General features: G+C 39.9%; 1 protein-coding gene across 1 annotated transcript; it reads right to left on the reverse strand.

The window, feature by feature from the left end:
- Positions 1–10,527: 10,527 nt before the first annotated feature.
- On the reverse strand, positions 10,528–45,111 carry GRPR (gastrin releasing peptide receptor). Its single transcript, XM_090264974.1, has 3 exons — positions 44,717–45,111; positions 12,558–12,909; positions 10,528–10,978 (listed from the first exon to the last, which is right to left on the reverse strand). Exons 1-3 carry the CDS (start codon positions 45,109–45,111, stop codon positions 10,589–10,591), a joined length of 1,137 nt encoding a protein of 378 aa, XP_090121100.1. The 3' UTR covers positions 10,528–10,588.
- Between the last annotated feature and the right edge of the window lie 26,978 nt (positions 45,112–72,089).

A 72,089-nucleotide genomic window follows, 5' to 3' on the forward strand; every position in this document is an offset into this window, starting at 1 on the left:
CTTGTCAAAAAGAAAACACATTCTATTAATGGAGCTTAGTAGTGATGACGAAGAAACATTACTTAGTTCATATTAATATGTAATATTTTTATGAAAATTGCTTTAATGAAGATACTTCTCTTACTTATAAAAATATAATAGTATGTTTTTAAAATTTTGGAACCTGACCCCCCTTTTTGTACTAGTTCTTTGTTTCATGTACATGGCATTTGTTAGGAACCTAACAACCATGTTAGATAGGGGTTACCTACATTATCTTTTTTTCTTTATTCATACTACACATTTATATTGGTGTTCTTATTGCTCTGTTTGTGTGTTCCAATTCCAATACTTAGTGCCCTGTCTTTCTTTTTATGGCCTGAGATACATTTTAGAATAAGGAGAAGAAAAATGAATTAAGAGATATAAGACTGGTATGAGTGAGATAATGTATGAGTAGTTTTGTTGTAAATAAGCCATTTGGGGGGCTGTGCATGAAAAAGCTAACTTTTCTCTTTGCTTGTCTTTTACCAGCTTTTTATCTAATTAAAGTGAACTCTCATGTTGTGGATTACTTGTGGTTATCCCCCCCCCCCACCATTCATATGTTGAAATCCTAGCCACCTAGGTGATGGTATGAGGAGATGGGGCTTTTGGGAAGTGATGAGGTCATGTGGGTGGGGTCCTCATGAATGAGATTTGTGCCCTTATAAGAGCAGTCTCAGAAAGTTCCCCTACCCCTTCCACTGTATGAGACCCAGTGAGAAGGCGCGATCTCTGAACCAGAAAATGGGCTCTTATCAGACACTGAACCTGCCTATACCTTGATCTCAGACTTCCCAGCAACCAGAAGTATGAGAAATAAATATTTTTGTTTATAAGCTACGCAGTCGATGATCTTTTTGTTATATAGTAGCCTGAACAGACTAAGGTGCCTTAGAAGAAGCGTGACCACCTACAGTGATTGAGGTGAATTAAAGCCCTCTCAGAAGGCCCACCTGTCCATTGTTATAGGTCAGGGAGCCATGGTTACTTTCACTCATGTTTGGAGGAGGCATTATTTTTTAATAATGGTGAGTTATGTCAACATTAGCTGGTGCTGTTAGTTCAGGTACTTTCCCTACAGTTTGGGTTTGCAAATCGGACATAGCCTCTTACAGACACCGACCACTATTTGGACACTCACACCTTATCAACCTTCTCAAGATGCTCACCAGCTCACAGCACATTAGAAGGGAATCCGTGTACAGTTGCAAAATTAGCGCCGGCATAGGAATGCATTTTTACCGTTAATGATAGACTCTGTGTACTGCAAATGGAAATTGACAGGTCTTTTTATTTTTTATTATTATTTTTTTAATGTTTTATTGATTATACTGTTACAGTTGTCCCAATTTATTTTCCCTCTGCTCCCCTCCACCCAGTGACCCCCTCCCTCAAGTTATCCCCCCTTTTTAGTCCATGTCCGTTGGTTGCGCATATAGTTCTTCTCATCCTCTTCCTGTCTACTCCGTTTCCTCCTACTATGTTTCTTAATTCCTGTACCATTTCCCTCCCTTACCCCCTTACCCCTCCCTGCTGACCTCCCCCCAGTATGTTCCCCATACCTATAATTCTTTTCCACTCTCATTACCTACTTAGTTTGCCTTTGTTTCGATTCCCTAGCTTCTGTTGTTGGTTGTTGTGATGCGGTTTTCAGTTTAATGTTCATAGTTTTGATCCTCCTTCTTCTAAACCAGTCCCTTTAACATCTCATATAATAGTGGTTTTGATCTAATGGACTCCTTCAGTTTTACTTTGTCCTGGAAGCACTTTCTCTGCCCTTCTATTCTGAGTGACAGTTTCGCTGGATAGAGTATCTGTGGCTGTAGGTTTTTGATTTTCATTACTTTGAATATTTCTTGCCAGTCCCTTCTTGCCTGCAGAGTCTCCTTTAAGAAATCAGCCGATAGTCTAATTGGGACCCCTTTGTACATAATTCTTTCCCTCTCTCTTGCTGCTTTTAAGATTCTCTCTTTATCTGTAATTTTTGACAATTTGATTATAATGTGTCTTGGAGTGATTCTCCCTGGCTCCAGTTTTTCTGGAACTCTCTGTGCTTCCTGGACCTGTAAGTCTATTTCCTTCCCCAAGTTTGGGGAGTTCGGCTTCATTATTTTTTCACATAATTTTTCTATTTCTAGTTCTTCTTTGCCCTCTGGCAATACTATAATCTGAATGTTCGTTCACTTATAGCTGTCCCAGAGTTTCTGAGCCTCTCCTCGCGTTCCTCCCTTTTTGTTACCTCTTTCTGCACTGGTTGACTGTTTGTTCCTTCCCTACGTTCCGATTTGTTGATTTGATCTCTGGTTTTCATTTCCTCGCCACTTGTCTCGTATGTGTTTTTGTTTGTTTCAGTGACTAGCTTTCATTCCTTCCCCGTCTTGTTCCAAATCTTTTGTTAATTCTGTAAGTCACCTTTTGACTATAGCTCTGAACTGAGCCTCAGAAAGATTTCTTATTTGCTCATCGGTTAGGTCCCTCATCTGCTGCCTGGTGAGCTGCGTCACCAGGATTGCAATCATGGTCTGCTTCATCCTGACAGTTTTCTGTTTACCTTTGCTTCCTGGGCGGGCTGTAGGGGGTGGAGCCCCGTGCACTCATCACTACTCAGTGACCTGCGACCTTTTTACCGCTCTGTGGCCCTTTGTGTGGGAGCAGGGGTCCAAGATGGATTCCTGTAGTTACTCTCCGCTGAGAGACCAGGAGGCTCCTTCCCCACGCCCTCTGGGCCTCACAGACCAAGGCAATGGGGTTCTGCCTTCCCCAGCGTTGGAATCGCGAGCTGCAGGGTCTGGACTGCAGCCAGGATTGCTCCCCTGGCGTTTCTCGCAGTCCCGCAGCTGTCCCGCCATCCCCTATGCTACCGCGGACAGCACAGCCCGACCTTTTCGCCCCTCCTACCCGTCCAGATGAGCACCGCTGGTTTATAACTTCATACATTGGGCTTCCATGTAGTTTTATTTTCTGGAATTACTGGTTATCTTTGATTTTGAGGTAGTTGTATTCCTACTTAGTTGTGGAGGGAGACAGAGCGTGTCAGTCTAAACCTCCATCTCGGCCAGAAGTCTGGAAATTGACAGGTCTTTTTAGAATGATAAGTAAGGTAAATATTAATATGTGCCTAAAAGGCAGAATTGATAAATTATCACTGAATACTTTTCTATGCTTTCAATTTTCAACCATGAAATGGCTTACTTATTCAAAAGTTAAATATATATTTTATTTTTGTTATTTTAAAAAGTATTTTATTGTTTATGCTATTACAGTTGTTCCAATTTTTCCCCTTTACCCCCCTCCACCCAGTCCACCCCCCACTTCCATAGTCTATCGATGTCCATGGGTTCTTTATATTAATATATATTTTAAGTTTAAGTAAACAAAACTCTAGTGTTCTGAGGAATCACCTGGGGTGCTTGTTTTAAAATGCAGTTTTTTCAGAAATCCTCACCTGAGGACATGCTTAGAGGGGGAGGGAGGGAGACAGAGAGAGAAACATCTATGTGAGCAAGAAACATCCATCAGTTGTCTCTCTTTTGTGCCCTAACCAGGGATGAAACCCACAACCTAGGCATGTGCCCTGACTAGGAATTGAACCTGTGACCCTTTGGTTTATGGGACAATGCTCCAACCAACTAAGCCATACCAGCCAGGGCTTAAAACACTGATTTTTCAGGTCACACCCCCAGATGTTCTACATAATAAGGAATTGGGAAATCTGCATTTTGCCACAAGCAGCCTGGGTGATTCTGATGTAGATGGTTCCAGAACCAAGGAATTATAGGGCATATGACCACAGACTACACTTATGGAACAGATATCTTTATTGAGCACTGAATACAGGCATCTGTCCATTTAATAAATTATGCTTTATTATATTAAGAAATAAAACACATTTCTTCTATGACTTGAATATTCAGCTTATTACACTGGATTTGACTTAAGTTCATGCAAACCATGTACAGCATGATAGAAGCATTGGAAACATTTAAAAAAAAAATAAAAATACAATCAATGAGCACACTTCATGGATAGAATTGTAGATGGTCACACAGTTAAGTTTGCACAAGGATCTGAATCATTCATATTAATATTGTGAATTTCTTATAAATTATTCATTAGTCTAAGGAGTCTAGGCAAAGCCAAGCCATGACATCATTTATACTAAGTACCACACCTGGAACTTGTTCTGAGATATTTAACACAGAGCACATTTTTAATGCAATAAATATTTACAGTTAACAGTAACAAGTACAATGATAATTTATAAAATATGGGTCTAATATTTAAAACAAAACGGAACATGACATTAAACAAGTTTGTGCCATGTATTTTTACAACTCAATGAATTCATCATTTGGACAAATTTCATTACCCACAACTCTGCTGCCTTGGATGCAAGAAAGGTCATGTTTGAATCGGTCAAGCTAGGTTATAGAAAAAAATCTTTTACAGAAATACAGTTTTACTTTTTCAATGTACATTATCAATATTGATATATCAGTATCAATAGCTAAAACTGAAACAAAGTAAGGAAAAAATTTGGATTCACAACAGGCCCAAATTATATAATATACCTTGGACACTGAAATCCTTAGTTATAACAAAATTTCCAAGCTTATCTGGGAATTAACGAGGTGTTGAATGTGAGAAGTTATACTGTCTGTTTAAATGATCCTTTTAAAACACAATAAAATTATGTGAGTTCTACCATGTCCTTATATGGCTCTGGAAATAAACTTTAAATTGGGAGAAACAAAAAGAAAATAATCTTATCTTCTAAAATGTGAGTATAGAGCAGGTAGAGAATGGTGGTGTCTGGGTTTATGATGGAGCATTTTGGGCTTTGCTCTCAAACCTGAGCTTATGACTTGGTCCCTTAGTCCAGGAGAGATTTTTCTGTTAGAGGTTATTCAGGTAGCCTGGGTCTCCAGGCTCTGGGAAACCATCCACTGTCATATCTTACTCTTTTGGAGGAGAGTGGATGTTTCCATTTCTTCCTGAACCCTTTTCTCCAATCCTGATTCAAAGAAGGATGCCTAGATTGACTGTTCTCACTTGGGTCCTCTCTCTGCACAAGGTTATTTTTTTCTCCTTGGTTAGTCATAACCAGGGTGGGATTTATTCCAGAGCTTCCAGTTGCAACTAAATTGTGTCTCTGGAGGCAACTGAGCTAAGGGATTTCCTTACTCACCTACTTCCTGCCTCATTTTAGCCTCTGCCTGCAGTGAGTCCTTGACTGTGGTGCTCAGAAAAATCTTTGATTGACCTTTGTGTATATTCTTTGACTTTATCACTAGTTCAAGCCTTAGGACAAAATCTAGAGTAGGGAACAGGACTATTAGGTACGTTAACTTAATTTCTCACATGAGCTAGTGTTGGGAAGCAATGCTGAATAGCAGGATGGACTTAAGAGAGGTCTAGGTCCACATTAGTGCTCTGCCATTCAACCGTGCCATGCAACCTTAGGATCAGGAAGTAACCTCCTTAAGCCTCAGCTTCATCATCTCAATACTCTTTAGGGTGCTTGCGAGGATGAGTAGCAATATACTTAGCACTGCATTTGACATGTCGTTGGTGCTTGGTGAAGTTGAGCCCATTTCTTCCAGGACTTCTACAGCCAAAGAACTCCATTCAGGTTTCAGACAGATGCGATGTGTTTGTGGCTTGTGTTTTTGCTCCCAAGGATCTTATCTCCCTTCTTATCTTAGCTTTCCACTTCATCATGACGCAGAATGCTCTTCCCACCACTACGCCTCTCCTGGGACACCAACAATGACATGGTTCATTCTGTTGTGCCAAGTTAAACAGACCTGCTTTTGGGGATGACAGATTATTCTGTAACTGGGAAAGCAATGATCACTTCTGTTCTCTAATACCACAGAACAAGCCATGAAAATGAACGCAATCAGATTAAGTTGAACCATATGAAATCACCTTTTTGTAGGCCAAATATAGTCCAATATCTGCAGTTTCCCATGTTTCAGTCTCATAGTTTCATGGGCCTTTTAATCTAATAATAGATGGTCAGTGGTAAATGTCATTTGCAAAACTCCACAGTCAGTGATATGAAGCAGCTCTCTTTGGTCAGCAGGGGAGGCTTGGATTAGACGAGACAATAAGTATAAAAGTGTTTGTACCCCATGGACACTAGGTAAATGCGAAGTATTTCTAAAATTAATCATGCACATGCAATATGTTAACCCAGGAGCTCTTAAACTTTTAAAAATTTAGATCAATTCCACTGACTGCAGTTTTAAAAATGAAGCTTCACAAGAGAAAATTCTGTCCTTAGTGTGCTATTTGTTGATTGCTTTAGATATATTCAGCTGGAATTTAGCCACAGGAACATATATATCTGGGTGAGGGCTGGGAGGAATGACCATCCAAATATAGAACAAAATAGAGCTTGTTAGGGCTTGGTTTCATTGAATAGCTCACACAAAGCCAGGTCCCAGGAGAGTGAATAATTTTGTTGTTGTCAGCTGTTAATACCTTTCATGAAAATCCAGACAAAAGTTAGACATATGTGCAAAATGTGATCCACTTTTCCCAGGAACCCAGGGTTAATTCTAAGCTACTCTCTCATAATGAATACCTCCTGGCGTGGATGTGAAGGGCCCAAATGACAAGAAAGTTTGCATTCATCACAACACAAGTGCATACTATTCATTCCTCTCTCATATAGTCAGGTTCTCAGGGTGATCATCTCTATCTGGCTTCTAGGCAAAGTGACTTAGCTACATTTTAATCCACAGATTGAGGATGTCATTCAACATGTAGTCCCCAAACAAAGCTAATATCTATTACAGAAGCCATTTGGTGCATGAATAGACTTTGAAACAAATAACTGACTGCTACTTTTGGCATAAACAAAGACTGTGACTTAAGTGTGCCCATGTTCTATAGACAAGTTCAGTTATTTTTGTTCAACATGCAGTTTCATAACTTCATAACAAGCTGAGCTCGGTTCATGTGAGCAGCCTCTAAATTGTTTATTTACCTAAGGGTTCTCCATCCTTCAAGATACAACCAAATTGTTTATAGGGCAAAGCAGGAAATCCAGGACTTGTTAATGAGGCAGAAGGCCAGGTTCAGTGAGGGAGTGAGCACAGCCAGAACAAAACGGCTTAGCCATCCCCATTTATAGGAATCATCAAATCAACAACAGGGAGGGGCCTTGTCTTCACCAAGCTGGGAGGATCACCTTGCTGTGGAATATTGTCCCTACCAGCCGTGGCACCTTCCCTGCCAGCAGCAGCCATAGCTGGGAAGACCGCTTTGTTTATTGCTTAATCTATCACTATTGAGCTGCCTGCCTCAGGGAGGCTCAATTTAAGATAGAGTGAAAGGTAGTGTCTGTCAATTGAATAAACACAGATGGTTTTCCAGAGTAAAAATTGATTTTTTTTTCCTCGCCAAAGAAATAAGTGATAAATGTGATTATCTTTGGAAGCCAGCCGTGAAATGTCTTAGTTCTAAGCCTCTGCCATACTCCACCCTAGAAGAGAGGTGATACCACGTGGGAGTGTGGGTCTCTCTCACTGTGATTTTAGGTTCTTGAGGTAAAATAAAAATTTGACCTACCAAGAGAAGGGCCCAGTTAAGTCCACCGCAATTTGCTTTGCGCCAATCCATCAGTTGTTCACACAAAAGTTTTATCCAGCAAATTCTTCCTCCAACCCTTTCATTTAACTCTCAAAGAGGTTATAGGATTTACCTAAGGACACGTGGTTAAACCTAGACTTCAGTCTCTTCATTGTTTGGTTAAAAGTTACCATGTCATGATAGTAACCAAAGATGAGTCCTACACCCAAAATGTCTTTGGAAGAAGATAGATCAGAGATGCCAATATGTTATGATAGGTACCCAGAATGCTATTTACCTTAGCAACTAACTAGAAATGAAACTGTACTCAAAAGTTTTGAAGAAAGCCAAGGGTAAAATTGTGGAGCAGTGGTTCAAAATAGCAGGTGCATGGAGGCTGGAGGCTGAAGAGGGGTTAATAGGAAAAGCACCCTTTGTATAATGAGGCAATTGAGCAATGTGTTTTCTTATGTCTCTTTCAGCTCTACTTCTAAAACATAACAAGCTAATGGGACATCATTCATACAAATCATTCCAAAGAGTCCTTGGCAGTTATAGAATAGTCCACCTCCTTCCATTCCATATGGACGTGAATGTGGAATGATGGTTGAATGATTGGCCAAGAGAAGGGTAACAGAAGTGGGGACAACTGTGAGTAGATGGGCTCCATAAATGCTTTCTTTCTTTCTTTCTTCTTTCTTTCTTTCTTTCTTTCTTTCTTTCTTTCTTTCTTTCTTTCTTTCTTTCTTTCTTTCTTTCTTTCTTTCTTTCTTTCTTCCTTCCTTTCTTTCTTTCTTTCTTTCTTTCTCTTTCTTTCTTTCTTTCTTTCTTTCTTTCTTTCTTTCTTTCTTTTCTTTTCTTTTCTTTTCTTTCTTTCTTTCCTTCTTTCTTTCTTTCATCCTCACCCAAGGACATGTTTATTGATTTTAGAGAGAGGGGAAAGGAGGGGGACAGAGAGGGAGAGAAACATCAATGTGGGAGAAACATTGATGTGGTTGCCTCTTGCATGCACCCTGACTGTGGACTGTATGTACAACCCAGGCATGTACCCTGACTGGGAATTGAACCTGCAGCCTTTCAGCTTATGGGATAACACTCCAACCAACTGAGCCACACCAGCCAGGGTGTTCTATAAATGTGTAAGACACAGAACTAGAAACAACGACAAAACTCAGAGCATGTTCTCAATAGCAGGGACTGTAGCACTGTCCTCTCATTCTAGAGATGAAAAAATGAGTCTAGAGAAAGGATATTGATAGCCAAGGTCATTTAGCTAGAGCCAGAGGTGAAAGGTCAAGCTAAAGAGCTTGGTTCTTTCAGCTACATTGCCTGTCTTGCTTTTGAAATTGTCCAGTGTAATTGTGGTCTACCAGGAAAGCAAGTGTGTCCAGTATATAAGTGCATGCAGCAGACAGAAGTGAAGTGGTTTCGCTCCAGCTAATACAATTGTAAACTCAGATCTTTACAATGGTCTTCGTACTGACCTCTAAAGTTCTGCAGACAGTGAGTGCTTCTTTGTATCAAGAGACAAAAATCTTTTAATACGTGTCATGTGGAAAAGAGAGCTAATTGTTCTGTCTCAGTTGGATAGAGAAGACCAGAACCAAAGTGGTCTCAGGATGTAAGGTATACACAGTAGGGCATATATACAGAATTTGTATTCATCTGAAAGTGGGTTAACGTGTTTGCAATCTGTTAAATTGGCCTGTCCTTGAGAAAAAAAAAGAAAAGCAGGAAACAAAAAACTTGATTCAGGTTTCTAGAGTAAGATAGTCAAATCCTTTTACTCATTAAGTCCAACATTTTTCTGCACATGGGCTGCTTTGTAAATATTCTCCTTAAGTAGAAACTGAAAATATATCTAGCTGTTTTTAATCAGTTTTTAAAGCTAAGCCCCCCATAACTGTGTTATTCATATTCATATAGAAATACCTATGACTGACATTGTATTCATTTCCTCCCACTGAATTCAGGTGAAGCACTCATTAAATGTAACATCTTTCTCTTTTCACCCAGATTTGACCCTTTCTTTTCCTTCTAGGAAGCTATTGCTTCAATGTAGCAGGCAAGGACATCCAAATCTAAGTAAGTACATTTGACTGAAAATCCAAAAAAAAAAAAAATACTTTATGCACTTATAATGTTTGATGAATTACTATCATGATCAATGACCCCCCCCCCCAAATATTTTTCTTCTATGGTGAAACTGATGACAACGGCACAACAGCACAAAGAACTTCCATCAAGTTAGAATTCAGAATGTGAGATATTACTTCACAGCCACATGTGGATCTTTACATACATGTCCATGTGTTTGGTTGTTTTTGCCTTAAAATGATATCTCAAGTGTTTCTCCTATGTCCTCAGTAGTGTCCAACACTTGAATTTGTCTTAAACTGGCTTCCAGTGTTATTAACTTGGGGACCGTCCTTCATATATGAAACTCTCTCATAAGGTTGGCTTTTCATATTATGAGTGTCAAAGAAGTATCTTGCTTTGTGATTATCAATATTCCCAAAATACAACTCAAATCATATTTTTAAAGCATCATCTCTTGCTCAAAGAAATAACAAGGTGAAGTCTTTCACGAAGTGGACATTCAGTGTATAATTTCTCTGCTATATAAATTCGGTTCTTCATATAGTTTCTATGACTTAATTGGCCACACCTGTGTATCAGGGCTTGATGCTTAAAATAATAATTTTCTATTTGGTCCTTCTTCTTTTGATTTGGTCCCTTTTCTAAAAAAATGTAAAGTCCGCTCTATATCAGAAGAAGTATTTACAAGTTGAAATGGAAAAGGTAAGCCTTGACGGGCCTTTCAAACATAACAGTGATCCATTTAGGCCCCTCCTCAACCTGCCTGCACCACTCCTGAGCCTCACAAAGGGTCTTTAGAGGATACATAGACAACAGATGCGAGGGTTTCTTACCAGCCATAAAGCAAAACCAGGGGTACTAGGGGGCAGGCTCAAGGGTGAGTCTAGACATAGCCCTCATGACAGATGTTGCCATTGATAAGGCTGAAAGTGGCCGCAGAAGGGTTGGTACTCTTGAAGGAGGTCATACAGGTGGTGCTTCTGCCAGTGCTGTGAGACCGGGTCAACAGGCCAGGTCGGCAACAGAGGAGCTGGGTGTTGAACTGTTTCCTGAAACTTTTGCTCAGTAGGTAGAGGGCAAAAGGGTTGACACAGGAGTTGGTGAAGGCCAGGAGGCGGGCGCAGATACTGGTGACGAAGTGGAGCATGGAAGTGTCCACCTTGGAGTAGTGGTAGGAGCGGTACAGGTAGATGACATGGTTAGGGAGCCAGCAGAAGGCAAAGAGGCCTACAAACACCAGCACTGTCTTGGCAAGGCGCTTCCGGGATTCGATCTGAGGAGAGAATTACACACAGACAGGATAGCGGGACCAAGGGGTAGTGCGGGAGGATTGCAGAGAGACAGAGACTCAGACAGAGGAAGCCAGGGAAAAAGAATTGGGGAAAGAGACAAGCTCATAGAGCCATGGAAGAAAGAGTTCAGGAGGAGAACAGAGACAAGAGGGAGTCAGATAAATGAGGGACAAGGAACAGAAGCAGACAGAAAACGAAAAACCAAGTCAGAAACACGGAAATGGAAAAACCAGGAGGCAGAAATCCATGAGGTAGAATACGATTAGACTGTGCCACTAAGAAAAGATCTTTAAACAAAGTTGATTACATGCCTGAATGGATTGCACACTGAAATTCTAGTAAGTGCTCTCTTTTTTCTCGGGAGGGCTTTGGTACAGTTTATCAGCCATGAGACTTCATGTCTCTCTCCACAGCTTAAAATTTCTTATTCCCTCTGATACTCAACAAAAGCAGTCAACTTTGTTATTCCTCAAGAGCCAGACCAAGATAATTAGCCATTATTATTATTATTTTTTAACCTCAAGTTATTTCTGGACTATATTATGCAGGAAGGTTCTTACTGCAAGGGGAAGCATCCTTCTCATTAAAGAATTTGGGATATGATGTACATTCACATCGAGAGGTCTTTCAAACAGGGAGACTGTTTCATTGAGAACTGTCACTCCCCCCTTACTATTAAGGCCTCTAAAGAACTCTATTAAGGCCTCTAAGAACTCTAAAGGGTGCAGCCTCCAGCCGAGTCAGCTATACATTGAAATGGATGAAGAGTCTTTCTGTTTCTCCATTATTAACACATAATCTACATTTGGACTAGAAGGCAAGATCTGACAAAAAGGAGACAGCCAGAGCCTCTGGTTTCTACCATTCGTACCTCCAGGATGAAATTCCAGGGGGTTACATGGATGGGCAAGGGAGTCTAACACGTAGGAAGGGCATCCTGCATTCTGGGCGCTCTAGGGTGTACATATGCTCTCTTGCCATCCTCCAACAGCTTTACGACCTACGGGTTACTCCTCTGTATCGTGGATGAGGGAATTGAGGCTCAGAGGGGGTAAGGCATAAAACCTGGGTTGGAAACTAAATCAGTGTGAGCCTGTCTTCCTCAAACTACTTCTCTTTCTTCAACCAGCCTCATTTTCCTGCCCCTCTGCCTTTTTCCCAGGTAGAAATCCTCTCCCTGTCCAAACAACGTGATTGGAATTTGGAAAAGTCACATCCATCTGAGCTGCAACATTTTGTTGTTTAAATAACAATAACAGAACAAAACTTTTCCAGATATTTCTCAAAAATAAACTCATAGTCTACATCCTTCATGTTCTCAACGCCTCCCTAGCTTATGTCTTTGATAAGAGAACAAGCTTATAAAGAACCCCTGAATTCCTGGACTTCTGTGGCTAGAAGTTCCCATTTACCACCTGGACACAGATTCCGCGCCCCCCCCCCCCTTAATTGTAGAGTCAGGTGGTGTGATCTCTTAAATATTGTACTTGGCAGTGGGTTCAAATGAAATGCAAAGGATCAAATCCCCGAGGAGAGAATGAATCAATCCCAGGTACCCACCTGCTTCTTGACATGTATGTTTCCTTCCACAGGCAGATTGTAAGCACTCTGGATCAGGTTTTTGGCAATGAAGTAGTAGTAGACAGAAATGATAGACAGTGGGATGATGTAGAAGATCAGAAAGGAAGCCATGGAGTGGATTTTGGGGTGCAGCTCATTAGAGTGTGGGTATGGCGCGCAGCTAATGAAGGTCTGATTGGTGCTTTCCTCATGGAAAGGATGTAGATCAGAAAACACAGCTTCTGGGATGGCCAGGAGCATGGAGATGACCCAGATCAACGCAGCTTTCAGGCAGATCTTCATCAGGGCATGAGAGGCCTGGATATCCATTGGCCGGACAATGGCTTTGTACCTGGGGCAGGAAAGAGGAAATGTTCTGCATAAGTTGCCTAATATGGGTAGCAGGGCTCAGACTAGGGTGACGCAAGCAGTGCACCTGGGTGCAATATTTAAGGAGGTATTCACTTGCAGCTTCATCCAAGTGCCAACTCGACACAACCCTGACAGTGACTGGCCACTTAAATGTTGCACCCCAAGTACCTCACTCACCTTATTCTAGTCCCGTCCCTGAATGACGCCTTCCCCTTTCTCCAGCAGCAACATTCTGTCCACGTTCTCGCTTGATTTTAAGAATAATTCTGAGGAAAGGTGAAGCTCCTTTCATTTCTCTTCTTAAATCATAGGAATTAATAACAAAGCATGTTTAAAGAAGGACACAGGGACAAGAAGGTTGGCTTTTCTTTTTTTTTTTTTTTGGCAAAGCCTTCATTTTGAGTATTCAAAGGCCACGTAGGGAACCTTAAGTTATTGTGTATTTACATATACGCCTTTTCTCTTTTTCAAATGATATAGAATGAATAGTCTGATGAAAAATTTATACACAGGAGCATCCCTGTAATTATCAAATTAATCTTTCTCCAGTCCTCCCAGTTTCTTTCAGCCTCATCTTCTCTTGTAGTATTTAGGTATTTCTTGGTCCCTGTGCTACATGTGCCCCTGTCTTGAATCACATGTTCCGGGAAGCAGACACTGAGATGAAGTCAAGAGGACAAAAGTGTATTGGGGAGTAATACCTGTGAAAGAGAAGAGGAAAGAGGGAAGAGGGCAGGATTGGGCAAAGGGAGCTGTCAGCCCCCGATGCTGACCTAACAAGATTTATACCAGTTAAGGTGACCAACCATCTTAGCTTGCCTGAAACCTCCCCAGTTTTAGCACTGGAAACCCTACATCCTGGGAAATCTCTGACTCCCAGCAAACTGAAACTGCTGGTCACCCTACATGAGCTGAATGGGAAGCTCAGGAGCAAAGACTGCCCAATGGAGGAGTCCTGTCTCGGGAAGAAATGGTTAGGCCCTTAGATCACCACTGAAAAAGTGTGTGACCTCAGTCACTACCTAATTGAGTCACTGTTCAGAAATTTCCCCAGAAGAGCATGACCATAACTTGAAAGCTGAAGTGGACCATGAAGGGGCTGACAGCTGGGGTTTGTCAGGTAATCACAGTCCCTGCAGCTGGACAGTGAGTCATTTCTTCAAGGGAAGTCTGAGCCCAGCACTTTGTGGCAGATAGCAGTCATGAGCACTGACTGTTACCTCTCCAAGTGAAGGTGATTCACTCACAAATGAGTCAGAAACCAGAGTGAATGGCTTACCTCCTGTCTGGGGAATTGTGTATTCCTAAGTGCAAAATGCCATAACTACTGAGCTGCTATTTCAAACTCACATCTTTCAAAAGATAAAAGATAGTATAAAACCATTTTTATAGTTTTTCTGAAATAATTTGAATCGTAACCTATTAAGCCTCTAGATCCTCACCTGAGGACATTTTTTCATTGCTTTTGAGAGAGAGAGAGAGAGAGAGAGAGAGAGAGAGAGAGAGAGAGAGAGAGAGATTGACATGAGAGAAACGCTGACTGGTTGTCTCCCATACATGCCCTGACTGGGGATCGAACACACATCTTTCTGGTATATGGGACGATGCTCCAACCAAGCCACATGGCTGGGGTCAAAGGAATTATTTTTAATGAATTGGGTGTGAGGATGGCATTATGGTTGTGTTTGGAAAAGACTATTAAAAACATACTTTATAGGCAAAGATTTCTTGGACAGAATGCAAAAAACACTTAACTGCTTCAATTGAAAAAAAAACAAACCCTAAAATAGTTATTAGTAAAATAATATGTCTATGATAAATTTTAAATATTTATACATATTCATATATTGCTTGTGCAGTTAAAAATAAGTTTAGCCCTGCCTGGTGTGGATTAGTGGATTGAGCGCCGGCCTGCGAACCAAAGGGTCACTGGTTTGATGCCCAGTTAGGGCACATGCCTGGGTTGTGGGTCAGGTCCCCAGTTGGAGGTGTGCAAGAGGCAACCACACATTGATGTTTCTCTCCCTCTCTTTCTCCCTCCCTTTGCCTCTCTCTAAAAAGAAATAAAATGTTTAAAAAATTAAGTATAAATGCATTGCAAATAGTTTTCTGTTATGGATTTCACCGGGGAACAATTTTAAACATAATTCCTGTTGAGTTAGATTTTTCAGCTGTTTTCGACTTAAATAGGCATTCTGATTTCAAAACTGCAGTTAGTTTTCTTCTATTACATCACGTTTTTTCTGTACAGCTATCTTAATGCAACCACTCTAGGTTGGATCAAGCCTGGATCGAGGGAAGAACTAGTGCTCTCCTATTGGCTGAGAGCAAACCTCCCTGTAGTGGGGAGGGGAGGGGGATGACCTTGGAGACCAGCGACAGGTTCATACTTGTCTAGGCTATTCAGTTACACATGAGACAGTGTGGTGAGAGGTTGTGTGCTGCTCTATATAGTGAATCGTATTCCGAAGTGTAGTCCGAGTTCTTGTCTGTATACAAGGAGTTAGCAGAATTTATTTTTTAATTTATATACGTACTTATTTCCTTTCCTTCAGATCATGTCTGCCTCTGCTATTTCTCATAATAAGTGCCTAAACAACCCTGATTCATTTGTTAGATCTGTGGCAGTTTCACCATTCCCAGTCAAAGGACAAACATCAGCACATTCATCAGGCAAGCCTATTTTGCATATTTTAAAGTAAAACTTGGTGATCAAGATAAGTCTTGGGCCCCTCACAAGGTGTGCAAGCAGTGTGTCAAGAGTTTATGGATGTAGACGAAGGGAACATGTGATCAATTGCCATTTGGTATACCTATGGTTTGGTGAGGGCCCAGAGCTCATTCAAGTGACTGTTACTTTATATTATAGAGTTAAAACATCAGAATAGAACAAGAAAAATAAATGTAAACTATAGTATCCTAGTCTACCATCAGCTATATGCCCAGTGCCTCTTTCAGCTGAAATCCCAGTGCCAGTTTTCATTGAACTACCCTCTTTCGAAAAACGAGTATGGTGAAGAACTAAGTGACAGCAACGATGAAGATTTTGAAATTGAAGATGACTCAGTTTGTAAGGGATTTGATCAGCATGAGTTGAATGATTTGGAACAAGATTTGGGACTATCCAAAAAGGTTTCAGAACTAGCATCAAGACTGCATGAGAAAAACTTGCTTGAAAAGGGATCGAAGGCATCCTACTTTCGATCAAGAGAAAGTGCATTTGTGCAGTACTTTTGAAGTGACAGTGGCTTTGTGTATTGTTGTAACATACATGGTTTAATGGAGGAATTGGGAATTCCAATCTATAACGCAAGAATGGTGACTATTCATCGATAGCTCGAAGTGCAGCTTGAAGTGTGTCCTCCTCCACAATGGCAATTTATTTGGTGCAGTCCCAACTGGCCATTCAGTTTGTTTTCATGAAGAACATGAAGACATAAAGAGAGCCATTGATCTGTTGCAACATCTCAAGCACAATTGGATCATCTATGTTGACCTTAAAACAGTCTGCTTCCTTTTTGGTCAGCAACGTGGATACACCAAGTATCCCTGTTTTCTGTGTATGTGGGACAGCAGAGCTCATGAGAAACATTGGGTGGAATTGAATTGGCCTCCAAGATCTGACCTCAAACCTGGTGATCCAAACATTCTGCACGAGCCACTTGTTGACAGAAAGAACATTATATTGCCACCTCTGCACATAAAACTGGGTCTCATGAAGCAATTTGTTAAATCTTTGCCAACTGAAGGAGACTGTTTCAAGTATCTCATTTTGGCATTTCCTAGCCTGTGGTTTGAAAAGATAAAATACCTTAATATGTAGGTTTGGTAGCAGAACTTTATTACTTGTCCACAATTTGACTTACAGTAACAATATATAGCCTTTATATGAATAAAATAACTCTAAATAAACAGTATACTCAGGTAATTTTTTTTCTTTATTTTCCTCTGTATGTACATTTTGTATGATTTTGGGGACAAAGGGAGAGTATCCTGTACCTTAAAAAGTTGATGTGATAGAAAAAAACTGGAGTCATTTTTGGATTTAGATGCCAAAAGTTAGTCAAAAACAAGTGTCGCATCTAACTCTACGAAAAATCTGGTCCCCAGTGTATTCATTCACAAACTATCAAAGTTAAAGAAATCTCATTACTAAACTCTTGCCTTGTGCCGAGGAGAGAATAGTGTATACATGATCTCATGTGTATTCCAGACAACCCCAACAGGTAGATGCTATTATCCCCACTCTACAGGTGACAAATTAAAGCTCAGTTCCAGAGGTTGTGGAGTCAATATTCAATTTTGGACCAACTCTTTTCAGGATACCACAGCTCTTTCAGAAAAAAGCTTTGGGTAAGCTTTGCCTACAGGCAGATAAACAAATCAGATGCTTCCCAAATGTGTATGGAACACATCAATGTATTTGTTCTTCCATTTTAGATGGCTCTATGCAGAGCTCCCAGTGCAGGGAGAAACCACTGGGTAATTCTCATTTAGGAGTGATGGCTGATTGGACTGCAGTAGGTATTCAATCTAAACCAGCCAACAAACTGCCTGCCAGCTACTAAAGAGTGTCTCTTTCCCTTAAGCATTTAGACTGAAAAATAGATAGGATGTAGTTATTCAATGATAAATGTTAGAAAAAAAAAGGTTTTGATGTCAAGGAAGGGATCAGGGCAGCCACATTTTAACCATATGCAAGATGCATAAGCAGAGTGGGTGGACTGAAAGAAAGAGAAAGAATGAGGCAGAAATACAAGAAGAAGCTGAGATGATGTGGCCCTAAGTCATACAGAAGGTTCTTGGTTCCTGGCCCATGAACTACTCTTGAACGTACAAGAGGTGTCCTGTGTAAACTTAATTCTTCCATCTCCTTTTCACTGGAGTTAGTGTGAGTGGGTTCTGTTCTTTATCAACAAAAGAGCCTTATCTAAAACAATTAGTCGTGGTGATCACTTAAAGTTATCATCAGATATATTTCCAGCATCATTTTGCATAGATCATCCCCCACTTGCAGCCCTCTGAAAAAATGAGTTGTCAACTTTCAATTATACTCAAGACAGTATGTCCTGTTTCTAAATTCTCCATCACTTTTCGGCCTCCCTCCTTTCTTCATGTCCAATCTGAGTCTCCATTCATATGAATTCTACCCTTCTAAATTCCAGCATTTAAGTATCATCTTGATGAAGCTTTTGCTGGCCAATTTGGACCTCAATCATTCCCATTATTGTTCCTAACCTGTTTAATTTTATGACAGGATTATAGACTCTTCTCATTTTATGCTTACTATGTACTATCTTGAATTATTTTCTAGCTTTCCATGAGGTATTTTCTCATAAGTCTCCTGAAGACAGAAGCTTATATCTTCTCTTTTACTTTAGTGTCTCTAAAAATATTTCAGGTTCCTTGTTCTGCATACCACTTATTTCAAAGTAGAGGCTTAGCAAATACTTGCTAATTAGTTGATCAATAATATGTGACTTGCAAATCTTATTTACAACTCCTCATAAATGAGAGAACGGGTCCACTTTTACATACTTCGAAAGCATCATTCTATCACCGAGTGACTAAATTCACTCCTGATAATACGGGGCTCAAGACAATTGCTTCTCATCTCTGAAAACATATGTGCTTCATTTTTTAAAGTGCAAACATGGAAAAGGACAAAAATATTCTCTGTAACAAGATTAATGTGTGAAAGCTATTTTTGGCAAGTAGAAGTAGCTGGCTCCCACACCCGCAGTTGGAAGGAAAACCATGCCCACAGAAAGGAATGTTTTTTTATTCAAATATGGGCAGTTTGTTTACTTTTAAGGATCAAGCATTTCAGCTCCTATTTGTCCATAATCACCTTCTGATGTCCGTAGGAATTGTTAAACAGTAGTATTTTTTAACCCCCCCCCATTATAATCCTAGTGCACACTACCGAGAAAGGACTGAGGTGAAGAGAAAACTAAATGAACTAAATGTTCTTTAGCATAATTGACACATGATCAGCATTTAAATTAGAATTTTCATACCTAATAACATTTGACGAGAGTATTAAACATCAGCTTCATTTTCTTTGGAGAATAACAGCAAGAACATTTCTGAAGAAATGTGAGGCAATTATGAGCTGGTTTGTAAAATGGCTATAATCCAGACCAGTGGAGTTTTATCTCCTTTGCACCATTACTCTCCAAATGGAGAACTTGCTGGTCCTGGGTACCCAAGCAATCGTTAGCTTTAATACCTTTGAGTACGTAACAGATTACAGTCATCCTGTCCTGTTCTTCCCTCTAGGCCAAATGGTGCCAATGCTTTTTTTCCCTGCTCCTTTTAAAATACTCCAGTTTCCTCTGGGCTCCAATGTGGACTTGGGAGCAGAGAGATCTGATTTTTAATGGTAATTCTACCAACTAGTTTTATGGTCTTGAACAAATTACAGATTCTTTGCACGTCAATATTCTCATCCCTGAACAGGAGATAATTCCTGCAACTTTAACTGCAATAACAGATTCAGGCAAAAATGATGAAACTAGTGAGGGAGAGGTTTTAGGAAACACAATGCCCACATAGTCTCAAAGAGTCTCCTTACAGATTATCTAATTGCAAAGGTGAAAGTGGACCTTTATGATGGAGAAATCTGGAGGTCACCCCTTTAATCAAGTGGTCAAACCCAGTGTGAACTTCTTCATTAGCCAAAGTAGGCACAAAATCTGGGGTCCATGAGATCTTTAGAGGCTTAGGAAAATGTTGTAATTTCTTTTAAAATCAGAAGAAAATGAATATAATCTATCTTGAATTATATTAGTCCTTATGCCAATACAATTATAAAATATAATTCTTAATATTTTTATGGAGAAAGGTTCCCATGAAGGTAAAAGTGCCAATGGTCCATGAAATTCACAATGTGGCCCTGATCAAGTTGAGCTTCATCAACAGTGGGACCGTCTGAGATCGCATGCCTCCCGATGAAATGCAATGGGAAGAATGTGATATTGCCTATGCAGCATTCTTGCCCCAAGTTTTAAAACGTGAATCTAACTCTGAGGAAACAACCAGACAAATCTAAGTCTGGCACATTCCCCAAAATATGTCACTTGTATTCATCAAAAACAGTCAATATCTTTTTTTTTTTTTAGAAGAATGTAAGGGAGCTACTGTTCTACCTTTAAAAAGATTAAAGAAATATTACAAGCAATTTTTTTTGCAATATATACTTGTATCAAATCACTGTTATACACCTTAAACTTATCCAATGTTATGTCAGTTATATCTCAATAAAACTGGGAAAAGAAAAGAGATATAACAACCAAATGCAATGCATGCGCTTTGATTTGATCCTGGATTTTTGTTTTTTATTTTTTTAAAGATTTTATTTATTTTTAGAGAGAGGGGAAGGGAGGGAGAAAGGGAGAGAAGCATCAATGTGTAGTTGCCTCTCATGCGCCCCCCCCCCAACTGGGAATCTGGCCTGCAACCCAGGCACGTGCCCTGACTGGGAATCAAACTGGCGACATTTTGGTTTGCAAGCTGGGTGCTCAATCCACTGACCCACACAAGCCATGGCTGATCCTGAATTTAAAAAAAAAAGCTATATAAGACATTTTTAGGACAATAGGGAAAATTTGATTATGGTTATATATTAAATAGTATTAAGGAATTATTGTTAGTTTCATTAGGTGTCATAATGGCACTGGTGTTACATAGAAGAGTATCCTTGTTCTTAGGAAATACACACAAATAAATAGGAGTAGAAGTCAGGGTATTTGCTCCTTACCTTCCAGAGTTCAGTAAAACAAAACAAACAAACGTGTGTGTGTGTGTATTTAAGAAAAAGCAAGAACAAATCTAGGAAATGCTAATTATTGAATGTGGGTATAATACAGGAGTTCATAAATAGGTGGGGGACAAAACAGACGCTAATATATAGAACTTTTAAAAGATGAACTAACAGTAAAACAATAATTTTAAAATGTGTTATATATTTTATTCTATGTTATTAATAGTAAACCCTTCTGTCATCAGAAAAACTTGATTATGATTAAAATTGTAATATGGTTGAATGTGTCATATCTGATTAGCACCTATATAAGGGACGAGGGAAGTGTTGTCTCCGTTATATTCACATGGTTCTCTTTGGCTTGCAATTTTAGCATCACCTGCACTCTTTTGAGTTTTATTTTGTGTGTTTTGTTTTGGCGGGAACATTTTTAAACCACTTGTTCATTTGGGGAGGTTAGTTTAAAACTAGATCACGCACAAACACACGTCAGTCTGCAATGTCTTGCAAGAAGCCGAGTGTTTAGGACAGAGTAAGGAGCCGTTGCTGAGCCTCCTACGTGGTGGAAACCCAACTCCGGCTGCTGAGTTACACATGGTAATCAATCAGTAGATGCAGATTCAATGAGAGGGTGAGCCTCCGTTTGGATACTATAGATTACTAATGTTTAATTCATCCTCATTTCTAAATAAGAATCAATATAGGTAGCTTTTCTGCTTTCCTTCCTTACCTGTTAGATCAAGTTGCACCTCTCCTGGAGGGTATGAACCATATTTTGGAGTCCACTGTCCCACAAGACACTGTGCAGAAAATGTAGCTAAGGTTTCAGCAGGCTTTCTAAGCTTTCTAAGAGTGTAGCAGAGACCTCCCTGCCTCTGGAGGAAGTGAGCTTGAAGCTCAGGTCAAGGAGAGGATCATGATCTATGTTGTAAAGTGGATTGACACGTTTTCTTATTTTCTTCAGAGAGATGAAGATACAGGTCATAGATCTATGCAGGATCTCCTCCCAGTAAAGACCTTAAATCACCGGTTTGTGAATTGCCATTTCCCTTCCATGGTGTTCTCTCCCCAAAGGCACCCACTGTCTCCCAGAGAGCAAACCCTGCTTTGGCAAGGAGCATTCATATCAGCCATTTGCTTTTCAGTATGGATTGAAGTCAATTCGATCACATTCCCGTACGTGAAGTCCTACCTCTAATGACAGTGTGCCAAAGAGTCATATTTTTGAGTGGCAAATTGTGCTCCCCTTCACCACTATTGGGATTAAGGAAGAAAACCAAATAAATAATCAGAATGCCTGTACCCCACCTGCTTCACCTATGGTGAAAGTGGTGTGTTTCTAGGCAGACACAGAATTCCTGTTCTTCTTTGAGTCTATTAGACCAAATCTCCTGCCTCTTTCCTCCGCATATGTGCACCCTGAAGTTCAAATGCGGCCTCAGGTCTAGAGTAAGATCTGAACTCTTTCATATATTCAGAGGCCTCGAGGTCTAAAGAGGCCATCAAGCCAAGATGAAAAGTGGCTTCTTGCACTGGAATGAGGCTAAAGAAAGAGCTACTGACATGGGAAAGGAATCAGAAGAGCAGGTACTACCTTGACTGCTGTCATTCAGTGGGTTGGGTGCTGTCCCACAAATCAAAAGGTTGCGGGTTCAATTCCCAGTCAGGGCACATGCCTGGGTTGCAGGCCAGGTTCCCGGCTGGGGGCATGCAAAAGGCAGCTGATTAATGTTTCTCTCCCTCTCTTCCCCGCTCCCTTCCCCTCTCTCTAAAAATAAATAAATGAAATCTTAAAAAACAAAAAAGAAGCGTGGGCACTGGTTCTGGGATATGAGGGATGTAGAAGCTGAGGTATAAAATGGGAAGAGAGATGCAAGCAATTGTTGGCCATTTGATGGTGCTTTGGCAGAAGAAGTTGAGCATCAGCAGGATGATCTAATTCCAAAGTTCAGCGCTAATCCTGTAAGGGAGCCATCAGGAGCGGTATAATCAGGATGAAATATCGCGGTTGCCAGTGGGTATTTTTAAAATGACAAAGGGGAGCAGTCGCCCAGTTCAATTTCAGTAGGTGTGCAAACATCCTGGCACAAGTTGTTCCCAGTCCATTCCTCAAAGACGTTATGGAGGGAAAGAACATATATTTATAACTTGTTAGACCTTTTCAACAATTTATGAGCCAAAAAGTTTGAAGAATGTTTATAAATCCCATTTCCAAATTGCAGTTAGACACGGCCTGCATTTACTCTACCGTGTAACACATAAGATACACAGAGAATGGGGAAAATCACTCAAGCTCTGGGGTGGAAGGTGTAATAGCCTTGGGGTCATAAACTGTCTTCATAAATTGTCATTCATCCCTAAACAGACACTGAGATAGGATTTGGGCTCAAGTAGTTTTTTGGGGAGGAGATTCCAGAAAGCACAGCAAGGAGACCACTCTGGGCAAGTTGAACAAGGGCCTGCCAGAGACCTCCATGAGAGGCTGGTGAGCGCATTCCAGAACTGTGCCACCAAAAGGTGAGGCGGCTGGGGTGTTTACCCACCAACACCCATTGCTTTTGGATTGACATTTATCCTGCGGTGTTAATTCTGTCACCCTAGCATTGCCCCAAACTTCCCTTGGCCGGCACAGGAAGTCCAGGCCCGTTAGTGACCTCTGGTGTACAAGGGATACAGGTGGGCCACCAACAGCCCCCACTATGTAAGTTCTTCTCCAGATTCAGTCAGTTTATCAAGCATATCTATAGAAAATAAAATATCAGATATTTCAGTCTTTAAATGTATTTCAAATGATTGGGGAGAAAATAAAATTTCTAAGATATCTCAATGAAACACATTCTTTTCAAAATAAGAATCATTAAAGCTCAAAAATACCATTATGGCATATGAATCACTGTGTCTAATTATAAAAATTTAACAGCACTATATTTAAATAACCCTGTGTAAGAGGCCTTATACATGGTGAAATTGTGACCCAACTTTGAAGCCCAGCAGGTTGATCCTGGCAGTGTTGGGGGAGGTATCACTTACTGGATGGAGACTGGGAGCTCTGCATTCTACTCCCATTTCCAAAATTAGCTAAGTTTGCATAAGCATGCTATCTTGATTTCTTTTTCTTTTCTTTTATTTAACAAAAACATATAGAACTAAGTGCCTAGTATAGCTCTTAACACTCTTCAAGAATTAACTTTTTGAATCCCTTAGAACAATACTAGGAAGCAGGTACTACTGTTGTCATCTTCGTCTTACAGATGTAGAAACTGAGGCACAAAGAGGTTGCATAACTTGCCCAAGTTCACACAGCTACAAAGTGACAGAGCTAGGGTTTGGACAGAGGCACCCTGGCCCCTGTATACAAAGTTTAAGCTATAAGACTTTAATGCCTCCATTTTCTTCATCTGTGAATCAGAACTAATGATATTAACCTTATTTGCTATGAAGAAGAGCTAAATGAGGTGTTTCAAAAGCACTTTGGAAACTAGGAAACACTATTTAAATAAAGCTTATTATTGCTTTTCTTGAAAAGGAATGACTGTCCAATAGACTGTCAAGTGGTTGAGATTTCAGCAATGCCCTCTGGGCTCCGTTATGAACATAAGTAACAATCATGCTAATGGTGCCATCACTCTGACTAGGAACTCTAACATTTATAAAGAATGTGACGCATTTAATCTTATCATTACAAATTTACAATAGTCCTATGATATATTAAAGGTAAATACCCTTATTCCCATTTTATAGGTCAGAAAACTGAAGCTTATAGAGTGATTTGCCCAAAGTCACACAGTTGACAATTAGAAGAATCAGGGCTCAAATTCACACATCTCTTCAAATTGAATGCATTTGAGTTTATCCTCATTATGAATAGTGCTATCCTAAATGTCACCTTCAAAAATTAGTAAGTAAAAGGAAGAAAGGAAGGAAAAAAGGAAAAGAAAAAAAGTTATTGTCTAATGGGTACAAGTTTCACATTGGGAAGATGAAAACTATTTTGGAGTTGGATGTTGGGTGATGATTGTGCAACAATATGAATGTACTTAATGCCACTGATATGTAAACTTAAAAATGATTAAAATGATAAATTTTATGTTATATATATTTTACCAAAATAAAATTGAAAAAGAAAGACAGGAAGGAAGGGAGAGTTGGTAAATCTGTCACCATACAACTCGGAGGGTATCTTAACCAATTGAAAAAGTTTGCTTTGAGTCAGCAAAGACATCCACAATGAAGGTAATCTAAAGGTAGTTTTGAATGACTTTTTTTCAGTTAAAAAATTTAGTATAAAGGTGCCGTGTAGAATCTAAAGAACAATACAAACAAACAAAGCAGAAACAGAACTCACAGATAGAACAGACTGATGGCTGAAGGGATGGGTGGAAAAGGTGAAGGGATTAGAAGTACACACTACTAGTTATAAAAATAGTCACGGGGATGTAAAATGCAGCATGGGAAATACAGTCAATATTTAATAACTATGTACGGTGTCAGGTGGGTACTGGAGATATTGGGGGAGGGAGAACACTTTGTAAAGTACGTGATTGTCTAACCACTATGATGTACCCTTGAAACTAATACAAAATAATATTGAATGTAAACCGTAGTTGAAAAATCAGAAGAGATGCATAGAAATGGTAGATAACTGACGTAAAATGAGGAAACTATGCTCAGACTTACTACGTTTATCTGTTGATTTTTAGTAGAATTTTTAGTTTAAAGCAACTGAAGTGTCATATGGAGTTAATTTAAACAAAAATAATATATGAGTGGATAAAACAACTATGGGACATTTACACAATAGAATACTACTCGGCCATAAAAAAGAATATTTTACCCTTTGCGACAGCATGAATGGACCTGGAGAACATTATGTTGAGTGAAATAAGCCAGTCAGAGAAAGACAAGTACTATATGATTTCGCTCATATGTAGACTAAAGAACAGACTGAGCTAACAAGCAAAATAGAGACAGACTCATAGATAAAGAGCAGGATGACAGTTCTGGGCAGAGGGTAAGGGGTGGAGGGATTGAGGAAAAAGGAAAAAGGACTCGTGGACATGTGATTATAGGGGGTGGTATAAGGGAGATAAACGGTAACAGAAAAATACAATAAAAATATTTTGTAGCTCAAAAAAGGTGCTAACAGTTCATTATAAAAATTTAGACAGGAAATTCTAAAAACAAAAAAGAAGAAAATTGTCTTACATGTGATGGTTTGATACATTTCTTTCCAATTTTTCTTTATCTTTTGTACAGGATTGAGAGCACGCAATTCTGTGTCTTTCTTAGGATCTAAGAGTCTAAGCATTTGTCTCATACAGATGCCCATAAACCTCTACCCAGCAGGTGGCGCTCTGCAGATGCCAGCTGGCCTCCCTGGGCACCATGTCCATTCAGCTCCAAAGAACCCTGGTGGTCACTAGAGGGCAACGTCCGTGCATTTACAGAGTTTGCAGGATTAGCTTCAGACAACACATCATGCCTAAATGAAGCAAAGTACCCCCACTCCTCCGAAACTAGTATCTGACCACCAAAAGCTTATCTTAAGCACCTAGTTTTGCATGGTCCTGTACTAGGTACAAAAGAGGTCAAGAAGCATACACCCTGGACACTCGGTGACATTTTCTCATTCTATCCTAGAAATGAAAAAGGTTCATGCATCTTGGGTCACAGGCCTCTGAGTTTCTTAATAGTCGGGTCTATGTCTTATTCATTTTATGCCCATTTCTTTTATTGAACAAACATATAATTAAAACACAAAATCTAGAACTGTGCACCAAATTTGGCCTGTAATGTCTTACCTTCAGAGAAGAAAAAAGGCTGAAGATGTTCAGGGTAACCCGTTCCTCCCCTGTCACCCTCCTAACCAATACTCTGCATGCCTGCTTACACCAGATCACTCTGGACATCCTCTTGTCTGCCTTTCCCCAAGAGATCTATGGCCTAAACACTTTCTATTTCTCTAACCATTTCAAGCCCAGAAGAATTCTTGGGGGTCCTGAGCAAATTCCACAATTTTAAGGTAACTTGCTTACATGAGCCTATGTGAAAAGACCTTAGAGAGGCAGCATCATGTATGATGGTGAAACATGGGGAGGAGGTCATGAAGAGCACAGTGTCCGTCTGCATCCTCACTCCCTCAATGAGTAACAGGAAGGCTCTGCCTCCATGCCCCCTACCCATGGGAGCTGGAATCCACCTAAGCCTTGATTTGAAACTTTTCTTCCTTTAAGCAACTATTACTATCACAGAGGACCCAGGGAATTCTGGAAAACACATTGCTTAAAGATATTGACTTGACTCAATTTTTGGATGACCCAAAAGCTAATGTGCATGATATGATAGTGCCTCATCTCCTAAAGCATCATACAGCGGTAGGATTCGTACTGATCATATCCCTTAGGAAGTCTGCCTGGGCTAACTGAACAAGGTTCATGGATCCCCATAGGTCCCACTCCGTTAAAATAGGAAACTTGCTGCTAAATGGCCATCTTGGCACAGACCCCTATATCAGGGACAGCAAACTAAGGCCCACTGGCCAGACCTGGCCCTCTGCCTGTTTTCATATGGCCCATGAGCTATGGATGGTTTTTACATGTTAAATGGTTGGGGAAAATTCAAAGGATTATATTTTCAGGTAAAAATAACATGAAATTCACATTTCAGTGCCCATAAATAAGGTTTTACTGGAGCACAGCCACACCACCTCCATTTGCTTATATAAAATCTATGGCTGCTTTTGCACTATAATGGTAGATACGAGTAGCTGCAACAGAGACCTTATGGCCCACAAAACCAACAATATTTACCATATGTCCTTATAAGGAAAAAGTTTACCAGCCTTTTAGCTATGTGCACTGAATGTGTGAACACAGCTAACAGAACTCTCTGCCTGTCCACACCAAAGCTGTTGGTTCCTTCTTTCAATGCAGGAAAGCCGATCTTCCATTTCCACACAACACCACCTGTTCGGGTTACTCATTTGTGATCATGAAGACACTGGGCCACTGACATCTGCCACTGGACTTTCAGTATTAAACCCTCATGGCTCAGGATCCTTTGTCAGTTGTTCAGCACATTTAAGTACTGATTTAGTAGCTCAGACTTTGCTTGGCGGTATGGATATAAAAGTCCCTGGCCATTAAGGATTTAAAATCTGGCTGGGAAAGCGAGATAGAGGAAGGTAAAGCCATTAAAGAATAATAAAATGATACTTATATATGTATATTCCCCTTTGTGAAGTACTTTTCAAATAAATGATGCTAGGTCAGTATATGAATGGTTGTTAGCATGGTACAGACATATGAATGTTTCATTACAAACCTGTATTATATATAACTACAGAATCCATCGGCAGCCATCCGTCTCCAGAGACGATGGTGTAGCTCCTTAAGAGTCTATCTGCACCGCCAAGAATGGCTGTGCAGTCCAACTCGGGAGTGACACGGTATCTGTCTCCTCCCGTGTTGCATCGACATCTTGTGATGACGCTGGAGTGTCCTCTCCAGTGAAGCTGAAGCTACAGAGCCTGGGCAGGGTGATATGGAGGGTCTGCTGTTGCCCATGCAGCAGACCCCCCCTCTCTTCGCAGCTGAAGGGTCCAAGGGAAAGACGGAGTCAATACAGCTTGGCTTCAGGTGCACCGCAGGAGTTGCCGGTGTTGACTACAACATCAAACCGCCTTAGGGACTCCGGCTCCGAATTTTCTGTCGGGGTTTACTCCCTTAGCCTTTCCCCTGAAGAGGTATGCCGCAAGGCAGCGGAGGTTTTTTGGAGTCAGAGTTTTCCTTCTCTGATGTATAAAACTCAGAAATCATCAAGTCCTGTTTCCTTAACTTAAAGAAGAGCAAACTGGTTCCCATAGAGGTCTCGCAGCTGGTTAGCTGACAACCAAGACTAGAACCTAGGTCTCTGGATCCCCACTTTAGTTGTATTTGACTCTAGCACTTCAGATTCTCAGGTCTTTTGAAAGAACAAGTAAATAATGCTTAAAACGAAATATTTACTACACTTAAGCCATCTTTAGAACCTTCAATTTCACCTCTGTGGACAATTTAGGAAAAAAAAAAAAAGATGCCACATTCTGACTGTCCTGTTTCCAAGCATTCAAAGTGAAAGGGAAAGAGAAAATGAAAATCTTAAAAATCTATTTAGATCACCATTTAAAAAAAAAAGCCTTTTCCATATGTTCTCATGGAGAAATTACTGTAATTTTGTTTTTACATAATTTTATATTCTTAAATTGTGTTTAAAGTATTTCTCATAACAGAGGCCTGACCCTGGTATGAAATTGCCTGACAATAAAAACCAACACCAAAGGGAAAAAAGAGACCTTGAAAACCTTAAAATTGCCTGTAGTTATTCTACGTCTATGTATACAGCATAAAGAAGTAAGTGAGTCACATGCACATATTATTGTCACAGTAAATTCTTCTCACATGGAAATAAATTTTTTTTCTTCCCTCATCACCATTTTAATTATTTATTTGTTTGTTTGTTTGTTTATTTTTAGAGAGAGGGGAAAGGAGAGAGAGGGAGAGAAACATCACTGTGTGCTTACCTCTCACTTGCGCCCCCAACTGGGAACCTGATGTGCAACCTAGTCATGTGTCCTGACTGGGAATTGAACCGGCGATACTTGGCTCGCAGGCCGACGCTCAATCCACTGAGCCACAGCAGCCAGGGCTTAAATTTCTTTATGTACTGCATTTTGCATTTCCCCCTATTTCTTTCCTATGTAACCTTTAGTTATCACCACTTGTCAATTGGTTCAGACCCACTGACAATACAAAACAAAACAAAACAAAACAAAAAAACCCAAAGTAATACAGAAGTGAAGTTTAAAGAAAGGTACCTGAGGAAGATGTTAGCTCTTGCCTTCCTATGAAATTTCAGCTGTTATCAATCACTGCATAACTAAATGTCGGCTCTAGCTCCTGCTTCTTGGGGCTAAGAGTCCTGGCCTAGTTGAAAGATCTCAGAGCTCTGTTGTACCCACAGCACTTGGCAGTGTCCGCTGCTGCAGGCCTCAGCAGAGATTCCTGACTTACTCACTTTGAAGTTAGCCAGAGCTTACTTTTTCTGATTCTAAATTGCTGAGATAATTTGAGGCTCTGAATGCTGATCCTACAGGTCTGACCAGGTAGTTCTGTACTCCTCTTTAAAGGAGCTGGCATGTGGAGCTTCGAGGGCAGCGGATCAGAGAGGTGGTATGGGATTTTCCACTTCCGTTAATGGCAAACTAGCTTGTTGCTGACCAACTCTCCTGAAACGACAAGCTAGAGAACCTCTTTGAAAACATCAGAGACATAGCAAGGCAGTAAGGATTTGCGGGGCCCAAACCCTGGAGAGAAGGGAAATGCAGAGTGAAGCTGTTATTCAGCATCCTTTTCTGCCCAGGGCACTTCCCAAATTGCAAGCAGCCGCACAGAACCTGAGAGCTGAGCCGAGCTTCTAGCAGTTTTAGCATAAAAGGGGACAATAAATGGAGGTCAGAGGCCACCAGGGAGAGGAGTCCAGGTAAATAACCCAGGTTTTCAGTTGAGATGCTCAAGGGGGTCCATTCTAGTAGTAGGGGATGAACCAGAAATAGACCCATTCTCACAGAGACCCAAGCCCAGTCTTCAATCTGCTCCATCCCTGATTGGGTCAGAGGGGCAGTCACCTCCCAACTGAAAGAAGCAAAAGCTAGTCATTTCTGGAAGATAATACTATCCAGAGCCTCAAGTTATTTACAGTTCTTCATATACAAAATCAGGTAGTGAAACAAAAATTGCCTCTTATACCAGGAGGTAAAACTTTGCCCCCAAAACAAGAGAAGAAAATATACAATAGACACAGACTTAGAGAGGTCCCTCATATTAAGGTTTCCAGAGAGGGATTTTACAATGTATTGGAGCTAATTCAAGAAATTAGATGACAAGATGTAACCAGATAAGAAATTCTAGAATTGTAGGATACTATAACTGAAAATTCAGAATTAAATGGGAGCTTCAGAAGCAGACTAGACACAGCTGAAGAGAAGATTGGAGAGCTGAAAATGGCCAGACTGAATATAATGAGAAAACAGAATGGAAAATACAGAAAACGGAGTAGGAATTTCAGGGGACATGTGAAGTGGTGAAATGAAATTGTGCTTAAAATAGTTTTTGGTAACAGAGACCTGACCCTAATATAAAGTTTCCTGCCTCAATAAAAGAAAGAACAACTACAGGGGAAAAACTTGAAAAGCTGAAAGTTAACCTATAGTTTTTCTATTTATATGTAGACAGAATGAAGAAGGAGAGGGAAAAGAGAACGGGACAGAAGCAATATTTGAACTTGTAACGGTTGGGGGCTTTCCAAAATTGGCTAAAATCTTCAAGCCACAGATTTAAGAAAAGCTATGAATCATCTCAACTTAAGTGCATTATAATGATGCTGCTGAAAGCCAAAGATAAGGAGAAAAATTTTATCCGTCAAAAAGAAAAAATTAATAATTTTGTAGGCGCAACAATAGAACTTACATCTGACTTCACAGCGGAAGTCAGAGGACAATACTTCAAAGTGTGAAAGATAAGAAGGCCAGTGTAGAATTCCACGCTCAGTGAAAATATCTTCCCCCCAGATTATATAAAATAAAGACATTTTCAGACAAAAACAGAAAATTTATCTCAGGTGTATGCTAAATGAAATACTGAAGGGCATTCTTTTGGTAGAAGTAACATGATCACAGATGAAGCCAGAGAAGCAGGAAGGGAGAACAACAGAAAAGGTATATCCAGGCGTCAGTCTAAATATAAAAAATATGTAAGTAAATGTAAAGTATATAAAAACAATAAACATGATGTCTTGTAGGTTTTAAAATACATAGAGAATTAAAATATAGACTAACAATAACCAAAAGAAGGATAAGAGGGAATTAAAATGAGGTTAAATGTCCTATTATTCTTACATTGTCTGGGAAGTAGGAACGTTCCAATTTATAGTGAATTCCAATAAGTCAAGGATACATGTCATAAACTCTAGGGTAGATCCTCAAAGAATACTAACAAGAACTTGTATAATTAACAAGTCCATGAGGGGAAGAGGAATAAAATAAAATACTTAAGAGAATGCAAGAAGGGAGGGGAAAAGGACTATATGAAACAGGTGAGAACCATAAAAACCAAATAAAAATATGGTAGATTTAAATCCAAATATATTAGCAAAATTGAGTTTATTATGTCTGTGTTAGAGGGTAGGAACCCGTAGCCAAATTACAAATAGCAATACATTTGTGTAAAGTCACTCATGTTATGTATACACATATAAATACCAGCATGGATGAAGATAACTTAAAATTCCTAATGCGAAGACACCCATGGCAAATTGCTTAATGGGCGTCATCAATTAAATGATTGCTTAAGATTAGTCAAGGCACAAGAGAACTTGAAATGCGATGAAACTTTACTTTATAGGAAAGACGCTTGAGGTGACTTTCTTAAGTGATCCTAAGCATTTGATAATAATCCCAAATATTTATATAGCATTACTAATAATGAGTCATGAAACAAAAAGAAACTTCTAATCTGTCATTAATTATAAGCTAATTTTAATCAACCATGCTAAACACTGAGCTATCTTTCTAATTTCTCTCTAGAAGCAGATATTTCCAAACCATTGTCACTTTAAGAGGAGAGAAATGAGGATGGAGCCAAAATGTTTGAGAAAACAAGTATGATAGACGTGTGTCAGGAGTTAATAGATATCACGTTATTTTTCAGGATTTTGTGATGTTTGTGGAATTTGTCAACTTATTTAAATTTGTAACTTATTGTGATTTATAATCTAACATGATTTCTAAATATTTTAAAACATTCACTTCTCTACCTAACTTTGTATTCATAATTTTATTTGTTTTTCTTAAAAACCATCCTCCAAACAGTCCCCATGAAACCTGCATAAGGTCTTGTCATCGAGGGTTGAAACCACTGTTGTACTGCAGTCACTCTGTTAACCATCAAAAGAAATAAAGATGATTCACAGACCATAACCCAATAGCCCATGTTCTCTCAATAGAACCTGCTAGAATTCATTCATTCCTTTATTCCATCCTTCATGTATCCATCCATTTGAGGCAGGATAGTAAGAAGCAAGAAAAATTCCTTGGCAAGGGGAATGGGGAAACTGATACAGCTGATGCAGACTGGCCTCATCCAGCACCCTGACTCACCTGCCTCCTCTCTTGCACATCCACTCCCTTAAGCATTAAGCCCTCGAGACAATGAGGTTCTGATCCGAATTAAATAATCTTAGGAACAAAGCCTCAGGTCTGTTAGCCACAGAGATAGGGTTTTAATCAAACTGGAGATAACATCTAGGCCTCAGTTGTATTTCACTTCCAGACCCAGAAAAGCAGCAGAACCAGATGTAACAACACCACGGCTGACATCAAGACCAGCTGCAATGACTAATGACTTCCTACCCTAGCACTGACCAATCAGTACAGATCATGGCCATGACCCTAAATGTTAATTTTGATTAATCAGCACATTAAAGGACACATCTGGAAAGCTGATGAATGTTCTATTGAGATTTTCCCCTGTGATCTCCCCTAAAATTCCTGCCTTTAGAAAAACAGATAAAAACCCTTAAGACAAAGGACCCAGTGCATGCTCTCTGTATAGAGCATGCCCATGCCTTCTTTCTTCAGGCGTGTATCTTTGCTTTCTTTTTCCTAAGCTCTAATAGTCCCCAGTAGACTTGCAACCAGGGGAGCAGTAGGCCCTTCTTTTGCCGCTGTAACTTGCTTCCGGAGTCCACGCAGCCCAGCTGGCTCACTTCTGCCTCTGTGACTGTCTTCCTAAAAGGCCAAGGCAGCTCTCTGAATAGCCTAATCGATTCTTCTCTTCAAGTGTACTTTTGCTTTGCATGCTAAATAAACTTCCTTGTGTGCTAGAGTTCTTGGCTCTGAATTCTTTCTTTGACAAACTCAAGAACCAAGATCAGACATCACTGGTAATACATTCACGTATTCAACAAACATTTACCAAGCACGTACTAGAGATTAGGATCTGTTCTAGTGCCAGAGAATATATTAATGAATGAGATAGCCTCCCATTTGTGGGGAGCTTGTCTTTTAGTGGTGGAAAACAGACTGTAAACAAGTGAACAAAATAATTCTCAAGAAAATAATACTGGATTATACTTTCCTATGAGAAATAAAGATATGCATCCATAAAAAATTGCATGGGAATGTTTATGACATTTTTATTCATAACCACCCAAAACTAAAACAAATCCTAATGTCCATTAACTGAAGAATAGATAAACAAACTGTGATGTAGCCATGCAATGGGATACTACTCAGCAATAAAAAAGAATGAACTAGTTAAATGTGCAACAACATGAACTGAAAAAAGCCAAACACAAATAACCACATAGTGTATGATGTTATTCATATGATATTCTAGAAAAGATTAGGAGCTAATGGTGGATGAAAGAAATAGACAACAAAGGACATGCGAGAATTTGAGGGATAATGAAAATATTCTGTGTTGTGATTGTGCTGGTAGTGGTTTTATGACTATATGAGTTTGTCAAAATTCATAGAATTTTGTACACCTAAAAATCTACTGAACGTAAATTACACCTCAATCAACCTGAAAAACTAATGGGATGATAGAATAGTGTTGGTCATACCTTTGGATTGAGTAGCCAGTGAAGACTCCTACAGAAGGTGACCCTTAATGTGTAAAATGAACCAGCAGTTTCTTAGAGGTTTTGAAGAAAATAAAATTATTTTAAGTAGCAGAAAACATCAGATACTAATCACCATAATTTCAAAGCTGACTGCAATAACTTTGGGAGGTAGAAAAAGAGGAATGAGTTTTTTTTTTTCTTTTATTCTGCAAAACATGTTTATGCAAACCCCACGTACCAGGATTTACAAGTGCAAAAATGCAAATTTAGTCTATTTACAAAGGATGTTATTGACAAGCACAGTTCAATAAACCTCACCAAGGAGCCCTTTAAAACTATGGTCTAGGCTTCATGATCAAGCCTGTGCTTTTTTTTTTGCTTCCATGCATATTAAGTTGCCAGAAATGATACTTAATTAATCACATAAAAGTCTACACAGACAGGGTCAAAGTTCTTTGCCGCCTTTCTCTCCATAACAAATTGAATAGGCTCCAATTAAAAGAGCATTTCTGGGAAACCCCACTTCCATTGCACCTGCCCTCTGAGCATTCCCAGAGCCTGCCAGCAGCTGTGACAGGTCCTTCACTGTGGGGATGTTTGCGAGCAAACCGGGGCTCATTCACATGGCGCCTTGGTGTATGACCCAATAATGAGTGTTGAGAAAAACAGGTCTTTATTTATTATATTCCAACCTTGGGGGCGGGGCTGGGAGCACTTCAGCTGGGAGTCCTGTTCTCCCATGAGACCCAGCGCTTCCCTTGCTCCCCAGAAGGCTATAAACCAAAACCAAGCCCAATAGTTCCCCATCGCTTATCTGTCAGCTCTCTCCTTCAGGGTCTGGGGTACATTGTCTTGAGCCCCCTTATAATAGTCCAGGAAAGTATGTGCTGTGTTCTGCTGGATCCTGGGGAAGTCCAGGAAAAGCACAAGTCCTAAGAGAGTGTCCTTTTCATAGGTCCCAAGTTCCAAGAGTCCAGATAGACTCCTGGTCTACAAGGCAAGAGTCCTTAATGGCTTCAGAGTCAGCCGGAGCGGGCATGATCCAAGCAGCAGCGAGCCTGCTTTCCTACTCGCCCAGGCCGCACGGCCGGATCCTGACTACAAAGTGGGTAGCTGCTTGCTGCTTCCCCCATAGGTGCTACATTATCCTACTACATCATGACTGCTACAACATCCTCCTACGTCATGGCACACCTCCATCATGCTTCTCCTCATGGCAGATGGGAATGGAGGGGCCCTTCTACATCCTTTCAAACAGCATAGGCCCCTTCTTCATGGCTTCCCCCGCATTTTAAATGCTGATCCTGAGCACTATACATCATTGTTATGAAAAGTATCTTAAGCCTTATCATCTGCCCTTTTACCCAGGTGGCAGCACATCTATTATCTAGCTACCAGCCTGTCATAAATATGCTAAGTACCTTAAAAGCTCTATTATATCCTTCCCCCATTCCTCAACCATGGGCTGTGGTGACTCTGGGGATTCCTCCCCTGCTCTGTTTCAGGGAGACCGTAGTTAAGTCTCCTTTCAGAGAGGCAACATATTCTTCATAAAAATCATACTATAGAAAAATTATGAACCTATGGCTCATGTAACCTTTCCATCAGAGGGACAAGAAATTAAGTTGTCTTCTCTTATGGGAAAGGATCAGTCTCCTTGCAATTAGTGAAGCTGGGTCTGTAGAATAATTGACGAACCTTTGAAGTTATTGGGTGATCCTAGAAAGGGACCACCTTGGAGTCACTCAGGGTATCTTCCCTCAAAACAGTAGATCTTGCATTTAGTAGCTCCCACATCCCAGGGAAGGGAAATAGCATCAGACTCTGAGTTTTGATGGTTTCTGAAGAAATATTTCCAAATCTCCTGAAGCTAACTGGGACTTGTAGGGAGGAGAACAGGGTTCTAGTCTGACTCTATTCTGAATTTGTTGTGACAAGGCCAAATTCCATCACTTCTTTTTGTCTTTGTGTCAAACATGATTTATAAGAAATATGTATTTGGTCATTCAGATGATCAAAATATATTTCTCATATATTTTGTCTTTATCCACAGTTCCTAGCTCACAATTTTGTTTTGGAATTTCCTAAGCTTTGAGGGTGATGCAGATGTCTTTTGTTATATTAATGAGATGAATTTTGGAAACCACTGAAGGATAGGGGCTGGTCACCAAGAGACCCAATCAGGTGATTGGCAGGTTGAAACTTTCAGTTTTGCCCTCCTCTGGCCCTTTTCCCCCGCTTCCAGGAAGAGGAGAGGGGCTGGAGGTCAAATCAATTGGCAATGGCTAATAATTTAATCAGCCATGACTATGTAATGAAATCTCCATAAAAACTCAAAAGGGGGACTTCCGGCCAAGATAGAGGCGTAGACAGACACGATGTGTCTCCCTCCACAACTACCTCAAAATTAGAGATAACCAGAAGTTTCAGAAAATTAAGCTGCATGTAAGTCCACCTAACAAAGATTTAAAGAAGAAATAGTCATTCAGACAGGTAAGAGGGGCGGAGCCGGGGCGAAGAGGACATGGTGTGGTGGCAGCAGCTGCGGCAGCGGCAGGTTGGTGGAAAGCGCAGTCACATGTTTTAAAAAGTCAGGAGGGACACCTGGGGAGCATTCCCAGCTCCTGACCAGACCCTGCAAATCACTGTCCCAGCCCCAGGGAAAATCAAGCCTCATAGCTTCTGACTGTGCAGACCAGTGGGGGGTTGGGGTGGAGGCAGAAACTGCCGGTCTCTGAGCAGAGTTCGCTTATTTAAAGGGCCCCCATGGTCCTAGAACATCCGCAGACCCAACCACTCTGGAAACGACAGCCAGGGCAGCAGCTAGAGGGGCGCCAATCCGGTGTGGAAGTGGGAAAGTGCCTGGAAAAGGGGTGACTGCTGAGCAAGCGGCATTGTTCCTTCTCGGACCCCTCCCCCAAATACAGCACCACAACGTGGTGAAACAGGTCGCTCTGCACTGACGAATCCCTAAGGCTCCACCCCCTATAACGTAAGAGGTGCAACAACCCTTGCCCAAATCACAGAGGCAAACACAGAAAGATGAGGAGACAGAGAAGTGTGACCCAGAAGCAGGGGCACATCAAGGTCCCAGTGGCACAACTAAGCAATGAGCAGATAGCATGCCTAATGGATGAGGAGATAGACAACCTAACAGAAGCACAGTTTAAGGCACTGGTGATTAGGATGCTCACAACTCTAACAACAAAAATTAAACAGGACGGGGAAAGAATGAAGCTATCCTGGTTGAAAGGAAGTAAAATCCATATGAAACAAGTGGTGAAGGAAAGGAAATCAGGGTTCAAATGAACAAATTGGAACATAATGAAGAAACAAACAGTCAACCAGAACAGGAGGAAATAAGAATTTTTTTTAAAATGAGGAGAGGCTTAGAAACCTCTGGGACAGCTATAAATGTGCCAACATCCGAATCATAAGGTTGCCAGAAGGTGAAGAGAGAGAGAAAGAAATTGAAAAATTATGTGAAAAAATAATGAAGGAAAACTTCCCTAATTTGGGGAAGGAAATGGACATATGGGTCCAGGAAGTACAGAGAGTCCCAAACAAACTAGACCCAGGGAGGACCACCCCAAGAGGAGAATTACTTACAAAGGAGTACTAAAAGACTGTCAGCTGATTTCTCAAGAGAAAATTTGCAGGCAAGAAGGGACTGACAAGAAATATTCAAAGTGATGAAAAGCAAGGCCCTACAACCACGATTACTCTATCCAGCAAAGCTATCATTCAGAATGGAAGGGCAGATAAAGTGCTTCCCAGACAAAGTAAAGCTGAGGGAGTTCATCATCACCAAGCCATTATTATATGAAATGTTAAAGGGACTTATTTAAGAAAAAGGATATCAAAACTATGAACATTAAAATGAAAACAGTATCACAACTATCAACAACGGAGGCTAGGGAATGGAACAAAGGGAAACTAAGAAGACAACTCGAATGGGAACAGAATGATAGGTGTGAGGAGCTTGTGGGGGGAGGGCAGCTGGGATGGGGCGGGGGAGAGGGAGGGAAATGGTGCAGGAATTAAGAAGCAAGGTAGGAGGGTGGGGAATAGACAAGGGGATGCTGAGAAGAGCTTTATGCATAACCCATGGATGTGGACTAAGGGTGGGGGGTTGCTGGGTGGAGGGGAGCAAAGGGAAAAGAAATTGGGACAATTGTAACAGCATAATCAATAAAAATTACAAAAAAAAATAATCCTCAAAAGGACAACTTCTGGGTTGGTGAATGCTTAAAGATGTGGCCAGAGCAGTGCACTGGAGAACCTATAGAAACTCCATGCTCTTTACCCATACCTTACCCTGAGTTATATTCTTTTATAGTAAACTGGTAATCTAGTAAGGAAAATGCTTCTCTGAGTTCTGTGAGCCACTCTAGCAAATTCATCGAACCAAGGAGAGGGGATTATGAGAACATTTGATTTATAGCCAGTTAGTCAGAAGTATAGGTAACAACCTAGACTTGTGACTGGTGTCTAAAGTCGGGGCCTGGGAGTGGGTTTTGAAGCCTTGTAGGACTGAGCCTTCAACCTGTGGAATTTGTTGCAATCTCCAGTCAGACTGTGTCAGAGTTGAGTTGAATTCTCAGATAACCATGTGGTACTCTGAGAATTGCTTGTTGGAGGTATAGGGAATCCCCTCCTCCAATTGAAAATTGAGTCTCAGAACACTATTTACAAGGCTCTGAACTTTATTTGTAGCCATTGCACTTCATCATTTTGTTACTGCTCAAACATCAACCAAGTTGTATTTATTGTCCTCTTACTAGATGTAAGGTGGGTCTGGCTGTCATAGAAGACCGAGAACTCATGGAGCTTCCCATGTGATTAAGGAAGTATAAAATGCATCTATAAAAATGGCCTAGTAATACAAGGTAGGATAGATTTGGTAATTCATGAACAGGCAAAAGCATCTTGGGAAGGGAAAAAGAAAAGATCAGTGAATGCTTTATAGAAGGGAAGGCATTTAAAGTGAGCCTTGAAGGATTGCTAGCATTTGGACAGATGGAGGGAATAGAGCGTGGCCATCAGGGAGGGGGGAATAAAGTCAGAGAGGGGAGAAGTCAGGTGGCACATGTGCAAGACAATGAGAAGCAGAGTTTAGCTGGAGCAGTGTCTGTTTTGGCAAGACTTAGGATAGGAAGATAGACAGACTGGCAGGTGGAAGAGGACCTGACCAAAGACAATGGAAGGATCAGATAGAACTTCATAATGCAGACCCAGAAAGTGAACTCCACATGTATTCTTTAGGTCTCCAAACCTCATTGATGGGATGCCTAAATTCCCCAATCCTTTGGCTGGCGATTGGATCGGGCTGCCTGAAGACTGGAAGAGCTTATGCAGCTGGGAAGCATTTGATATTTGCTTATCTGAGGAATTCCTGATCCCCTCAATGAGCAAGAGCAGCTAGCATGGATATTGAGGAAGAGATTTGGACTCTAAGGCACAGAGCAAACTCTCTTCTGCACCGTCTCATAGAACTTTCTGCAATGATGGAAATGTTCAGTCTCTGCACTGTCCTGTCCAGTAGAGCCACATATTGCTACTGAGCACTTGACATGTGGTTTGTGTGACTAGAGAACTGAATTTTTAGTTTTCTTTAAGTTACTTTAAATAACTACATGTGGTTAGTGGGTCGCATGTTGGACCATGCAGCTCTAGGTGTCAGGAAAGGCTGAAAACTACCTTATCTCATAAATTCCTGGCAGTAAATTCAAAGAATCTGCACATCAAGAAGTCTGCATAAATGTTACACTTTCCTGTTTCTTTACACATTCCAAATGACAAGGGAGGGGGAACTTATGAACAATTTTTCATGAGATCAAACAAGGACCACGTTACAGTAGAACTGCTACATCTGTCTGTCTTTAGGATTCATTCTGCCAGCTCCATTCTAGCAGAAAGAGCACTGCATAATGATACTGAAGCAGGCACAACATAACTTGGCCATTATATGCTGTCAGTGTTAAATCCAGCTTTAAACTTGACACTTACTGGAAAAGAAAACACTCACTTTATTCACCCTTTTCCTGCTGAGGGTCCAATTCAGCTCTTAAATTTCATTTACACATTACTGAGGCACCTAGTACAGAGATGGGCACCTCGTACGAAAGACCATTATGCAAAAAGTATATCTATATCCATCCAACCATTCACCTATCTATCCAACCGTCTCTCCACTGTCTGTTCATCCATTCACCCATCCATCCATCCATTTATCTTTCCGTCTACCCACCCATCTATTTATCCCCCGAATCTATTTACTGACTCACAAAGAATAGTTTTTCTCTCATTTACATAAATAATGATAGCTTAATAGAGAGGAACAGAGAAGAAGCAAATGACTGTAGGATACATTTTTAAGAGTATGCTTTCAGATAAGTTCCAAAAAAAATGGGGGAGAATAATAATAATGAGAAGGAAAAAGTGTGCATAAATTAACCATAATTTTAATTAATATTTGTTGACCACTCATTTGGTACAAGGAACCATGTGAGGCACTGTGGAAGATATAATATATAAGAAGTCTCTGCCCTTGACATTATTAATAATACACTTGAAAAGTTAAAGCAATGAATACATAAGAGGCTAAAAAAAGACAAACAAGTGAAATATTTCGAAACAGCAAGATGAAAGAAGTCATAAGACAATTCATGTCTCAGATAATAAGTCTCATGTTTAAAGAGGATCCGGAAATTTGGGCTAGAATGGTCCAACTTAGGGCTTTAAGAAGGAGGCTTGAGCCAGATTCCAAATGACAGGCAAAATGACAGATTTCTTTAAATGCCATAAATTTTAAAACTTGGAAGGATCTTTGAAATCATCTAGATCAACTCTATTATTTTACAGATAACTCAACTAAGGTCAGAGAGTTAAGTGACATGGTTTGACTCCTTTTCCCAGGTAGTAAAGGCAGAAAAAAGCCCGAAGTGCAGGGCTATAGATGCCCATTCCAAGCCACATATCACATGGGACGGGAAGTGGAGCACGTGTTCTATTTAGGAAAGGGCAAAGCATTGGGGAAAGTGAGTGCAACCCAGTATAAGCAAGGATGCAGAGACAGGAACTCAGTGTAACCACTGTGTATGAGGAAGAGAGCATGAAAGGAGAGGGAGGGCAGGGACCTATCTGAAGGAGTTTGAATGCAAATCTGCAGTTGGTTGGCTGTGCGGAAGACAGAATTCTGCTTTCTGGACTGTCTTGAAGTCTCCCTTTGACACAGTGGCAGCAGTGTAAACTTTTCTAGAAAATTTTTATTCTTTTCATATTAACAGGGACTCCAGCTTACCTGGGGAAGGGGAGGAGTACAGAAGGGAGGTTGGGAGGAGTATTGGCATTGCTGGTCAACCTATGGGAGCAGGATGGGTGATTATTGCTGTGCCCTGATTGAGTAGATTTAGGATAGGGGCTAAGAATCCCTATATTTTTAAAGCTCCTCAATGACTTTGATGATCATAGTTTGGAGGGTCTTCTGGTTTACCCTTTTAGCAATCTATCCACTACAGACTACCACTTTGGAAAACTCTTTGACAATATTTACTAAGTATATGCCCCTTATGATCTTGCAATTCCACTCCCAGGCATATACCCAAGAGAAATAAACACTTAAGCAGTTTAAAAGGCATAAATAAGAATATACAGAAAAGGTTATTATCAACCCCAAATTGGAAACAACCCAACATTCATCAGCATTGGAATGGATAAATAAATCGAGGTACATTCATATAATGGAATACTACCTGGTGATGAAAAAGAACAACCCATTGCTATATGCACCAAGATGGATATAATGATAAACATAACAAGGATAATCTAGCAAAAATAATCCATGGTAATTGAACTCAGAATAGTGATTGCCTCTTTATGAGAGTGGGTATTACCTAGAAAGGAGCATAAAAGAAACTCATAGGGTGCTGGAAGTGTTCCATATCTCCATCTGGGTGGTAGTTATGTTGTTATACAGACATGGGTAAGAATATATTGAACAAGTACCCTTGTTCAGTTTACTGTATATAGATTACACTTTATTGCCTTATTGAGAAAAAATAGATATTGTATATGTGTGGATATATATATTTGCCCTGCCAACCTCATGAGTTTTTAATTTTATTTTTTGGTTATTCAATTACAGTTGTCCCATTTCCCCCCATTATCCCCCCACCCAGCCCACCCCTTCTCCCGCAATCATATCCCTCCCCGTTGTCCATGTCCGTGAGTCATTTATACACGTTCCTTGACTAGACCCTTCCCTTACTTATCCCCCTTCTCTCCCTCCCCCCTCCCCCCTATTGACTGCTATTCTGCTCTTTGTTCTATTTAGTTCTTTTGTTTGTGTTGAGGTTTTAAGGCTCCAACATCTTTTAAAAATGAGATAAACAGATAAGCACAGTCTTAAATTATTTAAGCAGCCCAATCCTTATTCTTGTTGATATTGGTTAGATGCACTACCTGTAGTTCAGGCGATCCATCGGCCTTTTGAAGCCTTAGTGAAACACAAAAAGTTAGTTATATGGAAGCTCATAGTAATTTCTGGCCTTAGGAAGGACATACAGTAACTATAAACTCACTGAGAACACACTAGAGCTGGCAAAGCATGCAACTCGGCTTTTGAAAGTGCCTTTTGCCGATGGTGAATTTGGTCTGCTTTGAAACTCCACAGAGGGGTTCCGTGCAACTGCGTCTTGACACCCCACATCCTCACTTTCCTCTCTGCTCCCACCCTCCACCCCCACCACCAAGAGAGTAAACACCATCTGTACTACGCTCTCACAACCCCGGAAACAAACATCTCATCTTCTCATCAAGAAAATTCCCCTCATCCTGAGGTGCCCTCGGCCATTGGTAACGAGCCCCAGACCTTCTGCCAGCTCCAAGGTTTGCCTGCCCTGAATCAACACTCGAAACTGCTCGTGGGCAAACGTTCAGGGTCACAGAAGGCTGGAGGTGAGGAGCGGGAAAGGAGAGACCCTGCCCAGCGGGCATGATGTGCAAACCTCATCTCTGGGCTGTTAGTTTTCAATCTTTGAAAAATGTTGTGTGTGTTGAGCAGTGTACTTCAGGCAGCTAAGTATAAACACATGTCTACAAATACTGATAACACTATCTTATTTGTCCATTACTCAACAATGCCAGATCACCTGGGGACTGTTTCTCTATAAAATGAGAATTCAGCACCACATGTATTAAAATGTGGGACATTTTCTTTGGGGCATAAATTTTCAAGAGCTGCTTCTGTGTCTTTCCTGGTACACTTTCAAATGCTTATGTGTCTTTAACACCATAACATACGGTTGATTCTAAAAGAAAACTTTATAGTCTTTGGTTCACTGTACCAATTTTTCTTAATTTGACCATCTGGTCTATGATGTGTCTGGAGTCTATTCATTAGTATGTCCAGTTCCTAGAGCTCAGAAGTACATAAGACATGTTCAGCAACTTGTATGAATAACCTGCAGGTATTTCCTGACTGGTTAATTCAAGCAGGTATTCAAAGAATGAATACATATTTTTAAGAATGAATAAATATAAATTGTTAAACAATAGGTTCACCTAAGAAATGCAGTTCACAAATATGTATATTTACCAGACTAAAACATTGTGCTGACTCCCCTCCACCCCCCAAAAAAACTCTAAAGGTACTGTATATGGAAGTATATTACCAAAGATAATAAAATTCAAAATCAATCTTAAATGGAGCTTTGTTAAGAAAAAAAAATTCAATAATGCTTGAATTCACTTAAGAGATTCTTAGAAAAACCAGCACACAAACTGTTTGGTTACAGACAACCTAGTGTCAAGAATAAAAATAAAGTTTAAAAATAATGAGCTGTGAGAAAAGTTAACTGAGGAAAATGAATTTCAAGGAAATGGCACTTATCTTCTCCTGTTGGTCACTTCTGAAATAATGTTTTGAATTAGAAATGCAGTGTGGCTTTTCTGTTCTCTGAAGATTCTGAATTGCTTCTAAGTAACATTTGCCTGGGGTTTAAACTCTATTAGTTGTGATTTTTTCCCCCTCACTGGTCAATTTAAGTTCACAGGGAGGGAGAAGTTAGGGAAAAGCCATGCTAAATCCATTTGTCCCCAGAAAATGCACCTCCATCTTGTGCTGAGATTTTTCTCTCACTTGCCCCCTTTTTCCCCTGCCCTCCATTCACTTTTCTTTCCCAAACCAACATGTCCAATTCAAGAAGTAATCCTCAGGACAAAAACATGCCTGGAAGAGAATCTGAGTTGGAGTGAAACTTCCCTTTGTGCAGACAACTCCTTCTGTCCCAAGGTGGCAGCTCACTTACCGAGTCACCCAGCACCCTCAGAGAGAATGTGACTGTCCTCCAGTACTCACCTGTCTGCTGAGAGAGCCGTGAGAGTGAAGACAGACACCCCCACTGAGGTCAGCTGTATAAAGGGGATCAGTTTGCAGCCAATCCTGCCAAACAGCCATCTGTCGGCCAGGTACCTGCTGGCATCCACAGGAGCACATGTTACGAGGAGGAGCAGGTCTCCTAAAGCCAGACTGGAGATGAACAGGTTGGGCACATTTCGCATGGACTTCACGGTACAAAAGATCTTGATCAGGGTGATGTTGCCAACGAGGCCTATCAGAATGATGACCCCGTAAAGTGCAGGGATGACATAGAGGATGCCGCGGTGGAGCCAGTCTTCGTTTGCGGGGACATCCGCACTGTCGTTGGAGATGTTGCAGGGCATGTCCTGAAGGAAGCAGTCATTCACAGCCATCCTCTAGGTTCTTTCTTTCCCACCTAAAAAGTGTCCCGAGATGCTGCTTTCTTAACTTTTGATTTTGCAGTTGGGTGAGGATGAGGACAAAATCTCTGCTAGGCTCTTCGTCTTCTTTAATAAAAATACTCTGAATACATAATAGGATATGGCATTCCAAACTGTTTGTCACTATTTTGAGGCTGGTGCTACTCTGGCCTTAAAATGACCAATGCAATGCATTTCTAAATCCAGTAAAAAAAAAAGGGTTTAGAATGAAACCCACTCTGTATCAACTCTTTCTATCTCCATTCCAGTCTGAGTCTCTGTCACTGCAGTTAACTAAGAACTTTTGGTCTGCTATTTTCACACTGCGTTTCCTGTCTTTCCTGAGACTTAGAACCTGAAGGTTTAAAGTGGGTAGAAAAAAACTGCACCGAGAAAGCCTCAAATCCTATAGGCAGGATGCTTTGCACGTCACCGGCTTCACTAGCAAACGGCAGCTGTGCAGAGCTGAGGTTCTGAAGAGGACCCGGGGCTACTTATAGACAGAGGATGCCAGCCCCCTGCTGGACACTTCAATCACTGCCCAGTCGCCTGCTCTCCACCAGCAGTCTGGGCTTCCTACTCCCACAAGGGCTTTTGAATACATACCTTTGGCTTTTCATTTAAGATGCAGCGCCTATGGTAGGTATGGAATGAGTGTTGTTAGCACCACGCGAAGCTTCTGGAAATCTTTCTGATGCTGTGCTCACAAACTCAGATGGAACTCACATCCCATTTTCTCATGTTTTCCAATACATTAGAACGACATTGTTAGGTAAGGTTGCTATAAAATGATGTCTGTCTCTGAAGTAAATGCACACAGATACATAAGGAGTCCATGTGTGAGCTTGTCCCACTCAGCCTTCCCACTGCCTCTTTGAATACGGATACTTACTACTGAGGAAAAATAAGCACGAGACGCGTGCCTTAAACCTTCAGCAGCTGACCTCCGGGAAAACCAGAAGCAGAATACACACATGCTCTTTCCTGTAGGTTTCCCAGGCCATTCTCGTTCCCTCTAGCAGGAGAAATTAAATCAAGAGCCAGCTGTGTTCTTAACTCTCAAATATCTTTTCCAGAAAAACAGGCCTTTTCTCATTGGATTTAAAACTGACGTGAATTGTCATTTTGATGCAGTTATTTACAATTTTTGCTGAGTGCTTGATATGTTTTATAGTAAATTTCTTCTTAAGCCCTGAGTAGGAAAATGAACTGTAAAGGTGGTACAGGTGGAATACCGAGGAATTAGGGCGTAGAAAGAAATAACTTCAAGTGGACAGGGTGCCACGAAAGGCTTTACTGAGGAGGTAGTGTTAGATCGAAGCTTCCACCTTTAACCAACAAGTTATAAGTACATTACAAAGGTCTATCCACAAGACTTAACGTGGAGCCAGCTCGACCACAGGAATATCACAGAAAGCCAGTTACTACCAGGTGTTGCCACCGAAGCTTGGTTTTCTTTTTTTCAGGATCAGTAGGAATAAAGAAACTTGCACTTATCACCATGCCAGGGCCCAGCAAGAAAGCCTCCGACTGTGTTGTCATGGAAATTTTCAGTGGCAGGTTACAATTCTGAGATGGTTGCCATGCTCCTTCCATAAATCCAAAGGGTTTATGCTCCTTTCAGCCAGCAGTAGAGTTTGATGCTGCATGCCCGGAGGGGGTAGAGCTTCTCAGTGGAGATCAGCATTACCAGTAATGAGTCAATAACCATGAGCCTAGTGGTGTTCATTAGTTGCCACAAGCATGTCTCCCCTCCGCCCCCATTTTTTATTTAAACTTTAATGTATTATTGTATTTTTGCCATTACCATTTTATGCCCTTTATACCCTGTTCCCCTCAGCAATCACCACACTGTTGTCCATGTACATGAGCCCTTAATTATATCTTAACACAGTATATGGACGCTGTGCCAAAATCCTGGCTCCCTCATTTATTACCTTGGTAAGTTACTGGGTGTCTTAAGCTTCAAGCTCCTTATCTGTAAACTTGGAACAATTTGAGCAGTTAAGCAAAATTATCCATGTTAAGACTTCACAGTACTTGCCACAGAGTAAGTGCTCGATTAATATTAGCTGCTATTACCATAACTACTATTATTGTTGCGATTGAGAGATTTTTATTTTTATTTATTTTTTAACGATTTTATTTATTATCTACTTTTAGAGAGAGGGGAAGGGAGGGAGAAAGAGAGGGAGAGAAACATCGATCTGTTGTGTCCCACACACGCCCTGACGGGGACTGAACCCACAATTCGGGCATGTATTGCAACTGGGAATCAAACCAGCAACCGTTCACTTTGTGGGACAATGCCCAGCCAACTGAGCCACAGCGGTCAGGGCTATTTAAAAACAAATATTATTGTTATTTTACTTTAGAAAAGCCCAATACAGTCAGAAGAGCAACTGACCTCAGATCAATAGGCAAAAGGTTTACATACATGTAAAATAGCAACTCCTCAATTCGCTATAAAGGCATTTATCAAATATCCACCAGTTTCCAGGCACTATGTAAGAGCTTGAGAAAAATAACATGAAGATACATGTTATTTTAAGACCCATCATGATCCCAACTACTCAATTCATAGTCAGAGGACTTGGTTTCAAAAAATAACACAAGAAAGGTTTTCACATAAATTCTGCAAATGCTTCTCTTTGTTCTATAGCGGATTAATAATTATGCTTCTTGAAATTGCTCTGATGGCTTTCTTCTCTGCTCATTTACATTTCTTATCGATGATAATGATTACTTCTGGCATCCTCCCCCCCTCCCATCATTATTGGAGGAATAGCTTTGTATGAATCATGTTAAAACTCATAGGAGTTCACCACCCTCAAACTGGAAGACCAGTTTGACCTTTAACTGCCCAAGGTCATCCGGAGAATTTGGAAGAGGCAGTAACAGCCAGCACCTGGCTCCAATATTATATTAAACCTGGTATCTTGGAGCCTTTTAACCTTCTGAAAGTTCCTTGAGTATTATTCAAATAGAAATAAACTCTAGCTTCTTTAAAAAAAAAAAAGTCACGATTTAGATCCCATCCCCTCCTTATAATGAAGTAACCATCTTTTCTCCAGAGAAGGTGACATTTGATCTTAAAGGTTAAGTGTTTGGCAGAACCTTTTGAATGGAGAAAACAGAATGTTCTTAGGGCACAGGCATAAAGGAAAGAGCACGGAATTGAGCAGGGGACAGCTACAAGCCCAGAAAGGCCATCCAGATGGGAAGAGACAGGATGGGAAAAGAGCAGTGTGAAATGTAGCTAGAGGCAGATTTGGGTGAGATCGTGATGGATCTTGTTTTTTGTTAAGTTTGGTCCTGAGGGCATATTTTCGGTTCACAAACAGGACTTCTGGATGTTGTTTCTCGTTATTTCTTTAGATTCCCCTCTATATTGAGTCAGCCTTGCTTCTTAAATCCAACTGGACCATTACTTTTTCTTCCCATGTAAGTTAAGCCGATACTGAAATATATTGATTTGTCAGGGCTGGTAGACTTATGTGTTCCACAGTCTTACAGACTTGTTCTAATGATGTTTTAGGAGTGAAGATATATTAAGGTTCAACACCTAATATTTTCTGGGAGCAAGGATGTTGCAAAACGAATTACAGCATTTTGATGTCATTTCAACTAACTGGCTATAATGATTCTTTCCTTCCCTACCATCATGTGTCACCTTCCAGTAGATCACCAACCATTTAGACATTTGCTTAGCTTTTTATTTAATGGTGAACACGAGATGCCTTTGACTTATGAAAATGACATAGAACAAATATAATACAAAGTCACTGTCCTCAGGGACATCAGTTTCTCAATAGAATCAAAACGTGACTCAGCATCCTTTCTTATGTGTCAGGGCAGGGGTGTCACTGCTCATTCTATTTCAGTCAAGCAAGTCACATTTTCCATTCTTCCAGAAAGATGGATTTTCTGTGGGACTTGAATATGAGGGGGCAGTGACTTGGTAGAATTTGGGAGGATGGGTGAATTTGGAAGGACCAAAGAGAGTAGAAATGAAGTGTCTTCCCACCAGCTAGCTATGTGCATGACACTGTGGTTTCCAGTAGTTGGTGTTCTTGGTAGAGTGCCAATGAGCATATACAGGCATGATCAATTGTTACAGAATGGGTAGAATTTGTAGGTGGAACCAGAGAAAAGAGAAAGGGATTCTCTGGGTCTCTTTGAAAGACAGTCTGCCTGGAACAAAGATTTGAAGGGGAGTAATAAATAGAAATAAATGATATTAGGTCTTCTGGGGAAGATTTTATACTAAACTTTCAGTTGCACTTCAGCCTGTAAGACATTGACTATTAAAAAATCAAGATCGCCTGCAGTGCTTCTTAAAAAGAGACATGGAAACAAGAAACAGACTGATGGTGACCAGATGGGACAAGTGAGGGGGAGAAGAGGGGAAAGATGGGGAAGGGTCTAGTCAAGAAACTAGTATAAATGACCCATGGACATGGGCAACAGGGTGGGGATTGACTGTCGGAGGGGGGGCAGGGCAGTGGAGAGCAATGAGGGAGAAATTAGAACAACTGTAACAGAATAACAATGAAAAAAAAAAAAGAAATTAACAAACAAACAACAACAACAAAACCCAGAACCGGAGGCCTTATCCCAGACTTCCTGAATCAGAATCTTCAGGGCTGGAACCCAATAATTTGTATTTTTCATGAGGTCTCCAGGGGGACTCCAGTACTTTTGTAAGGTAAGGACCAGTGATGCACACAGTGTGGGATCCAGAGATCATGACAACATGATAGTGTTTTTTCTTCTGGAGAAGGAAAGGGTGAACAAGGAAGCACATTCAGGAGATTGTTGCTATGAGCCCTTCCTACCCAAAGTGCGGTCCTTGATCCAGCAGCATGGGCATTACCTGAGAGCTTGTTAGAAATATAGCATCTCAGGCCCCACCCCCGACCTCCTAAATTATAATCTGCATTTTAACAAGATCTCCAGGGATTCACATGAACATTAAAATCTGGGAAGTGTTGATCTACTACGCATTAGGGAGTTTTCGCAGAAAAGGTTTAGGAACTGGGAACAGATAGAAGGCTGGAATATCAAGTTCAAAATGGAACCAGGAATTGCACCAACATGAAACTGAATGAGGAACTACTGAATTGGGACTTTCTGATATCTCTGATAACGGCTGGGAATTGTCCCAGACTGCATGGCAAGCAAGCTGTTTTTGCATACAAGGGCAAGAATCCCATTAGAAATGTAGGGGCTATAACCAAAGGAGAAACCCAAGATGGTGACTCCTATTTTTAGGCTCGTGACTCAGAGAATAAAGAGCAAGGTCAAGAGGGAAGGCACTCTGGAGGGCAATGCTGAGTCTGGTTTTAGGCATATTGAGTTCACTATATGAAAAGGGGGAAGTAGAGAAGTCAATGGAAATGAGAGCTGACGTCTGAAGGCAGAGGGGTAAATAATTAAGAGTACTGCCTGAGAACAAGAACTTCGAATGCTACATTGTTTAAATGTATAGAAAAGGGCTCACTGAGGATCAAGTGATGTTAGGCTTTAAGTAGAAGTTCACATGGTGAAAGTCAGTGGGTACTGAGCCCGATTTCAGTATTATATTTGTGACGGGATCGTGGAGAAGCTGCTGAAAACACTGCAGCACCCCTTGCTTGAGAAGAATCAGAGATGTCAAATTTTAGTGCCGCAGCAGCAACAAAGGAGACAGATGACTATATCCAGATCCTGTAATGCTGGGATCATTTCAAGTTCCCTTCTCTTTTCTTAACATTCTGTGACTTTTCATGAGGCTTGGAAACTTAGGAAAGAGATGGGGGGAGTCTACTGAAAGAAAGAGTCAAGTTTCATTTTGAGCCTCACTGAGTTGCAGGACTAAATGTAGACACCCAGAGGTAGCGTAGAGTGAAAGACAAAACTCAGTGAGATCCAAGACTAAGAGAACACCTGGTATGATGGTTTTTAAATATATCCACCAGCTTTTAATATTCTTTCTTTCAAGAGGTGGAGATTAATTTCCCTTCCCTTGAATGTGAGCTGCACTTAGACTGGTTCCTAACAAATAGAATGAGACCACAGTGATAGTATGTAACTTCCAAGATTAGATGACAAAGAACACTGTAGGTCCCTCCATGTACTCTCTCTTAGATCACTTGCTCTGAGGGAAGTCAACCCCATGTTGTGAGGACACTTAAGTGACCCTATGGCCAGGTCCACCTGGTAAGGAATTTAGGCCTTGTGTCCACAGCTAGTGAGTAAGTCATTTTGCCAGTGGATCCTCCAGCTCTAGTCAAGCTTTCAGATGACTGCAGCTCTAGTCGACATCTGAACTACAGTTTCAAGGGACAGTCTGAGCCAGCATTCACCTGTCTGTTTCTCTTAGCTAGTTTTCTCTTCCTTTCCTTTAAATTGACAGGTAATACAAGATCCATCCCCCTGGCTGGTTTGGCTCAGTGGATTGAGCGTCGACCTGCGAGCTAAGTGTCGCTGGTTCGATCTTCCAGTCAGGGCACATCAGAGAAGGAAAACTCTGACTCCAAAAAACCTCCGCTGCCTTGCGGCATACCTCTTCAGGGGAAAGGCTAAGGGAGTAAACCCCGACAGAAAATCCGGAGCCGGAGTCCCTAAGGCGGTTTGACGTTGTAGTCAACACCGGCAACTCCTGCGGCGCACCTGAAGCCAAGCTGTATTGACTCCGTCTTTCCCTTGGACCCTTCAGCTGCGAAGAGAGGGGGGGTCTGCTGCATGGGCAACAGCAGACCCTCCATATCACCCTGCCCAGGCTCTGTAGCTTCAGCTTCACTGGAGAGGACACTCCAGCGTCATCGCAAGATGTCGATTCAACACGGGAGGAGACAGATACCGTGTCACTCCCGAGTCGGACTGCACAGCCATTCTTGGCGGTGCAGACAGACTCTTAAGAAGCTACACCATCGTCTCTCAAGACGGACGGCTGCCGACGACGACGACAAGATCCATGGGAAGGGGTGAAGACAAAGGATATAGTAATAGAAGGAGCCAATGTTGGTTCTGCATGTTTTATGCATTCTCCTTCATAGGGCCCTTATAATCACCCTATGATATAAGACTATTTACATCCCTTTTACAAATGAGGAAATTAGGTATGTATAAGGAGGGGAAGCAACTTGCCTGAATTTGCACAGTGAATAGTGTGTTATGGTAACAGAGTGCTTAACCACTAGACCACATACTTCTCAGGGGACAAATAGTAGAACTGAAGAGACAGGCATGCCTTGCCGTTCTCCTGGGAAGGAAAATGGACAAGTAGGAAATAGAAAAAAAAATGTTTGTTGAAATACAATTAAGTAGAAAGTAGGGATAAGTAATTAGGGAGCTGAAAAACTAGTGGGGGAAGAAACCCCCCAGCAGCTGTGGTTTCTATTTCTTCCTTGGCAATGGTGTCCTGTGTTCTTTGTTTTTTTCTTTCTTTCTTTGTTTTTTGCCTCTAGGGAAATAAACCGGATGCTCAGTTCCTGTCTCATGTCTACAGCCACATTTCTTCAATATCAAAGTAATTTAAGATGTAGAGTAGAGAGAACTCACTGGTTCCCAGTGGTGACAGGAGCTGAACTGTGCTTCCTCTTTCAATAAACAAGATGAAACATCCTCATGGAAACATGAAGCAAATTATGCCTCACTTTGCTGAAAACACTGCTAGGCTTCAGGGTGACTCTTAACGTTGATCATGACCCAGTTTCTGATCTCATAGCAGAGGTGTCTCAGAGAATCAGAGGAAGGTTTGACGCATTATATTCTATTTCCCTCTTGCACTCCTTAGTCCCTGTCCTAATTCCACTTCTGCATCCCTTTGCCAACTGTGATGATGCCATCTTTCAAAATGAATAGCTAAACTTTTCTGTTGGAATTATAAAGACTTCACTCCAATCATTCAAAAACATCCACTCCTCTTCCTTCATTTGTAAATGCTCCTTTTGATGATTATGATTGACAATAATCTTGCTCTTTGGGTTTTATACCATTGCAATACATTTCCGAAGCACATTCTCTTTCCTTAATCAAAGGGCTGTAAATGTGGAAACCCTGCCTTTGAGAAGAGGTTAGCCAGACTCCTCCAGCCTCTCCCCAGCTGTGAGTCTGACTTAAGGGTGTCATCTCTTAACAGCTATAGCAAAGAAAACTTGGTTGTCAAACATCCAAAAAATTAAAGGATGGGAGTTTAGTTAACTCTGAGCAGGCTGTAGCAGACACTGATGTTTATGGACTTCTGAAGCATTTTGTTTGAGATTCAGTAACTCCAAATGGTCAGGAGAACAAAACTCACCAATTTTTTTTAAACCTTTAATTAAAAAATTGAAGGAACATATATGAATGACTCATGGACATGGACAACGGGGAGGGATATAATTGTCGGAGAAGGGTTGCTCTGGGAGGGGGGAGCAATGGGGGAAAATTGGGACAACTGTAATTGAATAACCAAAAAATAAAAATTAAAAAAAAAAACTGTTCAGGTGAAAACAATCAGATCGGAAAGAGAATGAGGAGAGGCTCCTGTTACTAGGCAATCAAGAAGCAACACAAACTGTACTCTGAAGAAAAATGCTTTTTACCTTTTCTCAGAAATGAGGATATACTAAAAAGCAGAGCTAAAGTTTTTCCTCAGGCATAACCGCTGCGGAGCCTAACCTGCACTCATTGGCCCCTTAGTCTGAGTCTCAGCTCTGGGTCCTTTCAAGAGTATTGGTATGTGGGAACATGTGTAGGTAGGGGACGGGTCTGAGCCCTGTTAATTTGGTGAAAACAGTGCAACTGTCAATACTACTTCCTCCACATATGAGACATGCCACCTGGGGCAAGATTCATAACCTCTTGTATTTCTGTCTTATTATTTATAAAATAAGAATAACAATCTAATGCACAAGGTAGTTGTCAGAATTAAATGACACCTAGTGATGCTCAATAAATAGTGATTCTTTCTCCTGAGATCATTGTCAAATTTTGTGCTTGATATTCACAGTCAGCCCCATTATAATCTCTTGAATCATATTTGTATAAAATTAGCTAATCTCCACTTTTTATAGGAAGACTTGATTTTTCTCTATAAGCACATTGCCTTTATGTGACTATGTTATATAAAAATATTACATATAATAAAATTATGTCACAATCAATATGCTTATGTTTTTGGACAAATAAAATTATTTGCTAAAGAAGCTGTTACATGAATTTTACTGAGACAAGTAAATCTTATTAGTGAGTAAGAGAAATTTTGTTCTAATTCATGATATGATGAGAAGAGATGTTAGAATTCTAAAATGGCATGGAAGGGTAAAAGGATCATTAATTGAATGGAACCCCTGGGTAATTAATGACTATGAGGGGCTAAATACTAGAAAAAATGCTTTTGAATTGCTATAACATTTATTCACACAAACACTTAACATCCATGTACTTTTTCATCTATTTACCTGTTAATCACCCATCCTCTATGCATGCATCATCCATCTTTCTACCCATCCATCAATTTATTAGTCAGCCATTCATGTACCCATGCATCCATCCTTCCATTCACCCATCCATTCATGAAACATATAAGAAATGGTCTTTACCATGTGGGAACTTTGCATGTAATAAGGGGGAAAACAGAAAATAAGAAGGAATCTGAGATAAATGCTCCTGAGAGTTGTATAATAAGTCTACAGATTTCCAAAGCATGCAAAATTCCATCTGACAAAGGAGAAAGACAAAGTTCTTCAATGGAAGACACAGAATTACTTTGGATTTTGAAGCTGCATGAAGAATTCATAGGATACCATTAACAAAAGAGAGTGTGTTTGGGGCAAAGAAGTTGTTAGAGAGGCAAGTGGTAACTCTGGGAATGGTGAATGTTTTGGTTTAGCTGGATGCTAGTGACAGAAGAATAAACCTAAAAGGTATCTTTGGGGTAGGTGGGTCATGGAAGGTCTACAGTAATGGTTTGGGAAATTTGGTGGTTTCTTGGTAGGCATGTGAAGACACTGAGATTTTTAAGTAGTAAATTGATACAAAGTTGCACATGCCAAATATTTTAATTTAAATTCAACTTCAATTATTTATTTAATAACTAAAATATAATAAACCAGAAGTTCCAAAACTTCCTAAGTTCACAGTACTCTGTGTCTCTGTATATTTTTTCATGGGATTCCTAGGTCAAAAGCCACCTGAAAATTCCATTTACTAAGTGGATAAGTCCAAGTAACTTATTAAATATTTGTATCCTAACAACTTAGTAGCCATATGAAAAAATAATACATATAAATAAAAAAAATTTTAAGGTCATTCTATTAATAACCACCATTACTTCCCAATGGGATGTGTGCACCTGCTGGGTATTGTATAATTTCTCAAACCTTGGAATCAGTTTCTTAAATCAACACCCTTATTTCTTGCTCTACATTGATTTTCAATTGGATTTGCTTTTTATCATAGCAACTGCTGAATACTCAACTTTACAAAGACATGTCATCAAAAGTAATGTCACCAGATCTAACGTTAAAACTGTGAACTACGTCATGATAGTTGGTTGCATGGTGTCCAAAAGATCTTGCATAACTCTGTGTTTCCCTCAAAAATTAAAAATATCCACCCTGACTAGTGTGGCTCAGTGGGTTGGGCATCGTCCCACAAGGGAAAATGTCGCCAATTCAATTTCTGGTTGGGGCACATGCCTGGGTTGTGGGTTAGGTCCCCAGTCGGGGTGCAATATTTCTCTCTCATGTCAATGTTTCTCTCCCTCTCTTTCTCCCTCCTTTGCCCTCCGTCTAAAAATAAATAAATAATATCTTTAAAAAATTAAAAATATCCTACTGATCCCCTTTCTGGGTACATATCTAAAGGAAAGGAAATCAATATCTCGAAGAGATATCTGCTTTCCCATGTTCCTTGCACCATTATTCATAATAGTCAAACTACAGAGAAGCAATCTAAATGTCCTTTGATGGATGACTGGATAAAGAAAATGTGGTATATATGCCCAATGGAAAATTACTCAGCCGTAAAACAGAAGAAAATTCTCCTACTTGCAACAACATGGATGAGTCTGGGGAATTATGCTAAATGAAATACACCAAACAAAGACAAACTGTATGGTATCACGTATATGTAGAACTTTTTTTTAAAGGCTGATTTCATAGAAACAGAGAGTAGAGAATGGTGCCAGGGGCTAAGGGGAAGGGAAAATGGAGAGGTGTTAGTCAAAGGGTATGAACTTTCTGTTATAAGGCGAATAAGTTCTGAGGATCTAATGTACAGAATGGCATGGTGACTATAGTTAATAAAACAATATCATATACTTGAAATTTGCAGAGAATAAAGAGCATTCTCACCACATGTGTGCAAACATACACAAAAGAGTTCATGAAGTAAAGTGATGGATTTGTTAATGATCTTGATCTTGGTAATCATTCCACAATGTTTATGTATATCAAATCATCATGTACAATTTAAATATATACAATTTTATTTTTCAATTATTCCTTAATAAAGTTGGAAATAAATAGATAAACAAATAAACAAACAAATAAATAACATATCCTGCTGTATTCTTGTGAGGTTACTGCAGTGGCCCAGGGTACCTCAAGATGCATGACTTGGGAACTCAGTATTAAACCATTACCATTTGCCAGGTACTGTCCCAGGGATTTTATATATAGTTTCATTTAATCCTCACAATGGGGTCATTACTATTATTTTCCCCATTTTTCAGATGATGAAATTTAGGTTGCTGAGCTGGAAAGTGATGAAATGGGCCATAAGCCTTATGTAGCCCCTCTTTTAATACATAGCAAAGGACATCATGCTGCCAGGCTTCAACCCATCTTTCTCCACTCGATTCTGAAGAGTATAAGAATAGGGACCATATACTACATACCTTTGTATTCCCAGTGTCCAGAGTATACTACTTGATGCTGTCACCGGGATGTGATGTCTTTCCTGGTCATATCCGATTGCTTTACTTTCACCAGAAGCAGACCCTGAGACAAATTTTAGTGAAAATAGTTTGTGAGCTAATTTAGGAAGTTCTGGCAGGTGAGTGGTGAAGCGTATCAGAGAAGGAAAGGAGCGAATGAAGGGTACATCACCAAGCCACTTTCCACAGTGAGGAACTAGAGCTCGATCACACTGGGCAGCCTGGGAGCCAGTGTAGAATATGGCTCAGAATTGTCCTACTAGAAGATCAAGGGAGGTGGGGTATTTACACAACAATTCCCATCTCACATTGGTTGAAGATTGCTCGGGGTGGGAAAGGGTATTAATTTCTTGACCCTTCTTGTCCATGGACAGATAGGGCTTCAGTGACCAGAGAACATCCCCAGGAAAAGAAATGAGATTTTGGAATCTAGAAATCAGATCTGTCCACTAAAATGGTAAGGCCCAACTGGATATGGATGAGGCATACACAGTAACTGCTTCACTGGCGGGGTCCAGGACACACATAAAAATGACGGGGGGGGAGGACAGTGCTTTTCTACAAGGGTGAATCAGAATATCTTGGAGGCGTGTATAGTTTGTACAACCATACTTAATAGAATATAATTTTATATTCTAAAAGTAACCGTATTTTTTGTTTTTTGCCTCTTTGGTTGGTGAATATATAGATAAGATAGTAGTTTTCAGGAGAGTTCAGCATAAAGGTACAGCATGGGGACAGATGAGCCTCAGAAACGCCCTGTAGGTTAAGATACTTAAGAAGGGCTAAGCCAGATCCCTTATGGCCAAGTGGTGCCTAAGGAGAAAAGCATTCGCTAACATGGGCTTTCCATTTTGTTTTCTAGCCAAAGGGAAGCAAGATACAGATCTGTCAACTGGAAAGGAAAGCTGAAATTCCATCTGCGTTTTTAGGGCCATGCTGAGAGTATCTCAGGGGGGAAAAATGACCTGCGGGAGTACGCACAAGTAGTTAGCAGAGAGACTCAGGTTCTAAATGCATGCTCAGCAAAATTAAATGGTTTTGCCATACTCCAATTCAACTTAGGTATGCCTCATGAAACTGAGAAGTTTCCTATAAATTGCATTTTAGACGCTATTAAGAATGTCAAGTAATAATTTCTAAGAGGAAAAAATAAGAGAAGTACAAATCAAGTCAATAAATTCGGCTATTCATCATTAATTTCCTTTTCCTAACGGAAATGAGTGACTCACACCTTTGCTGAATTCCATTTTGGGCAACAATATTTCCTATGCTAATCTGAGAGTTCATCCTTCAAACAAAATATATGGCGACAGTCTTAGTTTAGGCCTTAAGCGTGGTTGAAATATGTCGGGTGAATTGATATCTATAAACTGGGAAAAGTAAAAATAATGGTCTTTTGAATATAGGTCCCTGGCCTGACTCACGTCTGAACTATCTGGAAAGATGAGAGAACAAGAAAAACTATGGAACTCATTTTTATGAGAAATTCTGAATCTGCAGGTCTAGGCTGCATTGTGCTATAGCTATGCTGAGAACTGCGAATGAAGGCCGCAGGGAACATAATGTCACTGGCAACTGGAGAGTTCACAGTTCTGGGGCACCTGTGACATCAGCATTCTCCCCAAGGCGCTGGCTGTGGTAATGAACAGCACCAAGCAGTGGATATTCTTGAAATGTTCAGGGAGAAGATGAGAAGACTTCTCATGAGCCACCAGAAAGGGATTTTTGCAAAACCAGTGAAATCTTCCAGAAAGATGCTTTAAGTATATCTAATGTTTGTTCCACTGAGTGCCTTGCCTGGGTAATGAGGAAAGCCCTGGTTGGGGTGGGGGGGTGGGGGGCGGGGTGGAATCAGGACCTAGTGTCCTAACTGAGCCATTACGCAGCTTTTTGACCTTAGGCAAATTTTCTAGGAATGATTAATTTATTGGCCCTATTCTTCTTCTCATCTTCAACCCATACCTTCGGAAGGGCCTCACTGTGGGCAGAGTATTTCCCTGCCTCTTGACTTTGGCTACGTGATTTACTTTGGCCAATGACACATGGGTGGAAATAACATTATTTTAGTTGCAAGTGTAGACCTTCAAAAGTCTTCTACACTTCTACTTGCTTCCTTGTTCCTCCACCACCACAATCTACTCTAGTTGGCCCACTGGTCGAAGGAAGATGAGTCATTTGGAGCAAACACAAGGATCCAAAAGGTGAAATAGAACTTCCCTAGCCACAGAAACCTACATCAGCCAAACCCAAGTCAGCAAATGCCCAGAGGTGCATTAGCTAAATACATGCTTATTGTAAGCTGCTAAGATTGTATAGTTATTTGTTATGCAGCAATAGCTGACTGATATATCTTGTTGTCTTTCTGGATCTCAGTTTCTTTATCCTTAAACTGAATAACTTTACTACATAACCTCGGATCCCTTCTAGCTTTAACCTTTTTTTCTAAAATAAACTTTTATTCATTTTTATGTAGCTGAATATTTTTCTTTATCTTTTCTTGTACTCCTAAAGCACAATGATTTCGGGAAGTGCTGTTTCTGTGAGTGGATATGTCAGTTTTGTATTTAATGACACTCACTGGGCAATAGAAAGCTTTTCAACCATAGCTAAAGAAACACATGAAATGTGCAGAGATTGAATCTCAAATAAACAATATACATTTAATCTCTGAACTTCCAAGTAAAAGTTTCTAAAACAGACCCTTGTTTCTTCATTGACTGAAAACAAGTATGTCTCCTGGGCAGACAGGTGTGAGAGAAAGAAGGGTCAGCATCTCCTAGGCTCAGGAAGCATTTATATTTTTGGCTTACAGAATTCCAGCCAAAAAGGTTCAATCAAGTTTTACCTTTGGAGACCAGCTATCACTAGCCTCTTCCCTGGTAAGATATCTAGTCAATTTTTATAACAACTTCTTAACTATATCATATGATTTCTTCACAGAGCAAAATAACAGTATTCACCCTCTCTCAGTATGGAAAGTTAACTTTGTCTTTTGATTTTCTTCCTTTTCTTTGCAGCATTGAAAGGGTCTATAAAAACCGATTCCACCACCAGCATTGGCAATATAAGTGGAATGCAAACAGACAGTTGAGCTCTCCAGGCTAAAGATTTGGGTCATCAAGATCCATTGAGAAACAAAAGGAGAAAAGAGGAGACAGAGAAAGTGAGAAGTGTGTATTTGTGTGTCTGCACACAAGCACATGTGAGTGCACATGTGTGTAAGGGTTAGGAATGGAACAAAATACGGGATGTGGAACGCTGAAAATGCTCCCCCCAAATATATCAAGTCTTAATTTCTGGAACCTAAAATATTACCTTATAGTAATAAATAAATAAATAAATAAATATATCTTTGCAGATGTGATTAAGTTAAGGATCTTGAGATGGAGTGATCATCCAGGATTATCAGGTGGGCACTAAGTGAAATAACATGTATCTTTCTTTATAAGAGGGAGGTAGAGGAAAATTTGACAGATGAAAGAGGAAAATCAGCAGCCACCAACACCTGGAAAAGGCAAAGAACAGATCATCTCTAGAGCCTCCTGAGGGAGCCTTGATTTCAGCCCAGTGATACTGTCAAGATTCTTAGCTCAATCACATCTGCGAAGTTCCTGTTTCCATATAAGGTAACATTTCTCTCTCCCTCCTCTCTCTTTCCCTCTGTCTCCCTCCTCCCTCCCTCTCCCCCCCCTCCCTTCCTCTCTCTCTCCCCTCTTTCTCTTCTCTGATGCCAAAACACATGCCAAACTGGGGAATGAGATAATAGTTTCCTCTCATTGTAGGTTCCCCAATCTCTAGAAATTACTTTATTCCTTCCTTCCTAACACTGTCATATAGAAGACAGAAAATCATTTATATGTATATATATATATATATATATATATATAATTACATATATTATATAGAATCCTATACATAATATAATTCTGTACATATTATAGATATTTATTAAGTTATATTTTCTAAAACAAAATTGAGAATATAGGCATATCTACTCATCAACTAGTGGAATTTTTGATGGAAATATACATTTACACTTTAAGTTTTAAAGAACTATATTACCCATGTTCTAGCCTAGAGACACTCAGGAGATCTGGCATAACCTGGCTTTTTCCCATTGTCTCACTGGCGCTGAACATTGCCCAGAAGTTGACTCAGTTCTGCATGGTCTGTGCAAGGAAGATTGGAGTTTAGGCTGATCTCCTTTATCTCCCTAACTGTTGGATAGCACAAGTCTTGAGGCTGTCCCCTGATCCAGCAGTTTGCTTCATAATCACTCCTCCTCTGCTTCTGAGCACTTCAGAGGACGGAGGTACCAGTCTCTAATATAACCAGCTCCTGTGTTATTGATTTGTTATCTTAGCCCCTTCTAAGCACTCAAATAATCCCCAGATGCAAAAGAAGACTTGTCAAGGGTTAGGAAAAAAGCTCTATAAGCCATAAGTTGTCAATAAAATTCTATTGAATTCACGTTCTCATTCTTCTTCTGCTTGTCTTTAAATTCCCCAATTGATTTTTTTCCAAAATTCACAGGGTAACTGAGCTAAGGCTGTTTCTAGTTGTTGGCAGAGAGTTCTCAATGAAATAGCAATTATTTGGTGCTGCTTTTGCAAATTCAGCAAGTATATCACACAAAATGGAAATTCTCTGGAGAGGATGTGTGTGTGTGTGTGTGTGTGTGTGTGTGTGTGTGTGTGTGTGTGGTCAAATTAATTTCTACTGCTTTTGATTGCGCACCTGCAATTTGATCATGCACTATATAACTCAATTTTGCGTAATCTGATTATACTTGACTGAAAATAATATATTGAAGGATTTGTAAGGGGAAACTCTTTAAAATTTTAGCAGACTGTAATAGTTTAAATGTAGAGAGTTTCTTTGCCTTATTACCATTGACATTTTCGACTGGATAAGTCTTTGTTGTGTGGAGAATGTCCTATATGTTACGAGTGATTTAGCAGCACCCCCTAGCTTCTAGTCACTAGATGTCAGTAATAACCCCTCACCCATTGGGGACAACAAAATGGACATTGCCCAATGTCTGGGAGGCGTGTGAGGGTTGAAAACCACTAATTTAAACTGTAAACCCATTTGAGAGCAGTCTGAGAAGATTGTATTGAAAATGTATATTAGAAAGTGGAGTAACCAGCCTCCAAGATGGTTCTCAATCATCCAGCTTCTTGCTATTCACACCCTTAGAGAGTCCTTCCCCACAATGAATAGAGCTTACCTGTACAGCCAATACAATATTGTGAAGCTGACAGAGTGTGATTTTTTAAAAGCTAGGTCAAAAGAGACATTGCTTCCTTAGATATTTGCTCTGGGGAAACTCGTGAGGATACTCAACAGCCCTGTGGAAAGGTTCACATGGCAAAAGCCTTATGAGTAAACCTCCTTGGAAGTGGATTCTCCAGCCCCTGTCCAGCCATAAGATGACTACAATCCTGCACAACACCTTGAATGCAACCTCATGAGAGGCCTTGAGCCTGAATCACCCAACAAACCACTTCTGAATTCCCATCAGTAAAGGAGTGAATAAAAAATCTGGTACATTTACACAATGGAATACTATGCAGCAGAAAGAAAGAAGGAACACTTCACGATGGCATGGATGCAACTGGAGAATATTATGCTGAGTGAAATAAGCCAGGCAGTGAAAGACAAATAGCATATGATCTCACCTATAACACGAATCTAATGAGCAAAACAAACAAATGAGCACAATAGAACCAAAGGCATGGAAACAAGGGACGGACTGACAGTGACCAGAGGGGAGTGGGAGGAGAATAAGGGGGGAGGAAGGGGAAGGGTCTAGTCAAGGAACATGTACAAATGACCCAGGGGCATGGACAACAAGGTGGGAATTGACTGTGTGAGCAGGAGTGGGTGGGGCAGGGGAGAGCAATGGGGGGAAATTGGACAACTGTAATCGAAAAACAATTTAAAAAAAGAAAAGAAAAGAAGATTTTATGCTTTATAGCCTTTATAAAAAAAAAAAGAAGAAGAAGAAGGCAAGGTGAAAGCTATTAAAAAGAGGTATTGAGATAATCTACGGTGTCTACCTGAAGGAGACAGACATACCTGATCTCTGTACCCAATCACCCCTACCTCTACCTCTACCTCTAAGCAATCCTTAACTTCAGGTATCCATTTGTAACAAGTACAAAATATACATCACATGGGTATCCCTAACTAAATGATAACCTTGTCCCTGGACCTCTGTTGCACTTAGGATCTTGTCCATCTGAGCTTTTTGTCGGGTCACATAGATATTGGTTGAGTTTTCTGGCTTGATTTAGAAGTTCTGATATTTTCAAGAAATGCTATAAATTTTAGTGATTTGAAACATATCAAGCAAAGCTATTATTTTAGGTTGTGTCCTTGGGCAAGTTAGTTACTCTGAGCTTATTAAAAAATACCAGGTTGTTGTGAAGATAATAAACTATGTTTTAAAAGAACTTCACATTTTGCCTTGCACTTAGAAGTCGTGTTTTGTTATTTGCAGCCAAATGCATTTCTTAATTGATATACTCCCTATGATTTTAACCTCACCATCTATCACAATGTTTCAATAGAATACTCTGATGAACCAAAGGGGTAAAATGTACTTGTCCAAAAAGGCATACACTGTGAAATGTTATAATCAGCGCTTGATATCATTACCATTATTGTTCTAGGATACTCCAACTCATTCTAATGACTTGGGCAGTTCACCCTCCTTTAAATATTTGATAACTTTGCAAATAGTTTCAGAGCAATATAAGGCTACTAATACTATGTCCAGAGCTTGTATCCAGAATTGATTTCATCAGGCTGCTATGTCTGCATCATCAGTATGTATCAGGCTTCTAGAATGGTCAGATGATAAGTGAATGAGTGGATGGGACTTTTTAAAATGTGAAAGGAAAATGCAGAGTAGTGAAACATAACCTCTAGGCCAAATAGAAATTGTCTTCCTCCTTCCCTTCCTGTATGCTCATCACCAAAGCTCTTCTCTGCTCCTCCTTAAGGTGGAGGTAGGGAATTGGGAGAGAGTGAGACAGTTTCTGCCTGTACCACTTTTTGTAGAGATAAAAGCATTTGATTTTTTACTTTTCTTCTTATTCCTCAAAATCACTGGTTACAGCACTTACACATACTTTATTTTTCACTCTCTGCTTTAACTGGGATTCAGGTCCAACCACTGAGCTAAAAATTTAACTAGATCAAGAATCAATTAGACCATTCAGTTGTTAATTGCACATGACATCAACCCAGATGACCAGACACATGAACTGTTACAAACTCGTTGGTAGGTTGGGTGTTCATGTTGAATTTCCTCCAACTTCACACACTAAAAGTAATCATACTTCCTCTCCCTTTATCTATAAAAGATTAAGCCCAGTAATTTAGGGGTACAGAGAGAGCAACCATCAAAATTCTAAAAAGGAATTATTTCTTCCTACTGAATGTGAGAGGGTTTAACTTTAATAACAGTCCTCAAGTCATAGGTGTCATCTAAACTTTTTGATTCTGCACATACATCAATGTCTAGGTCAACTTTCATAATCCCAGTAAGTAGGAGTGCAGATGCCGTATCTGCTCTCTTGTCAACTGATAGGTATGAAGAAAACGGTGATGTGGTGGTGGTGGAGCCTTCCAAGTGTTATTAGCACCTAACCAAGAGGGAGGACAATCCTGACACTTCAGCAAGGTTTATGCAAACCCTCGATTTGCTTAAATCATCATAAAAGGTCAGAAATTGAAGATGCTAAATGTTATCAATGAATGTCCTCCAGGGAGTAAATGAGTTCCAATTAGACCACGGGCATCTCAAGGGTAGTGACCAGGAGCAAGCTGGCATGGAGCCACTGAGTATGTATTGCTTGAATCAATAAATTATTCTTGTTTGAGGATAGGTATGTTTTTCATAACATCAAAATTTCATATAGTAATGCCAAGTTGGAGAGAATAAGGGAGAAGGAAGTGTTGAAAGTGGGGTGTGTGAGAATACCAATTTCACAGTTCAGGCCAATATTGTCTCTTCTTGTTTAAAAAAAATGTATCTTAGATATATTACTTTAAAAGTAGGTTCCGTGTATTCTACAAATAGCGTTAATATCTTTTCTCCTTTTTTTTTTATTTTTTTTATTTTGGTTTTTCAATTACAGTTGTCCCCTTTTCCCCTAATTTATCTTTTCTCCTTTTTGTTTTCCACTTGGGCAATAGGATAAAATAGCAATCCCTACAATTTGCAACCTGTCATGAAGTGGGTGGACTAACATTTCAGAATTCAAATTGTCCCCTAAACAGATGTGCGTGGCTGGCAGACATATATATTATGCTCAGCCTTTATAACTGTTGACCTCAGTTATGGTCTCTTTAAAGGTAAAACACAGCTAGTTCCTTTCATTCACTTTGGATGGTACGTGTATTTGAATCTTTCCTTCTAAAGCCCAAAGCTTACCTTTCCTCTTTCATATTGCACATTACACTAGGTGACCTTTAAGTGGAAAAAGTCTAAATGTCGGCTCACATTAATCTCACTGAGTTTTGTACTGTTCCTCAGCTTATATGTTTGAACAGCAGATTCTTTTGCTGGGCACCTCAAGATCCACTTGGATAGGTGAGGAAAGGAAGACTCTGACCTTGCTTTCTCTCTTCTGATGAAAATAGCAAAGCATTTATCTCATGGTTGGGAGGTCATAAGAGAAAAACAGGCTCTTAAAATTTCCCATCGTAAGAAAAAAATTATAACTATGTACGATGATGGTTGTTATCCAGACTTATATTAAATCACTATGTTGTACATCTGAAACTAATATAATGTTACATGTCAATTATATCTCATTAAAAGAAAGGAAATGCCACACTCTTCACCCAGGATTATAATAAGCTGATATCTATAGAGGAGTTTCTCAGCTGTAAAACAGCATGACCACAGCAATTGTCACCATGAAAATTATTTCAGTTTGTTGACATCAGGTAACCCTTTCAGAATGCTATTTTCTGAGCAAAGGAAATGAGTCTGGAAGGTTGCAAAGGTCCATGCACTGGTACTGATGACACATGAAGTCTTTTCTGCAGCTCTAGGCTTTTTGTGCACAGCTTCTTGCAATTCATTGTTTTCCTTGAATCTTCACTCCCCAAATACAGATTGAAAACTTTGTATATTCTGGGCACTCTGATAAATGCAAGGGTAAGAAAATGACTAAGTAATCAGGACCCCTACCATTCACAAGTCGTAGTAATCAAAATTTAACTGCCATGTCATTTAAAAGAAATTTGAAAACCATGTAACTTTCTCACCCGTTTCTAAGTTGATATCTCCAGTTTTACATCATAAATTTAAGTATTTATAAAGGTCAGAATTACCGATGTATTATAAATAGGAACACTTTAACAAAACAGATATGTCAGTTATTTAAATGTATCCAACAGAATCTACATACCATTTGGTCCCTATCATCATTCATTTTTTTAATATAGAAAGAAATTTCACAGTTTTTTTCCTCCCAAATCTCATATCTTCATCCCATTTCTGCCACAGAATTTATCCTAATAAAATTTGTTTTTATGTTTGAAAGACTCTGGTCATTTTTTAACACACACACACACACTTTTTTCCATGTGACCATTCAAGTCAACATTTTTATTAAAGTATAGCTCAGCTATCGATGGCATTGTTAGGTTCAAATCCCAGCTCTACTGTGAAATAGTTGTGCCTTTGAGTAAGTTATTTAACTTCTATGAACTTCAATTTCTTCTTTCATAATCTTCAGAAAATAATGTTACCTACTTTGTAATGTTGCTGAAAGCATTAACTAAATCAATATATAAAAATATTTAGTCTAGTGCCTGGCATATAGTAAACATTTAATAAGTGATGGTAAATTATTCATCTACCATGCAAAGCACCTCTTCACTCACATTATGTGAGGCACCCCGCACAACATTTTCTTCCACATGTACCAAATCCATATGTACTAGATCTATATTTTATCCAGCCCTACTTCTTTATTCTTAGAGCCCCTGACACAAACCACCAGTTTGTTAAGAATTCTTTTTTGAATATCTCAAAATTTGATGAATGAACAAATTACTACATTCCTCTTGACTGTCTGCCCATTGCCAGGACAAACTGCCAGATTTCATAATATAAAAACACCAGAAACTAGAGTTTTCTGGCCATTCTAACAAGCTATGAGCCAATGATTAAACTATTATGCATGTTTCCCCCCACATGTTACTTGTACATCACACTGTAGGTTTAACTTACTTTAAGATGATTTATAAATAATCCTTAATCAAAAGCACCTCCAAGTGTGATCAATGTATGCTGTTTTCTGATAATCCTATTACCTTAGGGTGATTTTTTTTCAAGTAATCTTTTCTACTAGTAACAGAGATCATTTCTTTGATTTCCTTAGGAATACACCCAAGGGAAACGAACACATGAAGAAAAGAAAAGCAGTGTGGCTAGGATGTGAGCACTTGAAACTCTCACATGTGGCTGGTGAGCGTGTAAAATGGTACAATTACTTTGGAAAGTATTTTGGCAGTTCCTTATAAAGTTAAAATCCACCTATCTTATGACAAAGCAACTCTACTTCTAGGTATTTACTCAAAGGAAACAAAACCATATCCACTGAAAGACTGACATAAAAATATTTATTCTGTTTTATTCATAATAGCCAAGAACTCAAATGTCTATCAACAGGGGAATGGACAAGTTGTGTTATATGCATACAATGGAATACAACTCAGCAATAAAACAAGATAAACCACTGATACACACAACAACATGGATGTACCTCAAAAATATTATGTTAAGTGAAAGAAGCCAGATATAAATGTGCACATACTACATATGAGGTTTATATTAATATGAAGTTCTAGAATCTGTGTTAATAGAAATCAGAACGAAGATTTCCCATGGAGAGGAGACATTGATTGTAAATGATTATAAAAATATTTATGGGGTGATAAAAATCTCCTTTGTTTTGAATGGGGAAGAAGTTACATGGGTGTATATCTTTATCAAAATTCATCAGACACTACACTTAATATCTGTTTGTGCTATTAGAAGAAATTAACATGTTACTTTAAAAAAGAATATTGAGGGAAAGAAAAGAAACAGAGCAGCATCCAAATTTACACTTGTAAGGGATCTTGAAGATCATTTCATCTTAATCTCCTGTATTTCGATGTCAGAAAATTCTATACAACAGCCCAAGTGGATGACCACTAAGCTTCAGCTCAAGGAAACACAAAATCATAGCCAAGTCTATTTCATCTTAAGGTTGAATCACACTGCTGGCTCATGTTGGGTTTGCCATTAACTAAACATTTTGCCCCCACCAGCTGGAACTTCTCCTGTGAATTTTGCCCCCCCTGAATGCTCTCATCCAGTTGTTCATATTGACAGAGTTAATATTTACATTAAGCATCGACACTTCCTCCAGCGTCTTTAGAAGTCCTCCTCTGCAAGCCAGTCATGGCCCCTGCAGTTGCCATCGCAAGCAGATTATCTTAGACAACTTTAGGAAATTTGAGGTAAAATCATCCAGAGACCTTCGAAAGATTAGTCTCATATAGACGTGTTCTATGACTATGCCAGGAAGAACAACTGCATTGCAACATAAGAGACATGTATCAGAACAAGAAAGCGGGCTGAGGATTTTGGTTGCTTATGTAACTCACGTAGGAAGCCTTATAATTAGCCTGTTATAGTTCATGAAACCACGGTGGGAAACACAGCTCACATCGTGACTGACGTGGATGTTTCTTTCTTCTCTCGTGTAAGATTACAGCATTAGGTTACACACAGACTGCTGCTGTAGGAATGAAGGGAGTGCAATGACTTCCTCTCCATGACTGGACTTAAGTTTCAGGAAAAGGCAAACACTTCCATGAAGTGGATGAAGGGAGCATGGTCGTCCACAAGGGAAAAAAATATATGAATACACGTCTGAGAAATAATACAATTTAATCAATCCTCTCTTTGAGAAATAGGAAACGTTTAACTTTTCTGATCTTTTAAATTTTGTTTTTAATTAAGATAGGGCAAAAACTTTATGGCGATACACACCAATGAATATTCAAATTCTATTAATTTCTTACTATGGTCCTACTGGGTAAGGAGGAGAAAGAGGGAAAATGGTTGAAGAGATACCCAAAAGGTGAGCCACATACAAATGAGAAAGATTTGCACATTTATGTGTTCTGCACCCCTAAAATAATAATAGCACCCACTTACTAAATGATTACGATTTGCCAGTCTACTATGTCAAGTACCTCAGAAGGACTCTGTTTCATAAGTTCTATTATTATCTCCACTTTAGAGGTGAGGAAACTGAAGCTTAGTGAGGTTAAAAAACTGGAATATATCTAGGGAACAGTACAGCTGCAATCTGAACACAGACAGTTTACCCAGTGAGCCTCAAGTTTTCACTACTGCAGTATACTGCCCCTAGGCCCCAAACCCCAACACGTCTCCATGATGCAAGGAAAAATACAACCCCAAACTGTCAAATCTCTCACACCCAAAGAAAATAGTATCCCAAAGTAAGTTTTTACCCTTATGTATACCCATGAATACATGGCAAACAATGAAAGGAATCAAGAAGACTGTTAAAAAGTTAAACGTTCTACTGAAAGCAAAATAAAAAAGCTCTAATATTTTCACCTTAATCCATTTTCTGGGTTTCTGTTAGGCTTGAAGAATAGTCAAGTAATAGTTTATTTTAAATCCAAAACTGACACAGACTTTAAAGTTAAATGAACGCAAACTAAAAGGGGAAAAAAAAAAACCACCTGGCTGGTGAATTACGCCCATCAGCTCTTTGTGATGCATTATTTCATTCCTAGCATGTCTTTGATGATCACATTTGCATCATTCAGAACGCCACTGTCTGTACTCACTGTCTATCATTTGCGAAAAGAATACAAAAACACTTTCACACTGAGTTTTATTTTTAAAATCCTTTTCAAAGGCCCCAATACCTCTCTGTAAAGATTCTGACATTCAGATCAGGCTTTATCAAGGTATAATATTTTAAAAGTTAAAAACATGACTCTCATACAGAGTATATATCACAGATTTATTTATCTCACCAATCAGAGAATAGCAAGGTAGTAAAGCTGGTTCAAAGGAAAATTTGAAGGACTGAGTCTATATAGACATGAAAGAAGAAAGACAAGAATAAGATGACTAAATTAGATACAAAAGTAATGTGCTACAGAAAAAAAAAAAACTCAACATTTGGGGTTATCTGTTTTACTAGAGGAAAATATTTACATCTCAACCAGACTAAAAAGGTTCAAGTTATCATTTAACCTCTCAGAGGGTGGGCCCTAGTCAAGAGCAAACAGTAAATCAAACAAAGGTACCTTTCCCTCTATGATTAAATAAGGAAAAGCTCCCGTATTTCACTGAAAGGACATGCAGCCATCCTTTTGCCTTATTTCCAAGTTCTAGGTAATTTTTCTGAGCAAGTTTTATATTTAAAAAGTATTTTATTAGCCATAAGCATAGAATTTCACAGTTTCACAGCCTTCAAAATTCCCATGAGCAAAACTATTCTTTGTAGGATTGCTTTGATTTATGACTCTGGACTGCCAGCCTGGTCCCTGGCCATCAGCTGATTCCAGATGGTGTCAGGTAATTTCACTCCCATCCTGCGACTCAGTCATCAAATTCGGTATTATTAGTGGAATCCCAGTCTACTTCCAAGCTCCCACCCCTCTCTTCCCTGGCACTAATTCCAAAGACTGAAGGATAATATGAAAAACTACAGCCAAGCATCTTCAGAGGAAGGACACAATCTTCTTTTGAGTCACCCTGCCTTAAGTTCCTCTGTGTTCACTGTTGATGTCTTGCTATTTGTTCTTTCTGGAAGGACAACTGACCATGGGGGATCTGGAAGGTTGAACATTCAGTTCCTGCTCACACAATGCCTTCTTTCAATTCGCCTTCACCCCTAAGCAAGCTTGTTGGCTCAGAAGTGCCTCATGAAGGAACCATACTTGATCTGGCCTTAGAAGCATGTGTAAGACTTGGAAGCATGGCAAGAAGAGTTGAGGGCATGCCATGCAGGAATAATAAGGTGAGCAAAGGCCTAGAGTGAGAAAAAGAATGCAGTGACTGTGGTTTGATTGGAACCAAGGTTTGGGAATGTAAGAAATAAGAGTGACAAGCAGGATGTGTGGGTTACATGACATAAGTAGAAGGGGATATTTGTTGAGTATCTACTCTGTGTCAGGCACTTCTGAGACTCATTTTGCAATGCCAATTGAAAATATTCTTCCCTATTCTTCAAATCAACGTGTTAAAAGAGAGACTTTCCACTATTAAAATACAGAAGCAGAGTATTCCTTTTCCTAAGATTATATGCCTTCCATTTCCCTTATCAATAAACCACTATTAGACGTCAACTGTTAAGAAAATTTGGCCTGAGAATGGCCTCAGCTGAAAAGTAAACACAACCTATTCTCCAATGCTTGGCTGTTACATGACAAACTATGTCTAAAATTGATAGAATCATCACAATAATCACAACCCAGCTAATGTTTGCTGAGCAATTACTTTATTCCAGACATACACTAATTAATTTACATGCACTGTCCCCTTCAATCCCCATGACAACCCTAAGAGGTAAGCACTATGATTAATTTCCATTTTGTAGGAAAGGAGTCTGTGAAATGAGATAAGCAACAAAGGCAAGGTCACAGAGTGGTAAGTGGTGGCCCTAGGATTTGAATCCAGGCCTCTGACTCTTCATTGAAGAGAAATCTATGAAGGAAAACATGCTGCCATGACTACATGATAACTGTGGCTTTTCCAGGGCTTGTAGTCTAATCTGTACCTCTCTCAATGCAATCTCACACCATCTTACCCCCATCCTGCCAGTCTGACCAGAAGTTAAGAACCAACATGCTGATGAAATTGTTCTAGCTAAAAAATTGATCTAATAACAGCGTGACAAATGTAGAGCATCTCAATCAAGTGTGGTGGTGAAAGAGAGAGTAAAGGAATGAAGAAACCAGAAAAGGTCAGTGG

This window comes from Furipterus horrens, unplaced genomic scaffold, assembly GCF_987537825.1.
Source record: "Furipterus horrens unplaced genomic scaffold, mFurHor1.1.pri manual_scaffold_17, whole genome shotgun sequence".
Lineage (NCBI taxonomy): Eukaryota > Metazoa > Chordata > Mammalia > Chiroptera > Furipteridae > Furipterus > Furipterus horrens.

Excerpts from the sequence above, each read along its gene's own strand:
- GRPR (XM_090264974.1), bottom strand. The coding sequence starts at position 45,111 with ATGGCTGTGAATGACTGCTTCCTTCAGGACATGCCCTGCAACATCTCC. Across the intron at positions 12,910-44,716 it reads ACGGCTCTCTCAGCAGACAG|GTACAAAGCCATTGTCCGGC; the intron begins GTGAGTACTGGA and ends TTCCTGCCCCAG. Across the intron at positions 10,979-12,557 it reads ACATACATGTCAAGAAGCAG|ATCGAATCCCGGAAGCGCCT; the intron begins GTGGGTACCTGG and ends TTCTCTCCTCAG.